Source organism: Physcomitrium patens, chromosome 4 (assembly GCF_059467195.1).
Source record: "Physcomitrium patens ecotype Gransden chromosome 4, ASM5946719v1, whole genome shotgun sequence".
NCBI lineage: Eukaryota > Viridiplantae > Streptophyta > Bryopsida > Funariales > Funariaceae > Physcomitrium > Physcomitrium patens.
Window position 1 is genome coordinate 8397259 of NC_143413.1, and position 60948 is coordinate 8458206.

Sequence of the window (60948 nt, forward strand, 5' to 3'; positions counted from 1 at the left end):
GACCAGCTATGGTAGAGGCATTGTTGGCATGAGCAAAGGTATGGGAAGAATGTCATTATGACCAATTATTAACAGTAGAGGCCACGATGATTCTAAGTTCAGGAAGCCAACAAATACAACTGAGAAATGTGTCGATGGGTAATTATCCACAAATGGCTGCCTCCAATGTGAAGAATATTATGTTGCAATAATCAATTAATACTACACCAGTCTAAGCAATAGCACCAATAATGATGACATCTTATTTTATATTGCCAACCTATCGACAATCAGAGTTGTTTACAAATGCGACAGTTAAAGATCCAAATGAAGCCTTGTTATTAAATCTAACAAAGAAAATAGAAGAATTGGCCATGAATTTGGCTAAAGATAAGGAGAAATGATATAAGCCTTCTAATATGAGACCTAATGTATGGTATAATAATTATAAGGAATAAGGTCATTTTGATATGGAATGTCCATCATCCAGACAAATGGGTGTTCAATGTATATTTTACGGAGGAAAGTACCCTATCCAAAACTGCTGGTATTTACAAAGGCAACAATAATTCAGTAATCAGACCATGATTCTAATGACTCAGTGGAAAGTCAATCAAATTCAAATAGAAAATACATATGGATGGAATGGAAATCGATCTAATTAACAAAATCAAACATTCAATAACTTTGTAAGTTCCAATTTTAATTAGGGGTCTACATCAAACCCTCAGAACTACGGGAAGGAACAACAAAGGTATCAACAATATGCTCCATCGGCGTCATTGAATCAAGTATCCTCTGTACCAACAAGACAATCAAGATCATTTTCTAACCCTACATCGAACAAGCTTAGTAGGTATATAACGATGGAGACACCCAATATGCCGAATGGAGGTACAAAAAGACGACTTTGTTGTTTTCGTTGTAGACAGATTGGTCATTATGCCAGTGAATGCCCAATCCCAAAGCCAGTGACGATTATGTTCTATTATGTGTGAATTGTAAGCAGTCGAGACATACTTATCAGCAATATAATGCTCTGTTCAATTTCAATAATTGAGATCAGCAAATCTAAAGCCAAGAAAAAATGAAGGAGATAAATCAAGGTCCTCAAGATTCACCAGTTCATCGTATAGAAGTAGTCCAAGCTGTCCTTACAAGAAGTCAGCAAAAGGATAAAGAACCAATTCAATATTTGAGTGATCCTGAAGCGAAGGACCAATTGGACCCTATTATAGGGACATCTAATCTAGGTTCTGACATGGATCCCTTACTCAGTATAAGACCTGAATCGGTTGTGCACTCTAATGAGGTACGAATTACGAAGGCTTTGATTCCGTGTGAAGTTGTTCCGTTCTCTACATAATTTTGGGAAATGTCTTTTTCATTGAAAGATCCTCTAAGAGGCATGAATTCCAAAGAACCAATATCAATCCAATTGGGAGAAAAATCTTACCCGTTGAAAGAACCGATTTTACAGGCTTTGTCAAATTCAATTCAAGGAGCTTTACCAATTTCTAATATAGAGAAAATCAATTTACTTACATCGGTGTCTAGGACGAAGAAGAAGAAACAGATATTGGGAATTACCACTAATACAGAACCATATGATATTCTAAAAGATTTGGACACCATACAACCCACGATCTCCATGAAGCAACTTTTGGCGATAGCACTTGAGTGCCAAACTATCTTAAATTCCTCATTAATTTGTCATAGATCTCAAAATAAAGAAATTCGAGAAGTAAGTTTGAATCTCAATCCGGATGCACCTATGATTGATGTCTCAATTGATGGAGTGTTATTATCAAGAGTACAAGTAGATGAAGGATCTAGTATAAATCTTATGAATGCTGCTACAATGAAGGAACTAGATTTGGATCACTTATTGCTTACTACAGTGGTTTTGAGAATGGCTGACTGCAATCGAGTTAAACCTATGGATATTTTACAAAGTATTGATATAGTAATTGTGGGGATTACCTACAAAATTGATTATATTATTTTTTCATTATAAAGCTCTATATTATCATATCCAATTTTATTAGGATGACCGTGGTTATATCAAGCTAAAGCTCAAAATGATTGGAGCCATGGTACATTGACAATTGAGAAAGGTAATGATAAAATTGTGCTTCAAATGTACCCTGTCCAATATCACGGAGAAACTCAAGTCGCCAGTTCAGAATTCACGTCGGATTGTGAAGATGAGTCTTCAGAAGAAGAAATTGGTGCACCTGCTCTAATTTATGCTGATACAAGGTAAGTTGTCGAGCACACTAGAATGAACTACCAGTGCATGGGACCGTAAGAGTACTTAGTTCTTCCAGATGTTATTGACGATTCTGATCAAATGATTGCATATTGGATGAATAGACAGGATGTTAATCACATTAGTACTATGGAACTGGAGTTGGAAAGTTCTCATATGTCGAATTTTATGAAAGATTCTTGATTTAAGCAGAACATCAGTTTAGGGACTCCTGAAATTCCACGATGTCAACCAATTAATTTAGGTATAGAGGAGGCTTCCCAAATCATTCAGATTTACGACGGTATAAAAGGCAAGGAGAAAGAAATTTGGGTGGATTATTTTTTAATGCATAAAACTGCTTTCGCATGGTCATATGCAGATTTGAAAGAAATTCCAGCTAAAGTTGGTGAGCATCAAATTATATTGGAGGAGTACGCTATACTAGTATGCCAAAGACAACATCGACTTAATCCAAAATACTCACTTATGGTAAAAGAAGAACTAGATAAACTCTTGGAGGTTAGATTTATCTATCTAATTCTTTTCAGTGAATGGGTTTCACCAATTATTATGGTACCGAAAAAAAATAGAAAAGTTTGCATCTGTCAAGATTTTTAAAAATTAAATACGGCTACCAAAAAGGATTATTTTCTTTTATCATTCACGAATAGTATATTAGATGTTATCGCTGGATATGAATGTTATTCATTTCTTGATGGATTCTTTGGTTATAATCAAGTTAAAATTGTAAAAGAAGACCAGTTAAAAACTACTTTTACTACGGATTGGGGGACCTTTGCTTATAAGGTTATGCCATTTGGGCTTTGTAATATACCAGCTATATTTCAAAGGGTAATGATACAAGTGTTCCAGGATTATCTACGAATTGTAATGGAAATATCTCTAGATGATTTTTGTACATTTAGTATGAGAGCCACGCATTTAGAATGTCTAGGTCAATGTTTGAATCAATGTGCCAAATATGGAATTTCTTTAAATTCAGAAAAGTACCAATTTCGTATACCTTCTAGTAAACTATTGGATCATATAGTTTCAATGGCAAGCATTACTATAGATCCGAATAAAATAAAGATTATAGTAGAATTAAAGCAACCAGATACTATTACGGGTGTTCAAGCATTTGTCAGCCATGCCAGTTATTATCGGTGATTTATTTATCTATTCATAGTTATATGCTTTTCCTTAACAAATTTCTTGAAGAAACCACTAACTAATGGGACTAGTCCATTTTGGACAAAGGAATGTACAATTGCATTTGAAACATTGAAACAAAAATTGATTTCAGCACCAGTATTGGTGGCACCTTGTTGGACAAAACCATTCCAAGTTTATATGGATGCATCTAATGTCGCGATTGATTCTGTGCTAAGCCAATAAGATGACCGGGGTTTTGATCACCCTATTTATTATGCAAGTCGTCAATTGATAGCAGCTGAAAGAAATTATACAACAACCGAAAGAGAAGCATTGGGAATGATTTATTCCATACAAAAGTTTTGACATTATTTTCTTGGTTATAAATTTATTTTCCATGTCGACCATGATGCTTTAAAATATATGATTAATAAGCCTCAATTGAGTGGTCGTATTACATGATGGATTCTACTCTTGCAAGAATTTGACTTTACTATTCAGGTAAGACTAGGAAAATCACATTCCAATGCGGACCATTTATCTCGGTTATTCAATATATTGGGTAATGAACCCATTAACGATGCACTATCTAATACAGAACTATTTACGATAGATGTAATTACTCCGAAGTATAGTGAAATAATTCAATACTTGACATTTCAAACCTTCCTACCCAATTTCAATAAAAAGCTTAAACGATGCTTAATATTAAAATGTACACCTTATACGATGATTCGTGAAGCTTTATATAAATAAGGCAAAGATGGAGTTTTATGATGCTATATTTATCAGACTGAAGTACATACTATATTGGAAGGTTGCCACTTCGACAATTGTGGTGGACATTTTGCGGAGGACAGCACGGCTCGTAAAGCTTTACAAGCTAATTATTAGTGGCCAACAATGTTTGCAGATGCCCACCAATTTGTCCGTCATTGTGACCCATGTCAAAGAACGGGTCGATCTATTGGAACTTCAACAATGCCATTCGTACCAATTCTAGCTTAAGCGCCTTTTAAAAAATGGGAAATTGATTTTGTGGGACTAATTGCACCAGCCTCGAGAAATGGACAAAAATGGTATATATTGGTAGCAACGGATTACGTAACAAAATGGGCTGAAGGCGTAGCTACGAAAATCGATAGTGCAAGTATAATAGCAATCTTTTTGTATGAAAATATTATTATACGGTTTGATTGTCCACGAGAATTGGTTAGTGATCGGAAAACTCATTTTATCAATAGTATGATCGAAGCACTCACAGCTAAATATGAGATAAAATATCGGAAGACTACACCGTATCATCCTAGAGCCAATGGACAAATGAAAAAGACTAATAGAATTTTATGTAAAATCTTAACAAAAATAATTTCAAGAGCTAAAACAGATTGGGATACTAAGTTGTTCGCAGCTTTATGGACATACCGTACTGCGTATAAAGTTACTACCAATGCTATTCCTTTCCAATTGGTTTATGGCCAGGAAGCAATCTTACCTATTGAATTAGAAGTCCAAAGTTTACAAATTGCTATAGATAATAGATTGAGAGATCAAGATTCATTACGGCACCGTTTAGAAGAATTGGAAAAAATGGATAAAACTAGAGCCAATGCATTAATGATAATGGAAACTACACAAAAACAAAAGAAGACTTATTATGATAGTAAGCTCAGACCAAAGGCTTCTATGCCAAATGATTTGGTACTTCTTTACGATAGTCGATTTAATAATTTTCTAAGAAACTTTCAAGTTTGATGGCATGGGCCATATCGAGTTATTGATGGATTTCCAAATGGTTCAGTATAATTGGAAGATTTTATGGATACTAAATTTATAACACGAATCAATGGTAAGCGGCTTAAATTTTATTATACATAAACTTGGGATGGATTTTCTATTACAAAAGGGGAAGTCGACCCAATTGATTGGACCATAGTAAGAAGTAGGAGGGGGACTCTTGACAAGCATCGTGTTTTTTTTTGTGATTAAGGAGAAGATGGCAAACATGATATCTGAGACAATAAGGATGGCGACCGATTGGAAGAAACGACAAGAACGACAACAGGTAGAGGTTGTGATCTTACATACTAAATTAATAGCATTAGCAAAGAAGGCCAATAATTTAGTACAGATCAATATGCCAGTTTCAATGATAACATCTTTGGAGATACCTTTGAAACTGATAGAAGAATGGCAGAAGTTGTTAGAGGAGCGTGACAACCAAATTGTCTAACGTGAGTCTCAGGTACGAAAATTGGGTTTGTTGAATGAAGATCTGATGGCACGTTTGGATAGAAAACTATCAAACACCGAGGCAGACGATGAAGATGTAAAGAGGAGAAGGTCACCAATTCAAAGGATGATAAGCCAACGCCATTGACTAAAGAAGCCAACGTTGTCGTATTACATGAAATCTTTCTTAAGAATGCACCAGACACCTGGCTGTAGAAGGTAAAAGAAAATTGCAACAAAAGGTCCAATTAGTTGATGACCTCAAAATTCCACTTGGATGTCAGTCAGCCTCTCCTTCTCCAATATGATGCCAAACTTCTAGCACCGATATCTCCTTTTTCTACCATTCGATTGCTTCCAAATTTTACTTTTATATAGAAAATCAAGTCTTCTACTGATAAAACCAAAAATCTCTCTAATCTAACTAGCAGATTGCTAGATATCTAAGAAAAACTTACTGGTCTTCAAAATCCTAAATCTCGAGACCTTAGCTCACAAAACCTTCATATGTATCAATCTAGCCATTCAATTGACTTCAAACCTCTTGTACACATTCACAACAAGCATACCAATAAGTCTTTAAATTTTTATCCATAAAAATGTTACAAAAATCATGAAATCCAAAAATTTGTAAACTAGTTTTATTTCTCAAAGATCTAAAATCACAGAAAACATCACTCGCTTTGAAAATCCTTCAAAATCCAATATTGATCCAAATGACACAAAATCACCTCTCCAAAATCCCTCCACAAGTCTCTCCTAATTTAGCTCTCCAATCTCCTCCCAAAATCTCTCCGCCCGTCTGTCCCCTATTCTTCAGCCTTGGTCTTTCCAAATTGGTCAAGCCAATGGAGCTTTTTCCCCCATGCAGTCCAATCGTCCTGCCTTCGACCTCTCAAATTGGTCCAACCAACGGAACAGCTTACCCCCCTATGCGGTCCAATATCCTCCTGCTTTGGACTTCCCAAATTGGTCTAGTCGACAGAATAGCTTACAACGGAGCCAAAGTCTCCGTATTGAGACCTCATTGGATTGCCAATCGAGTCAAGTTTTATACTGGATAAGAGGCCATAACAAGACCTGACTTAGACGTCTCCGTAATTAGATCAGATTGGCCCTTCACATCAAGCTCACTCAATGTTAAATTAGACCTTTCTCTTTCTGTTGACTCATGTTATTGGAATTAAACCAAGTATTTCATTACTGATAAGTATGCTCCGACTGACTACAATGGTGTCGTATTGTGACATGAGTATATCGTGAAAATATAAAGAAATGGGACTTTTATTAATGTTCAGTTACCTCGAATATTGGGAGCAACGATCGATTCCAGTGCCAATATTCAGGAGCCAATTCAAACACCTCATCACAATCGGTCAGGGCATACTTACCAATAACGAAATGCTCCGTTCGAGTCCAATAGTGGGAGTCAACAGAATCGAAAGGACTAAATTGATGACTGAAGGAGCCTGCCACAAAGGACCAATTTGATCCAATTACAAGAACATACAAGTCTTACTACGGGCTTCTTAGCCAATATGAGTCCTGAATTAGTCGGGCGACTTAATGTGGTTCCGATTACGGGGGTTTCAATTCCATTTCAAGTTGTCTTGTTCCTTGTGCCATTTTAGAGAACGTTGTTTTCAGAAAAAGAACCTTTTAAAAGGCAAAAAATGGAGGAAAAAGCTCTGACGACGGGAGCCAATTCTGGATCCAAGACAGAAGATTAAAGAAATTCAGAGGTTAGGGTTTGAAAGAGGAGAGAATTAGGGTTAAAGGGGAGGATAGGTTAAGAAATGAAGGTGGGAAGAATCAGGGTTTTTAAGGAGGAAGAGCTAGCTTCATGCTTCGGGGGAGGAAAAAAAAAGACAGAGAATTGGGGTTTATTTTTCATAGGATTTTGGGAAGACTTCTGGCAATCAATGCTGAGAGGTCGATGTGTTGTACTGGTAAATCGGGGTTTTAATGAAGTGGATATAATTACTCTTGACTGTTTTGTAAAATCGAAGTTACGTCTGTGATTAAAGAATTAAAAGGGTGTCTATAGGATTGAGTATGCGGAGTGAATGAAAATTTTTGGGTTAATCTAACAAGACAGTCAGTGGATACAAGGTCGTGAGTATAAAGCGGTATCAGAGATTAGCACATTGGATTGTTCGGGATTCTCTGTAACATATAGAGATCTATCGGCTAGGACAAAAAGGATTTCGGTGAGAAATCGAAGGACATCCATATAGATTTACGGTATATTCTTGTAATTATTTATATTTCAACAGTCAAAAACCGATAGACTGCTTGAATATTAGCGAATCTCCATACTACCTTCTACAGCCAGACGTCCGGTGCATTTTTGAATAAGAAAGCACGTAATACGACATAAGTGGTGAACCCAATGTGAAAGCTTGAGGTGGAAGATATTGGATTTCATTTGATTTTATTTTTATTTTTATGGAGAACGAAAATAAAAATTTTGAAGGATCTTTGGGAGGAATTTTTAGTGGGGGTTCTTCTAAAGGACAAGGTATGCACATGGATCTGTCTATTGCTAGTATGTTTCAAGCCTTCTCATTATCAATGCAGCAACAACAAAGCAATGTTCGAAGGGAAGCTTTGGCAACCAAAGCATTGCAAGCAGTGGTCAATAAAATTGATCTATTTGATGGAAGGAATATTTCAAGGTATTTAAGATGTTATGTTTGTGAAATGGAATTAAATCGAGTTTCTGAGAAGAAAATGGTTGCACTATTTGGACTTGCCATGATACCGGAGATAAGAGACCATATTACATCGATTACGGATCGTTATGGGAATTCATGGGAGGTTTCTTCACATTCATTGAAAGACGAATATTTCTTGAAAGATGCTGATCACGTTACTAAGAAGCTGTTTCTGGAATGGATTGAATGGCCTAATAAGAATTTGCAAGCAACAGAGCTACTAAAGAAATTTGGGAGGCAATACTCTCAATTATCAAAGGTAGAAAAATTGACATTGGAACCGAACAAAGTTGATCTATTTCTTCAAGCTGCTGATGGAGAATTGCAAGGAAAATTAGAACTCCTTCTTGAAGACAAAGAAGAAGATGAAGGATTGACATAAAAGTGGAAGAATGTTGAAGATGCAGTGGGGTTGCTTACAAAAAGAGAAAAGAGGAAGGATAGGAGCAATATTTCAAAAACAGTATAAGCATCCAAAGCTCCAGTACATACAACACCACCAACAATGCCTACAGTTCAACCTTCGACATCCTTATGAAAGAAAGCAGATATGGGGATGGAAGAAATTATACGAGGAATATGAGATCTTCAAATCAAATGAACAAGACTTGAAGAAAATACTTCTACTAACAATTTGAAGAATATTTCAAAATAAGGATATGTAGAAAGATGCATTTGGTGTGATGATGCTTCACACACTATGAAAGATTGGAATGAATTTAATAATATGATACGGCAAGGAATTATTTGTTGGAAAGATGGGAAGATAGCATTAAAAGATAGGGAGGATCTTCTTCAAATCAATTTTGGCAAGGGAGGAATGAGAGCATTGGTTCAAGATTACTTAAAAGAGCATGAAACAGTAGCACGAGAAAGTGCAAGTTATGGTGCTAGAGTAGATGATGACCTTGGAAGAAGTACGAAAACTAGTGAGTTTTGGGCTTCTGCCGTTTCTACAATGCAATAAGGAAAATTACCTCGAGAAGCGTTATTGAGGACTGTAGCTATAATACAAGGTGCAACAAGTTGGGAGGATCCTGTTGAGTCTCTTTCAGTTCATGCATATATTGCTAAGAGCCAACATGAAGCTTTGATGGAAGAAAAGAGACGAAGAAATTTTGATGATACGAGAGAAGGAAATTCTTCTAAGAGGCAAACTCGAGGAGACAAGGCTCGGGAGGCAGCTTCACAAGAATTGCCTGTAAAGGATACCTTAGCATCATTGGAAGAAAAAATAAGGGAGACAAAAGATAAGGGAAAATCAATTACTTATAAGCTACTTTCTAACATTGAAGCGACAAAAAATTTGAAAGGGGTATTGAAAGAATGTATATTAAACGCTAAGGTGGAATTCACATTGAAAGAAGTTTTGAGAATTGTAAAGAAGGAATTTCATGATGTTATCATTGACAGCATTAAGCGAAAGAGGCAATTAATGGGCGAAACTGGAATGAGTCATGCTATTGATGCAAGAATATATAAAGATGAAGAAGAGGTTGATATTGGTTACAAGCAACCAACAAATGAAAAAAATGGGTATAATCAACGAGTATGTTTCAAAGATTATAGTGATAAGGAAATGAAAACTTTGAGCTATTATACTCGAAAGCATTGGGCAAGGGCAACTACTGAGGTATTGGTGAAAGTAGGAGATATAGAAGAACCAATTGTTGATTTAGTCGACCATGGTTCTAAAATAAATCTCATGTCTAAAGATCTTTATAAGAAGCAAAAATGACCAATTGATATGGAACATGGATGGGCAATATGAACAACTAATAACACATGGGGCAAATTATATGGAGCTTGTCCAGATGTCAAAATTTGGATTGGGGATGTTGCGATGGAGCAACATTTCTTTGTTCAAGATACAACATCTTATCCGTTGATTTTAGGACAACCTTATATCACAACAACACGGATGGAAACAAAAGTACTTGATGATAGTTCTGCTTATGCAAGGGTCCGTAGCGAAGATGGGAGGAAAACTGTATAATTTCTAACAATACCTCCTAACCATGAACGAAATCGAGATAGGTTGAGGGAGAAACCATTGCCAAAGATTGTTGAAGGATTTAAGGATTTTTGGGAGGTACTACTATAAAGCAAGATTATGGAGGTATAAAAGAGGAGGTACTCTCGCGAGATGAAGGTGCCTTTGATGCAAGTTTTATTGGTATTTTGGAGAATGGAAATATTATGTATAAAAAAGTTGATGATTTTAAAAGAAAAGAAAGAAAAGAGATTATATAATATTGAAGGAAAATTATGCAAGTTAGGTACGCAGCAAGAAGATGAAAGTGATTTGAATAATGAAGGTGACAAAGACAAACTGGACAAAGACGTAGAGAATATATTATAAATCAAACAGCAATTGGGTAAATTGGTGCATACCGGATGATGCATAGGTTCAGAGGGGGTGGATGTCATGTTGTGACACGAGTATACTGTGAAAATATAAAAAAAGGGGACTTTTATTAATGTTCAGTTGCCTTGAATATTAGGAGCAACGACCGATTCCAGTGCCAATATTCAGGGGCTTGTTCAAACACCCCGTCACAGTCGGTCAGGGCATACTTATCAGTAATGAAATGCTCCATTCGAGTCCAATAGTGGGAGTCAATAGAATCAAAAGGACTAAATTGATGACTGAGCGAGCCTGACGCGAAGGACCAATTTGATCCAATTACGAGAACATCCAGGTCTTACTACGGGCCTCTTGGCCAATATGAGACCTGAATTGGTCGGGCGACTCAATGTGGTCCTGATTACGGGGGTTTCGATTTTGTTTCAAGCTATCCTGTTCTCTATGCCATTTCAAGGAACGTTGTTTCTGGAAAAAGAACCTTTTAAAAGGCAAAAAATGGAGGAAAAAGCTCTGACAGCGGGAGCCAATTCTGGATCCAAGACAGAAGATTGAAGAAATTCAGAGGCTAGGGTTTAAAAGTGGGGAGAATTAGGGTTAAAGGGGAGGATAGGTTAAGAAATGAAGGTAGGAAGAATCAGGGTTTTTAAGGGGGAAGAGCTAGCTTCATGCTTCGGGGGAGGAAAAAAAAAGACAGAGAATTGGGGTTTTTTTTTCATAGGATTTTGGGAAGACTTCTGGCAATCAATGCTGAGAGGTCGATGTGTTGTACTGGTGAATCGGGATTTTAATGAAGTAGATATAATTACTCTTGACTGTTTTGTGAAATCAAAGTTACGTCTGTGATTAAAGAATTAAAAGGGTGTCTATAGGATTGAGTATGCAGAGTGAATGAAAATTTTTGGGTTAATCTAACAAGACAGTCAATGGATACAAGGTCGTGAGTATAAAGTGGTATCAGAGATTAGCACATTGAATTGTTCGGGGTTCTCTGTAATGTCTAGAGATCTATCGACTGGGGCAAAAAGGATTTCGACGAGCAGCCGAAGGACATCCATATAGATTTACGATATTTTCTTGTAATTATTTATATTCTAACAGTCAAAAACCGATAGACTGCTTGAATATTAGCAAATCTCCATACTATCTTCTACAACCAGATGTCCGGTGCGTTCTCGAGTAAGAAAGCACGTAATACGACAACGGGTGACAGTAATTGGCCCCTGAATATTGGCACTGGAATTGGCCACTACTACTAACATTCAAGATGACTAAATATTAATAAAAATCTTCTTCTTTTGTATTTTTACCATATAGTCGTATTACAACACGACATCCATCTCTCCCTAAACTTGTGCATCTTTTGGTATGCACCAATTAACCTAGTTGTTGTTCGACTTATAATATGTTCTTCAAGTCTTTACCGAATCCATCTTCATTATCTTTACTATCCAAATCAATTTCATCTCCTCCCTGAAAAACATCTATGTCTTCACTATGGTCTTCTATATTTATTTCTAAGTATCTTTGTTTAAATATTTTTACTCGCTTCCTTGCAATTGGTATTTTTAATCTCGTTCCATCTAATTCTTGCAATGAGTAAGTTGCATTATCATGAACAGTTGTTACCACATATGGTGCAAACCATCGCTTAGAAAACTTTCTTAAAGTATTGTGTTGATTGTTCAAGCTACTATCATAGACCAAAATCCAATCACCTTCTTCAATTGCTTTAGGCCTCAATTGATGTTGCTTATCAAATCGTGTCTTGTTTTGTAACCTTGCTCTTTTTAACCTTTTTGATGCTATCTGCACATCTTCTGATCTTTGCTCTAATTGTCAAATTCTAATAGCTAGAAGTTCTTCTCTTATCAATCCATCTTCCCATGGTAGCACACTCTAAGTAAGTACCTTATCCTCAACCGACATAATTGGTTTTTGACTTGTCATAAGTTCAATAGGCATATATTCCGTTACTGAGCTATGAGTTGTTTGATCAACCCATAATACAAATGACAAAAGTCATGGCCATTGTCTAACCTTCCCTTTACAACCTTTAACTAATGCTTTCACAATCGGTCGGTGACCACGTTCACTTTTTACATTTCCTTCCGGATTATAAATAGTATTCAGTGATAGTTTAATTCTACATCTTTCAAAGAATTCATGACCTTCTTGTACATTTAATTCTCTATAATCTGCAGTGATTTTTCCTACACATCCATAGCGGCAAATAACATCTTCAAGCAAAAACCTATAAATTTTCTCCATAGACTTTGTTTTCAATGCTCTTCCTTCTACTTGATTTGATAAATCTTCACCAACTAAGACCAAATATCTCCTTTTTTATAATCTGATTAGCATAATAACCAAATCAACAATCCATTTAAAATGAATAGCCAGAGGATATGTAAGATGAAGACCATCTTGATGTCGTATATTAGAATACACTTGATAAATTTCACACGACTCTACAAATAAGAGCACATCTCGATACATATTTCTCTACCAATATCGTTCCTTGAGCTTAGCAAAAGTAGCCCAAATTCTTCTATGCCCTGTCCATGAACTATCATGAAACTCTTTTAATAATTTTTGTTTTTCTTCCTTACTGCCTATCACTCTTTGTAGCATCCCAATTCCTTTCTTCGGTCTCTTCCATAAGAATCCTTCTCAAAGCAAAAATCCATATGCTTTCTTCCTTATTTGTTTGAATTTTTCTACAGACCAATTTCTTTGCTTAGTCAAGGTATTTAAGTAATGACCAATATCCAATAATTCTCCTTCATAAAATCCTTCAAGAAATAGCTTGTCTTCTCAGGTAAGATTTGATACTGAATAGAATTTCAATCCAACATCATCAATGTCTTCAACTATTTTGTCTTCTCCTTCGTATCTTGCTCAAGATATCATGTCTGCTATCAAATTATCTTTTCCAGCAACATGCCTAAATTTCGGATTTAGTGACTTAATATAAGCAATCCATCTTAACATTGCAATATCTAGTGTCGAACAATTAGTAAACATTCCAAGCAATGATAAGCAATCTGTTTCAATTACTACTTCTGCCCCAATCAAATAATCCTTTTCAGCTTTCATAGCCGAAACAACTCTCCAAAGTTCCCTTTTGACTTGTGAATATGCATGTTGATAAGTACTTAAAACTTTAGCTCCAAATCGAACTGCAAATCTATTTCCACTTAAATCATCTTGACCCACGGCCCACCCAATAACAATAGGACTGGTATCCACAGTAAGAATTACTTGCTTATTACAGTCGTAATCAATTCTTCTTAAAATTGAAGGTGTCATCAATAATACCTTTAGTTTTTGCATTGCTTTAGTATACTTTCTTTATCATTTAAATCGATAAGCCTTAGGTAATAATTCATACAATGGATTCGCTATATGAGCATAATGAAGAATCTATATATGGTAAAATACACAAGCCCCTAAAAACCAGCGTACTTCTATTAAAGAGTCACATGAATCTTTCATCCTTCTCATTGCATCAACTTTGCTTGGATCTGGCTTTTTCCTATAAGATCCATACAAATGCCCAACAATAAGAACTTTCTGCATTCCAAATATAGATTTTGTTCCTGACAATGTAAGACGAACTTCCTCAAGTCGAGTTTAAATCTTTTCACAATCTTGTATATGATCAACAACATATTTATGATATCCTCTTTCATCTAAAGTTTCATCTTTTTCTCCTTCTTTATATCCTTTGATAGGAACATCATCCAAAAAAGGTATAGTTTTCTTAGGGATGAAGTCTCTTAGTACTTTGTTCATCCCGTTCATCATATGAGCAATTAAGTTAGTAGCACCTTATGGAAGAGTACATATTTTAAGCAATCCAAGTGGCATTCTCATTGTCGTTAGATCTCTACTCCCATATGTAAGTTGAAATTGATCATAACCCAAATATAAATCACCTATTGAATAAATTGCCCTTCCCATAAATGCTTTTGTAAACTCATCTACTAAAGATCCTATACCTGCATTTCTTATAGTTATAGCATTCATTGGCTGCATATCTTGAATAAAATGTAACGATCCATTTTTCTTAGGCATCGTAAACCAACGACTAGAATACGGAGCAAAAGAAGGCTCCAGAATTTTTATTCTCATCTTTTCTTTCAGCAATTCCACCAATTTAGATAAATGTGCCCTCAATATTAAAATCGGCCTTAAGTTCTAAAGTACATGAAGTACTGTAAAGATAACCATAGGAGCAACAACATTAGGATCTACACATCCTATTTCTCAAGATTCAAAGGCAAACAATTTACCTCATTTAGCAAGTATTTTTTAAAAATATTCGATTTCTGCTTGAAATAAAGAACCATCATATCCAATCTTCAATTCTTCAAAAGTCTCCTTTGTAAACCAATGTCCAATATTCTTCAAATTTCTTAAACTCTCTTCTTTTGATGCTTCTTCCATTTGTTCCCTAAAATCTTTTGGTAAAGGTCCAGCAACAGGTTTTACCTTTTTATCTACTGTTTTATATTTTGTCTCTACAATAACTTCTAGTGCTCGAAAAGATTCCAGTATAGTATAAACCTCCTTCGAATGAATTTCCACAATCTTGTCATTATTCCCTAATCCAATAGATACAATTAATTCCAAAGAATCCTCCAATCCATTTTCTTCATAAACACTGAAAATCCTCTCATCATCTTCTATTGTCCCTAACTTGCTTAATTTCCTTTCAATACTATATAATTTTTTTCTTTCTTTTCTTTTAAGTTCATCAATCCACTTATACATAATATTTCTATTGTCTAAAATACCAATAAAACTAGCATCAAAGGCACCTACATCTCGTAAGAGTATCTCCTCTTTTGTACCTCCATAATCCCACTTTATAGTGGTACTTCTCCAAAATCCTTAAATTCTCCAACAACCTTTGGCAAAGGTTTCTCCCGTAATCTATCTCAATTTTGCTCATGATTAGGAGGTATTATTAGAAATTATACAACTTTTCTCCCATCTTCACTATATACCCTTGTATAAGCAAAACCATCATCAAGTACTTTTGTTTCCATCTGTGTTATTGTAATATAAGGTTGTCCTAAAATCAACAAATAAGACGTTGTATCTTGAACAAAAAAATGTTCTTCTCTCGCAACATCTCCAATTCGAACTTTGATATCTGGATAAGCTCCGTATAATTCGCCTCGTGTATTATTAGTTGCTTGTATTGTCCATCCATGTTCCATATCAATTGGCCATTTTTGCCTCTTATAAAGATCCTTAGACATAAGATTGATTTCAGAACCATGATCAACCAAAGCAACAATTGGTTCTTCTATATCTCCTACCTTCACCAATACTTTAGTAATTGTCCTTGCCCAATGCTTTTGAGTATAATGACTTGAAGCTTTCATATCCTTATTACTATAATCTTCGAAACATATTCGTTGATTATACCCATTTTTTTTTTTTTGTTGAATGCTTGTAACCATTATCAACCTCTTCGTCATCTTTATATATTCTTGTGGCAATAGCATGACTCATTCCAACTTCACCCATTAGTTGTCTCTTTCGCTTAATGCTGTCAATGATAACATCGTGAAACTCCTTCTTTACAATTTTCAGAATTTCTTTCAATGTGAATTCCACCTTAGCATTTAATATATATATTCTTTCAACACCCTTTTTAAATCTATTGCTGCTTCAATGTCAGAAAGTAGTTTATAAACAATCGATTTATCCTTATCTTTTATCTCCTTTGTTTTTTCTTTTAATGATGTTGAAGTGTCATTTATAGGCAATTCTTATGAAGCTGCCTCCTGAGCCTTGTCTCCTCAAGATCGCCTCTTAGAAGAACTTTCTTCTCTCATATCATCAAAATTTTCTCGTCTCTTTTCTTCCATCAAGGCTTCGTGTTGGCTCTTAGCAATATATGCATGAACTGAAAGAGACTCAATAGGATCTTCCTACCCTATTGCGCCTCATATTGTAGCTGCAATCCTCAATAATGCATCCTGAGGCATTTTTCTTTCTTACATAGTAGAAATGGCAGAAGCCCAAAATCCACTAGTTTCAATATTTCTACCAAAGTCATCATCTACTCTAGCACCATAATTTACACTCTCATGTGCTGCTGTTTCATGTGCTTTTAAGTAATCTTGAATCAATGCTCTCATACCTCCCTTGCCAAAATTGGTTTGAAGGAGAACCTCCATATCCTTTAATGTTATCTATCTATCTTTCCAGCAAATAACTTCTTACCGTATCATGTTATTAAATTCGTTGCAATCCTTTCTAGTATGCAAAGTGTCATCACACCAAATACATCTTTGTACATCTCCATAATTTGGTTAGATTGGCCCTTTACATTAAGCTCACTCAACGTTGAATTAGTCCTTTCTCTGTTTGCTGACTCTTGTTATTGAAATTAAATAAAGCATTTCATTACTAATAAGTTTGCCTCGACTGACTGCGACGGGGTGACAGTAACTGGCCCCTGAATATTGGCACTAAAATTGGCTGCTACTACTAACATTCAAGATGACTAAATATTAATAAAAATCTTCTTCCTTTGTATTTTTACTATATAGTCGTGTTACAACATGACAACACTGCTATGTCTTTATAAGTTGAGGCTAAATAATGTTTGTGAGGATGCTACACAATTAGGAGTGGGACTATATAGAATAGATAAATAAATTTTGTGATAAGTTATTGATTGGTTATTGACAACCTTGAGAATTAGACTGATGGTTAGGTAGTTTAGCTGATAACAATAGATTGTTAGTAGAATAAATGGTTAAGGATTCAAAGGGTCATAACCTTTGGAATTTGCTAGCTGACGGATCACTTTTTTGGTAGGATAAATAGGTTGAGGAAAGAGAGATCGAGAGCCAGATTGAGAGTCATAAGCCAGAGTAAGCTTGGTGCTACTTCTTTATTTTTTTTATTATTTGCTTATGAAGAATGGTAATTGAGAGAAGTATTGTTGAATTAATAATCGTAGAATGGATTATGGATTGAATTAAGACAGAAGTAGTAAGCCTCAGTGTTTTGTAGTTTGATACTTGATTTCAAATAGCCAAAATACAGTCAATTGTGACACTAATAGATCCAATTCATATAACTAGTCTTTCTCTGTGTTCAAATTGACCTCTATTAGTTCAATTGCTTTAGTCTACTGAAGCTTGAATGCAACGAGAATAACAAAGTCTCAAAGGAATTTGTGAAGAGATGTATGTGATGTGACAGTCCAAACTACAAACATTGTGAATGTGATAGTTATAAGTCTATAATCAAGGATGGTATTATATATTTCAAAGAAGGTAGGATAAGACTCATATGATCAAATGAGCTTTTGAAGACTAATTTTAGAAAAGTTGGCATAAAAAGATTGGTAGAAGAGTAAACACAAAAGAATAATACCATTCAAGGAAAAAGAGTTGAGTCTTACTCTATTACAATTGAGAAAAAAAATAATTAAAGCTAATTTCTTGCCAACTACAAAAGCTATGATGAGAAGAGCTGAAGCTATTAAGAATGAAATTGGATAGAATGATTTAATTGATGCTATTAGTATTAAAAAAAATTTATGTAGAAATACATATGATGATGATTTGCATGATGCTATAGTTGAAGGAAAAAGAGATAGAGCTATTCATGAAGATGATATTGTTGAGCCTGAAAATAAGAGGAGGTCTCTAAAGAACAAAGAAGCTTCTAAAGAGCAAAAATTAGAAAAGATGCCTTCTTCTACTCATCATGGTATTATATCATTAACAAAAGAGTAGTGGAAAAAGGACAAAGAGAAGGAGAAAGTTAACACAAGTAAACTTAAAGGTAAGAAACTTGCTTACAATCTTCAATCTGACATTGAGACATCCATAGATATAAAAATTATTTTAAAAAAAAAGATCTTAGATACAAAGATTAAATTCACTCTAAGAAAAGATCTTCATATAGCCAAAAAATATTTCTATGAATTAATTATCAATGTAATAAAGAAGAAGAGACAAATGACAACTAAAGCTATTATGGTAGAAACGTTGGATAAAAGAGTAATTAAGAATGAGGAAGAAAGAATAGAGTAAGTATTTGCATAGTTTGAAATACCAAAAACTAGAAGTAAGGTTGATATAGAGGACAAGGCTTCATTTAAATATATTGAGGTTATAAAAAAGCATCAAATAGAATACACATGTTTGAAATCTATAGAGATAAAAAAAGCTTGTATAAGAAGTATGTATAAATAATTGCTCTAAATGTAATAATGATAAAATAGGAAATAATATCTATTCAGTTTTTTATTAGGTAAGAACTACTACAGTGACGTATGTGAGATTGGGAGACTCTAAAGATTCAATTTTGGCCTTAGTTGATTATAGATCTGAAATCAACATCATATCAAGGTAGATTTATGAAAAGAATAAATAATTAATTAATATCAACCATAGTTGGATAATTAAAGCTACAAACAAACAACAAGATGATTTATATGGAACTTGTTTAGCTATAAAGACAAAAATTAGAAATGTGGAAGTTAAGAAAAAATTCTTTGTGCAAAACTCTGCTACATATCTAGTAACACTTGATCAACTCTATATTATAGCTATTAGAATGGAGATTAGAGTCTTGGATAATGATTCATATTATACTAGGATTTGTAGTTAGGATGGGAGAAAGGTGGTACAATTTATTACTATAAAACATATCGATGAGAGACAGAAAGAACAATTTAGATGAATACCTTTGGAGTTAAAAAACAACTTTTTGGATTTTTAGAAAGTACCCTTGTAGGATGGGGATACATAAGTGCAAATAAATCATTTGTAAATCATAATATAGATAACATGAATTTTGGATTTTTAAACTTGATTATTAATGGATTTGTGAATTTTCAAAAAATTAAAGATTTAAATTCTAAAAATAGAAGAAAAATAAAGAAATAAAAAAAAATCTAAAAAGATTAGATTTAGTTTCAAATGATGAAGCTATAGTTAGAATAATAGAAGAAGTGAGTTTTGAGGATAGTTTGATAAAAAAAAATTAAAAAATTTAGCTATAAGCATGGTTGAAGATGCTATAGTAGAAATACATTTAAGAAGGACTTATGAAGAGTTAAAAGAGATGGTAGAAAATGGTGGATTTGCTATAAGCTATAGGTTGAAACATAAGGCCAGAGTTCAAATTAAATATTAAACTATAGGAAGAAAGGTATAACCTATGGCTATCCAATTATCAATTGATACTATGAAATATATTGAATAAACAAATAAAGAGCCAAGTTTAAGTGAATAGTATAAAATTAGACATCAATTTACTCAAAAATTATTATAAAAGCTAAAGATTAGAGGCGGTGATTTCTTAACATCAATGGAAGAAAATATATTTCAAAAGATGCTTATTGAATATGATAAGGTATATTCTTTAACTTCTAATGAGATTGGATATGTGGATCATAGCATTGTAATACCTATAATAAACTTTACAGTTTTACATGTTCCATGGAATTTAAAGCCTATACTTATGCTTAGAGCTTTGCTTCCAAAATTGATAGAATTACAAAAAGAAAAGATGAACATGGATATTTTGGAACCTTCAATTGCTCCCTATTCTAATGGATGGTTTATAGTATGTAAAAAATCAGGAATATTAAGATTAATTTGGGATATGCAACCAGTAAATAAAGTGACTATTTGAAACATGGGATTAGGTCTTGTAGTAGATGAAGTGGTTGAGCAATTTGTAAGTCATGTCATTTATTCTAATAGAGACTTGTATTCTATGTATGACCAATTTCAATTGGCTAAAGAGAGTAGGGATTTAATCATCATAAAGACTCTTTTGGATTTAATGAGGATGTATACCTTATCTCAAGGTGCAACCAACTCAATAGCTCCTATGCAAAATGCTATGAATCAAATATTAAAAGAATTTTTTCTTAAAAAAATCATTCCATTTTTGGATGACATATCAATATAAAAAGAAGATAAAGATGAGACTATGGAAGTTAGAGGTTGCAAAAAATTTGTCAAGAGGAATATTGAAGATATATGTAAGATATTGGAGAGATTGGAGTTAGTTAATTTTACATTATCTTTAGAAAAATAAAGCTTTAGAATTGATGAGATTCTAATGATAGAACACATGTGTAGGAGATATGGCAAAAAATTAAATCTTAATAAAGTTGATGCTATATTTAAAATAAAGACTTATAAAAATATTACAAAAAATCAAAAGATTTTTAGGAGCATGTATATTCTATCATATTTGAATGCTTCACTTTATCCATATCTCAAAGCCACTATATAAGTTATTAAGAAAGAATAAGAAATTTGTTTAGAAAGAAGAACAAAAAATAGCTATGAAAAATCTAAAATAGTTGTTGAGTTCACTATTTATGCTTAGACAAGTAGATTATCAATGTGAAAGACTAGTGGTTGTAACAGTGGATATATGTCTCCTAATAATTATATAGGCTATTGGATAAGATGATATAGAAAGAAAAAAAATTGCTATCATATTTGAAGCAAGGGTTTTTACAAAGAGATAAAAAAAATTATCCACAAATTAAAGGATAGCTCTAGGGAGAACTTATCGCTCTAAAGGCTTAAAGAAATTATTTGATTAGAACAAGTATGATTTTAGAAACAGATTATTTGTCATTATTTGAAATGATAATAAACTATACTACTTTAAACATTGTTATGCTAAGATAGATAGCCTATATAAGAATATTAAATCCTATTTTAGTATATATTATTGGTAAAGAGAACTTGGTGGCAAATATATTATCTAAAGCTAGGTATACTTTTGAAGAGAAGATGATGGTATATAAAAGAAGCAAAGATCAAGAGAAGAAGAACTATGAGAATTTATTTGCTACTAATAGAATGGATTTTAGTGATGAGATTCAAAATTTCTATGAAGATTTGTATGAAGGCAAATTAAAAGATACTAAAATTTATTTGAACATAATAAAGAAGCAAAAAAGATGGATGGATAAAATATTCAAAGATATTAAACATCAATCCTATGAACATCTATTTAAAGATGGATTTCTATGGAAGAGGCCAAACAAAGGTGACAAAATCTCATTGAGGGTAATAAGAGATCTTGAAACTAAATTCAAAGTTTTAAAATAATATCATAATACACTTTAGGCAGGACATAGGAGAATTTGGGCCATATATATTAATATTAAAGAAAAATATTGGTAAAAGAGCTTATATAAGGATGTAAAAGACTTTGAAAATTCATGCACAAAGTGTCCATTATAGTCTAAGATTAAGTATAGAGATGGATTATATTCTACTTATCCACCTTCTATACATTTTCAATGGATAATTGATTTAAAAACTATACCATTAGAACTTTGGGATATGAAATACTTAGTTTTAGCAAGAGAAGAGCTATGAAATTATGTGGAAAGAAGGGCTTTGAGAACCAAGACTACAAAAGAAATATGTAAATTTATACATGAAGACATCTTCATGTGATATGATAGCATTGGAAAGATGAGAGCTGATAGATGAAAATTGGATTCTATTAAAGCAAAAGAATTTTTTTATAAGTATGGAGTTCAACTAAAGTCGACTACTTCTGATAATCTTGAAGTCAATCGAAAGAGTGAAAGAAGTCATCCTCTTATTATTCATGAATTGATTAAAACATATAAGAATAAGCCAATTCAATAGCCTAAATTACTCCCATTTGCTTTATAGACTGATATGATTACTATCACAACATGCATAGGTATTTTAGTAAATACTTATATAATTAGATAGGAGTAGGTAAAAATAGATAAAAGTAGGTTAATTTCATAAGATGTTTTAGAGAAGCTTTCTAAAAGCTTTATAGATACTATTTGACTTTATATGTGCTGTAATTGATTGATAAATTAGAAACTTAGTCAACAAGTTAAGTCATGTGCTGATAGCTTGCAAAACAAGCTAACTATATGGTGCACATATAAAAAACTTGCCTTGCAAGTTAAGATTTGTATCTTACAAAGTCAACACATTTTAGAGGTCCTATACAACATCACCACGTAGCTTTTAGTTAAGAGTATACATGGAAGTAAGAATGAAGCCTTCTTCACTCTTGTCAATGCCTTTTTAGTCCTTAGTCTTATTTTAAGACTTTTTAATCTTCTTGTTTTTAGCAATAACTATTTTAATTCAATACTATATCATCTTTGAGTAACTTTTTTAATTTCCTTCAGCAATACAAGAGTGTATTGAGGATTTTCTTTCTTCAAGATTAATGTCCTTGATAGTTTGACAAGAGTGCTAACATATCATTTCTGTCTTGTTTTAGAAGTGAGAGGATTATTCCACTTCTATTATTGAATTTTGAAGGTTACAGACTATCTACCTTTAAACAAAAAATCTTATCTTCTAATATTCGTTTTTTTTAAAAGAAAGTGAATTATTCCTCTTTATAGAATTTTTTTATTAAAGATTGGAATTTACTATCCTCTAATTTAACTTTTTGAATTTTTTGAGTTGTCCATGGAAGGAAAAATTATGGATGCTACTCTCAATAGAAGTAAGAAAAGATTTGCAACTATTGCAAATCTTCATGAGTTTATCAACTCTCTTAGAATAGAAATCTCATGTATTTTCAATGTGAATCATGGAGGTATTATGCCTATGTCTATGGAAGAAGTTTAGAATCTCTACCAAGAAGTTGTATAGTTGAAGGAAGCGAGTAAATCAACTTCACAACTAAATCTAGGGAGTTTTTCTTCTACAAATATAACATGAATAAGGATTAGTGTGCTTGAGAATTTTGATAGAACAAGATCAAAATTTTGAAGATTTTTGCAACAAGTCAAGCTTTTTCTAAAATTGAATCCTTTCCAATATTCCAATGGAATTACTCAAGTTGGATTAATAGGTGCACTTCAATGAAGAAGTGCTCTCTCTTAGTTTGTACCTCTAATGAAAAAAGATTTGTGACTCTTTTATGATTTGGATTCATTCCTAAAAACGTTAATGGCTACATTTAGAGAAAATGATTTAGAAAGAGTAGCAGAGATCAAGCTCTTAACTTTACGATAAGGATCTGGATCAACTACCATATATACTGTTGAATTCCAAAACCTCGCTTGTAATGTAGACTAGAATGACAAAGCCCTTATCAATCAATTTTGATATGGGTCGAAGGATAATGTCAAAGACTTATTATTAACAATGTCAAAGATAGAAACTTTGAAATAATTTATTGCTATTACATGTGATAATCGGTTATTTGAAATATGTCAAGAATAAAGATATGGCAAGAGAAGAAAAAACAAATAATGACAGTAGTTCCTAAGTTTTCAAAAACTTATTTATTAAAGCTAGAATCAATGCAAATTGATATGATACGTTTTAAATGCCTCATAGAGTAGGAAAAGAATTGATGATGTCAAGAGGGCTTATGCTTATATTGTAGAAAAGCTAAACATATTGCTCAATATTTTCCAAAGAAACAATATAATTACAAAATAAAAAGCACAATTATTAAAGAAGACAATGTGTCGAAAAACAAGTTGTTCCAGCTACAATAGAGACTGTTATCGGGGTAGAGAGAATTTGCCTCAAAAAAATGTTGGATTTTTGGCGATCACTAATTATTCAATAAACCTTCAAAATAGAAGAAGCCCTAATTTTATATATAATTTTTTTTTTTGAATAATTACACCAAATACATAAGCCTCAAGTAACCAACAACATCCAAAATATGATAAAATCCTCTAAAATCTTGTATATCCTTATGTAAAAAAAATTTCAAACTTCAACACCTCATATCTCCTAATCCAACCGTCCAAAAAAACTCAAATTTTACATGAGGTATTGATATATTCTTATTAATTTTTATAATATATTTTAAATATAAATTCGTTTTGGATCTTGAGATATCTTGAAAATCCTAACAATGGCTTTAAATCCTTGTCTTTATACACCTATGTGTAATTTTCTTTATATCTCACAAAATATAAGCTCAAATTCTACGAAATTTATATGTATAGCTTTTTAACACAAAATTTTATATTTTTCAAATAGTTTGAGTCAAAAATTCGTCTAAAAACTCAAGTTATGGCTCCAACCATTACTATAAACAAAACCAATCACTTACTACCTTTGATTTGAAAGCACCACCTTCAACTCCCTATAATTCCTTCATATGAATTCTAAAAATAATAATTCTTTCATAAAAGATATAGGCCTTAAAATCACCATTTTAACTACATCTTCCGATCATCAAAAGTTATTGTACAACTCCTCATATCTTCAAAAGAATAACAGTATATCTTAAATTAATACCTTAATTTCAAATGGTTATATCTTCTTCATCCTAATTCCAAATCCTCTAATTTTTGTACAAAAATTATAATTCAAAGCTTTAACTTTACAATCTTGTCTTTTAATTCCCAAATGCTTACTTTGAAGTCACTAAAACCGTTGTTAAGGTCACAGGAAGCCTCCTCAAAGCTCATTGGGCATGGTATTCAATCAATAGGGATGAAGTTCTTTGACCATGCCCTGCTTTCATCCCTCCCAATTAGCCTCCTACTAATTTAGATTTTCATCCTTAGACTTCCACCTTTTCCTAAGTCTTAATACTAAACATATAGATCCTATATTTTTTTAAATGCCAAAATAAAAAAAGTAAAAAAATAAATAAATAAAGTTTTTTATACAAACTCTTTTTAATTTAATCTACTAATCATTCTAACACACATCTAGATTTATTAACTTATAATATGTTTGAACTAATTTTTACATATTATAAGCATTTATAGTATAATACCATGTGGCTGAAATCATATACAACATCTAGTAAAGGTCCTATTCTCTCCTCCAATCTCTCACCTTGTTTTATAATAGAAGTTTCTTTAGGACCAAAAAATCACAAAGTCTTTGCATTGTTGGATTCAAGAGCCTCAGCCTGTTTTATAGATGAAGACTTTATCAAAAAATAAGACATATCTTTATTTAAGAAAATCAAATTTGTACATGTAGAAGTAATAGATGAACATTCATATCTTTTGAGGATGTTACTCATAAAATTATTCTTTTAAAACTAGCAATTAGTGGTCAAAATAGTTTAGTAATATTTAATGTGATTAAATCTTCTTTTAATCTAATTATTTTAGGATTATTGTACCTAGAAAGATATAATCCTCAGATTAATTGAATTTCTTGCAATCATGATTTTTTCCATAGTTTAGCCCAAGTCCTGCTAGGCAAATAGAAATCCATAAGTCTAATATATCCGAATCCTTATTAATAGGTACAACTTTCATGCATGCTATAAAAGAAGGGTCATCTTTTGCCATACATACCATGTCCATTATTAATAGTGAGAAGATATCAAGTGATATTCCTACCCAGTATCAAGTTTTTCAAGACGTTTTTGAAAAAAAGAATGCAAAATGTTGAAGAAATTTAATAAGCAAGACAGAAGTAGAAATCAACAAGGTTAGACACAAGAGAAGTGTGGAATGAAATACCTTCCACTTCCAACACCTTTTACTTATAGATAGAGATTACATCCATTTTGGCTAATATTCATCTTACTTTCATCCAACTAAATCCTAGATTCTTCTTAACCTAACCACCACCTTTAACCCTAGCCACCACCTTGGTCACTTTTCTTCATTCTTTTGTTGCCTTTTGACCATTAGCGACTTATCTAAGATAATATCTTTTACCTTCTAACTTATCCTCCATTTATTTTAACACTTCCACTTTGCTATTGATTGAAGGCTAATAAACCTAATCCCTTTGTCAATTTGTAATGTCTATCCTTCACTAATACTTTTGTGAGTAAATCAGCAAGCATGTCTTCTATTGCACAATATTTCATGTCAATTACTCCCATCTCAATCTTCTCTCGTATGAAGTGATATTAAATGTCAATGTGTTTTGTTCTTGAATGATGCTTTAGATTCTTGACAAAAGCAAGGCATCCTTAATTTTCACACTTCATTGGAGTTGCTTCCAATTGTGCAAGTCTAATGTCTTCTAAAACTTATTTTAGCCATATTGCCTCCATTGCACCATGACTTGCTGTCATGTATTCTGCCTCCATTTTAGACCTTGTAATTGTTGGTTGTCTCTTATAATTCCATGAAATTGCTCCCACTCCAACAAAGAATACATATCCCGTTGTTGATCTTCTATCATTTGCATCTCCAACCCAATCCACATCACAATATCCATACAATGTAATACTATCACCTCCAAGACACAATTTGAAGTTCAAAGTACCTTTTAAATACCTCATCCGTGAGCTTCATCAACTTCAAATTTGCCTCCAAAGGTGTTCCAAATGAGTGCAAGTCCATAGAATGATCAGCTTCACTCCTCACAAATCCTTCATTCACAAAGAAGATGTCAATACATTGGTACCATGCCCTTGATGATTGCTTAAGCCCATACAAGGATTTCTTCAACTTACATACAAGGTGTTGTTTACCTTCTTCAATAAATCTTTGAGGTTGATCCATGTAGATGTCTTCTTCCAATTCTCCATTCAAGAAAGCCGTCTTCACATCCATTTGGTGTATCTCCAAGTCCATTGCTGCCCCAATTACTACAATGGTTCTAATGGTGGTGAATTTGGCCACGAGAGCAAATATCTCATTGAAATCAACACCAACAACTTGTGAGTAGCCTTTGGCAAGCAATCTTATCTTATACCTCACAATATTATCTATTGCATCCCTTTTGATTTTAAACACCTACTTACAACCAATTGAAGCTTGATTTGGTGGAAGTTGAGTCAATTCCCATGTTCCATTATCCATGAGTGATTTGTACTCTTCTTCCATAGCATTCTCCCACTTCATAACATGCGTGGACTTCAGTGCATCACATAAACTCAACGGATCAGTAAGAAGTGCAATATTGGCATATTCTTTACTTATTTGAGGAAAAATATGGTCCTTCTACCATTCACCGCGTTATTTTCTATCTCTCAAAAGATATCTCTTTTCATTTGAAGAAGACTCAACTTGTTGCACTCTATGGTCACCTCCAATCTTCTTTTCTTTTGAAGATAGTCTTTTCTCACTCAAAGGTTCATAATACTCATGACCATCATCATCAACATCTTCATGCTCTTCATTGCTGGTCTTAGCAATTATAGAGGCCTTCTTGTCCACCTTCTTTGCCTCTTCATCTTCATTTCTACTTTTACAACCATCATTGTCTTTGTCTTCTTCTTTCTTTGCTGAATTTGAAGATGTGTCCACAAACATACCATTACTCCCACTTGGACACATCTCTAAGTGCTCACAAGCACTCTTGTACTCCAAAAACTCAACATCACAACTTTTGATGATCTTTTTAGTCTCCAAATACATAAGCTTATAAGCCTTTGTACCTTCACAATATCTAACAAACACACATTTTGTACCTTTTGCATCAAATTTTGATCTCATACAATGAGATATCTTTGCATATGCTATACATCCAAAGGTCTTCATGTGAAAAATACAAGGTTTTCTCCCACTCCAAGCTTCTTCCGGCGTCATTGATATAAGTGCACTTGTAGGACATCTATTTCTTGTGTATATTGCATTCATATCTGCTTCCATCCAAAACTCATGTCCAAGGTGTTGTGCATGAAGCATATTCATTGCCATCTCCACAATGGTCTGATTTGCTCTTTCAACAACTCTATTTTGTTATGGAGTATAAGGAGTGGAGGTTTGTCTTGCAATACCATCCAACTTTAAGAAATCATTGAATTACTTTGACATATACTCACCTCCATTGCTTGTATGCAATATCTCGATTTTGCATTCACATTGCTTCTCTACAAGTACCTTAAACTCCTTAAACCTTGTGAAACACTCACTCTTTGCTTTGAGGATAAAAATCCATACTTTCCTTAAAAAGTCATCAATGAATGTGATAAAATACCTTGCACCTCCTATTGATGGCATCTTCATAGGTCTACAAACATTAGAATGGACAATCTCCAATAACTTGGTTGCACATATTGCAACTCTACTTGGAAATGAGGCCCTTTATTGTTTGCCTTGAATACAACCTTCAAAAACAAGTGTCATAGCATTGTGGCTTATATGAATAAGATCTAAGCCACTTACCATGAATTGGAGTTCGTTTATGCTCTTGGCATTCAAATGACCAAGGCGTTGATGCCAAATACCAAACTTATCTTGATCTTGAGGAAATTTAGCAAATACCGCCACTTCAACTGCATTCACCTTCTTACACTTGATGAAGTAGAGGTTGCCATCTCTAAAGCCCTTTGCAATATGATCTCCTTTCAATGTCTTCACAAAACACCCATTCTTATTAAATTGTACTTTACAACCATGTGAAACAAGTTTATTCACTGAGAGGAGATTTTTTTCCATCTTTAGCACATGTAAGACGTCCTTCAATCTGATCGTCTTGGTTTGGCCTTTCACAATAATCTCTATAACACTGGAGCCCATTCCAATAGCTTGTACTATGCCATTGTCTCCCATGAGGATATTTACTGTTGAAATTTCTTCATAAGTGTCAAATGAATACTTGTATGGAGTCATGTGCTTGGTGGCACTAGAATCAATGATCTACTTGGATATGGTAGCCATAGAAGTGCCTTCACTTGCCATGAATGCATAATCATCACCTCCATATTCATCATGAGCATTGTTTGCACTTTTTCTATCTCCTTTCTTAGCCTTGTAGCAATTTCGAGCAAAGTGACCTGATTTTCCACAAATGAAGCAAGTTCTCACATTGCCACATTGATTGGGATGACTCTCCTTGCCTTGCCTTGAAAAGAGAGCCGAATCTTCACTTTGGGGCTCTTTTTCTTTTCTCTTGGTCACTTCATGGACAAGTCTTGCCATCATATAATCCATTGTGAGTTCTTTTACTTTGATGGATTCCAATGCCACAATGAGGTAGTTGTAGGACTCGGGAAGGCTCAAAAGTAAGGTCATGATAATATCACTCTCTTCTAAAGGCTTGTCAATAATAGCAAGTTGATTAGCAAGGGCCTTTACCTTCTTAACATGAGCCATGAGGTCATCACCTTCTTCTATCTTGCAAGTGAAGAATTTCCTCCTTGTGAAAATGATATTGGATAAGTTCTTGCTCTCATATATGTTACAAAGAGTCTTCCATGCTTCTGCTGGTCCTTTGCAAGAGATGATGTGAAAAAAATTGGCTTCATCCAAATTAGTAGCAATCATGCCAAAAGCCTTCTTTTCATGTCTTATGAAGTCTTTCCTCTCTTTAGCATTAGCATGCGTGCTTGGAGGCTCTTCACTTTCATCTACAATGTCCCAAAGGTCCAAAGATGCCAACAAAAGCTCCATTTTGACCTTCCAATAGTAGAAATTTTTACCTCTAAACTTTTCAATCACTCTCAAACCTTCACCCTCACTTGAAGCCATGTCTTAGAAGAGGTCTATGAAAAAATATCAAGAGAAAGAGTCTCTATGTGCTTAAAATCACTAAAACAATTTTGTACTAGCAAAATCTCAGAATGCCTTCTTGTAAACAAATGAATGTTTCTTCACTCCAAACACTCTCAAATCAACTTTTGAAGCTTCTAATAAATATGTGAGCTCCAATCAACCACACTATCTAGTTCTTCTATTCATAAAACTCACTTTCTCACCACAAAATCAAAGACACTATCAAGGTCTTTGTATAAGGTCTTAATCACTCAATGCTTGAAGTTAAGAACGTTCAAATTCATGTAAGAGATCTATAAGGCTCAAATCAGAACTTCCACAAGTCAAAACACCAGATTAGATCATACAATCTCTAACATCAGCAAACACCATAAGATCTATTCCACACAAGAACAACAACCAGCAAATGACTTCAACTTACTTGAATAGCACAACAAAGTGTATGTGGACCCAAAACCTATTGAAGAAACACAATAAGCAAGACACAAGTAAGTAAAAATCAGTAAGGTTTGACACAAGAGAAGTGTGGAATGAGATACCTCTGACTTCCAACATTCTTTACTTATAGGTAGAGATTACATCCATTTTGGCTAGTATTTATTTTACTTTCATCTAACTAAACCCTAGATTCTTTTTAATTTAGCCATCATCTTTAACCCTAATCGCCACTTAAAACCCTAGCCACCACCTTGGTCACTTTTCTTCATCTTTTTGCTACCTTTTGACCATTAAAAACTTATCTAAGATAATATCTTTTACCTTCTAACTTATCCTCTATTTACTTTAACAGATATTCTTCCAAAGCATTGTTTTTATGATTATTCCATCGATCATCAAGAAAAAATTCAACTACTATTTGGATCAATATATAACCTATCACAAAATGAGTTGACTACTCTCGAATATATTGATGAAAACTTGGCTAAGAACTTTATATGCCATTCTAAATCTCTAATTGGCACTCTTATCTTATTTCTATAGAAAAAAGACAGATCTCTACAGATGTGTCTAGATTATCGAGGACTTAACAAGATCACCATCAAGAATAGATATCCTCTATCTTTGATTTCAAGACTTCGTAATCAACTAAATCAAACAAAGTTTTATATAAAAATAGATCTACAAAGAACATATAACCTAGTCCACATCAAAGAAGGAGATGAATGGAATATTATTTTTTAAACTAGATATGGATATTTTGAATATAATATCATGCTTTTTGGACTCATGAATGTACCAGCTATTTTTTTAATATCTAATGAATGATGTCTTTTGTGATTTTCTTGATGATTTTAGCATTTGTTATTTGAATGACATTTTAATCTATTCTAAGAACATAGAAGAGCATGAAATTCATGTTCATTGTGTATTACAAAAATTAAAAGATACATGATTATATGCAAAGATGAAAAAATGTGTATTTCAAAATACTCAAGTTGATTTATTTAACTACATCATTTCCAATGAAGACCTTATGATGGATCTAAAGAAAGTCCAAACTATCATAGATTGAAAGATTTCAAAAACAGTAAGAGATGTGTGATATTTTTTCAGCTTTGTTAATTATTATTAAATCTTTATCAAGAACTTTTCTTAAGTTGCACCTCCACTTATACGTTTAACTTATAAAAAAAACTTTAGTGGAATAAAGAAGTCAAAGCATCATTTATTGCTTTGAACAAAGAATTTATTTTTGTACCATTTTTTATGAAAATACATATATCAAACTTTGCTTTGGATATAGTATTGTTATAAATAGAAATAGATAATAAATTCCATCTATCAGCTTTTCATTCTAGAAAATTTTTAGCAATCAAGATTGACTATGAGATCCATAATAAAAAACTTCTTGTAATTGTAGATTCATTTCAAGAATAGCGTCATTATCTAGAAGGCACTTCAAGTCTAGTTAAAATATATATAGATCACAAAAACTTCGAGTATTTTATGTCAGCACATGTATTGAATCATTTTTAAGATAAATGGACCATGTCATTATCAAGATTTGATTTCAGAATGACAAATCATACTAGAAAATAATAAGGTTTATCACATACTCTTTCTACACGCTCTTATCTTGCACCAAAGAAACAAATGTATCTCTTGATCAACAAAAAATAACCCTCTTGAAGCTAGAGCATTTTCATCTTCAAGCAATGAAATCAATATTAACTGTTGATTTGACCTTTGTCAAACAAATTCAATCAAATATGTCCTTTGATCCTCTTATTCATGATATCAAGAATCTTTCTTCTCAGTTTCATGATGTTTTAAAGTTCAAATTCAAAAACAACCTATTCTATTTTGAAGGATCCTTATATATTCCAAGAAAAGAAATACGTTTATATGTTCTTCAAGCATGTCACAACTTTCCAACAGCATGATATTTTGGATACAACAAGACTTTAGAGCTTATATCTAAAGATTTTTGGTGGCTACAAATGTAAAAGGTGATAAAAAATATATTCAAACATGTGATGTTTGTTCAAGCTCAAAAACTCCTTGTCATTGATCCTATAGACTTCTCCAACTATTGCCTATATGTAAAACAACCATGAACTTTTATTTCTATGGATTTTATTATAGATCTTCTAAGTTCAAGTTCATATGATTTTATATTTATAATCATAGATTGTTTCACAAAAATGGCACATTTTGTATTATGTAAAAAATTTATCATACATGAAGAAAAAGCTAAGATTTTTATTGACAATATCTATTGCTATCATGAATTGTCAAAGGATATTATATTAGATAGGGGCACTCAATTTGTATTAAGTTTTTAAAGAATCCTATTCAAGATTCTAAAGGTGGATATAAAGCTCTCTTTGGATATTCATCTTCAAACTAATGGACAAATAGAATAGATGAATGAAGTTCTAGAGCAGTATTTGAGGTGTACCATCAACTATTATTAAAATGATTAAATAATTTTTTTGTCATTGATAAAGTTTTTATATAATAATTCAATACATTCTTCTATTCAATAAATACCTTTCTTTACCAATTATGGTTATCAACCATGACTTGATACTTTTGACTTTTTAAAAGTTGATAATCTTGTGGCAAAAGATTTGGCAAATCATTTGTCGAAGTTACATGCAACAATAAAGATATAATTAAAAGAAGCTCAAGAACAAAAAAAAAAGACCAACGTAGATACCTATTACAAAGATCAACTACAATTCAACCTAGATCATAAGGTATAGTTATTTTGTCACAATGTTAAGACTACTCATCCTTGAGACAAGTTGGACTATTGTAGGCTTAAACCTTTCCTTATTAGTGAACAAGTCAATCTTGTTGCTTATCTGTTATATCTATGAAAGTCTATGAAGATCCATCCTATATTTCACATGTCTCTTCTTAAACCATAAAAGACAGTGAATATCTTGAGAAGAAGATAAATGACACCTTCTCTTATAGAAGTGGATAATAATCAAGAGTTTGAGATGAAAGAAGTCTTAAGTTTAAAGTGGTGCGGAAATAGGTTGGAATATCTTGTTCATTAGTGTAAATATGATATTAGTGAATGCATAGGGGAGTCAGCAAAGAATCTTGCAAATACAACAAAGTGAGTTGAAACTTTTCATCAATGACATCCATCAAAACTAAGATGAAGTATAGTAAATCTTTGCTATAAAAGAAACAAGATCAAAGAAAGATAACATTCTATCTTCTATCTTTCTTTGTAGCTTTTGTATAATTAAGGAGATGAAAAATCAATAACCATTTGATTCAACTTAAGATCTTTTATTTATAGGCTTATCAGACAAAATATTATAATTGTCATAACTTTCAAGTCGATAAAATTGAGATAAAGATCCTTAAAAATAACATGTCCTTCTTCAAATAAATAGCAAGATATAATATATTTAATATGACGACCTTGGAAGAGACTCCCAATGTTTGGTGATTTTATTAGAAGTAGGAATACTTCTTGGCAATGTTTCAAATATTTTATTTGAAGAAAGTTATGAAGGCCTCAACAAAAACCAAATAATAAGGTGGTCTTCTTGTCTTGATATGAAACACTATCAATGGCTGAAAGGGACTATCAACTATCTTCAAAGAGAACAAAGATTGGAGTATATATCAAATATATTTTGTTGCATCTTGGATTTTTTCAACACATGAAGACTATTTTTTGTAGAACTCATCCCTAAAAATAGGAATAATGTCACAAATATTAGCAGATTAGAAACTTAGTCAACAAGTTAAGTACATGCTGATAGCTTATGGAACAAGCTAATTATATGGTGTACATATAAAAAAACTTACTTTACAAGTTAAAATACGTATCTTGTGAAGTCATTACATTTTAGAAGTCTTATAGAAGATCGCTAGTTACTTCTAGTTAAGAGTATATATAGAGGCAAGAATAGATCCTTCTTCATTCTTGTCAATGCCTTTCTAGTCCTTAATTTTGTTTCAAGACTTTTTTGTCTTCTTGTTTTTGGTAATAGCCATTCTATTTCAATATTATATCATCATTGATTAACTTTTTAGTTCCTTTCAGTGATACAAGAGTCCATTGATAATTTTCTTTCTTCAAGATTCATATCCTTGATAATTACTCATAGCATTGTCATTGGTTATATGCTTATGGAATTAATGTTAGAACAAAAACCTATGATGTTTGTAGAAAAAATCTATTCTATATAGATATTTTTATCTTGAAAAGATAATATTAATAGAGAAACATTATTAGAGTTGTGGATCTAATAATTGATAAGATTACTTGAAGACCTACAAATTACACTTAAGAGGTTAAAGAAAGCAAGATTAAAAAATAAAGAAAGGTTTGATAGAACTCATAGGTTGAGGCCTAAGTCTATAAAAATTAGAGATTAGTTTTTAGTTTATGATAGCAGCCTTGAACATCAAGATAATATTATAAAGAAATTTTCAAAAAAGTGGTTTAGATCATATGTGGTAATTACAGTCTATGATAATGCCACATATACCTTACGTGAGTTGGATGGAGCTATCATTTGAATTCCAATAGCAGAGAAGATAGTGAAGGCTTTCAAAAGAAGAAATAAATAACCTTAAAGAACTCTCATTTCAATATTTTGACTAAGAATATGAAGCAGAAGAACCTATGGATGCTTCAAAGACATTTCAAAAAGACAAGGAAGAGTAGTATGTAGCATATATTAGAAGGTATATAGGTTTAGAGGAAATAGATGTCGTATTATAATTTTTTATAGTATATAAAAATTAATTACAACATATAATATATTTATAAGTATTGATGTACATTAGAATGGTTAATAGGTTAATTTAAAGAGATTTGATTCAAAAAAAAAATATTTTGAGGTTTACTTATGTTGATTATTATGTTTAAATTATATAGGATTTAGATATTTAGTATAAAATTTAAAGAAAAGATTCGAGCTCAAAGATGAAGATCCAAACTTCTAAGAAACTTATTTGGAAGGATGAAAGAAAGATATGGATGGATGAAGGTAAAAAAGTAAAGATTTTCATCCCTATTGCTCAAAAGCTATACCTAATAGGTATTCAGCAAGTTGTCTCCAATCATAAAAAGGATTTTAGTGACTTCAAAAGGAGCATTTGAGAATAAAAAGTAAGAATTATAAGGTTTAGAATTTGACCTACAATTTGTACACAAATATTAGAAGATTTGGAGTTATAGTGATGAAGTTATAGTTGTTTGAAGTTAAGATGTCTTTTTAAGACATACTATTGCAATTTTAAAGATACAAGGAATTATATGATAGATTTTAGAGATTAAAGAAGCAAATACAAAAGTGATTTTAAGATCTACATCTTTTATGAAAGAATTTTTGCATTTGAAGTTTTTATAAAGAAGTTATAAAGCATTGAAGATAGTATATATAATTCAAAGGTAGTAAGTGAGTCGTTTTGTTGATAGTAATGGTTGGAGCCATATCTAAAGCTTCCAAATGAATTTTTGGCTCAAAATTTTCAAAAAAATGTGTTATTAGATTAAAAAGCTATATAATAAGGTTTTTATGGTATTTAAGTACTTAATTTGTGAAATATGAAGAAATTTTCACATAAGTATATGTAAGTAAGGATTTGAAGCTATTTTTAGGATTTTGACGATATTTAAAGATCTATAGTGAATTTATAGATGAAATTTATTGTAGTGTTTGTTAAAAGTACATCAAAACTTTTTGTCTAATTTGGATTTGTTTGGATAGTTTGATCATGAAATATGAGTTGTTAAAGTTTAGAAAAAATTCACCTTAAGGATATATAAGATTTTATAATATTTTTATCACATTTTTGGTGATCTTTGGTACTTAGGACTTATGTATTGATATAATTGCTCCTATAAGGATAATTTTATATATAAATTTACTATTTATTTTTAATCTTGATGCTTGATTGAGTAATTAATAATAGTCAAAAGTCCAATATTTTTTTGAGGCAAATTTTTTCTACGTGGATAATGTATCATGTAAGTAGTGTGTCAATGCTAGAATAAAATAGGTAGATAGTGAATTCACATCTTAGAGGCTCTAACATAGCCACATACATGGGCAACGACTAATTCTTAAAAAAAAAATTAGAAGAAGTAAGCTGTTACACACATATATTATTATAATTATTATTTGAGTAATATAAATAGGTAGAAGTAGGTATAAGTAGATTAATTTCATAATATCTTTTAGAAAAGCTTTTTAGAAGCTTCATAGATATTTTTTTGATTTGACATATATTTGTAGTTGATTGATAGATTAGAAACTTGATCAACAAGATAATCACATGCTACATATATTAGTAGCTTAGAAAATAAGCTAACTATATAACGCCTATATAGAAAACTTGCCTTGTAAGTTAAGATACATGTTGTGTAAAGTCAATATATTTTAGAGGTCCTAAAGAATGTTTCCATATAATTCTTAGATAGATAGTATATATAGAAGTAAGAATAAAGCTTTTTTTACTCTTGTCAATTCTTTTTTTACTTTTAGTCTAATTTCAAGAAGTCTCTAGTTTTTTTGTCTTTTGGCAATAGCCATTCTAGTTTCTTTTTAATACACATAGTTCAATAATTATGTTTTATTATATTTTTTAAAAAAATTCTTGCTTGTTTATTTATTTTCATTGAGTTCTTATGCTTGAAAAATTGACAAAAGTACACTTATAATATCATAGCTTCATTTTTTTTTTATTAAGAGTGGATTATTCCATATTTTTGATAAGACATAAATATATTAAAAATTATGGATTATCTTCTTTTAAATTGATATAATTTTTTTTATTCTCAAGTTTTTTCTTTTACTTATCTTGAGTGACATTAGACATTTTTTTTCTTCTAAGTGTTATTATGGCAAAGCTTGTCAAAATGAAGAATGCAATGGCACAAATGTAAGGACAATTGTAGGAGTTAATACTTATGATGCATTAATTCAAAACATTAAGGAGGAATAAGAATGAGAGAAAGTAGAGACATAAAAATGACTAAAGCTGCTTCAACATCTATACCAAATCATGTTCCGTTTCTTTAGTAGAACACCATTTAAATACTAAAAAACCAAGAATTACCTAACTTGAGAAGTTTGATGGTAGAAGATCAAAGTTTTGAAGATTCATCAATTAAGTACAACTAATAATTGAATTTCAATCCTAAAGCTATCCAATTCTAAGATCACAAGTCAGGTTTATTAGAACATTACTTTCTAATTGTGAGTTATCATGTGTTTTTATCTTTTCTTGAATAACGTGACCCAATATTGGATAATTTGAAAGCTTTCTTCGCAAAGTTTTGATCTATGTATAGAAAATATAATATAGTTAGTATTACAACAAATAAGATTCATATTTTGCTACAAAAAAAATAATTTGTAATATAATATGTTTTATAATTTAAACAACTTGTAATTAATATGAAGTAAAATGATGCTAAATTCATTAATCAATTTTTTTATGAAGTAAAAAAATTGATGCTCAATTTATTTGATCTTTAAACATTGAGCCAAATAATTGATTTTGCTAAAAAATATGACAATTGACTTTTTGAATTTTGATCTAAGAATGGCATAAGCAAGCTTCAATTTTATTATAATTCAATTGCAACACCAATTTCTTTTCAATAATTACCTTCAAAAGTAGAAGATATGCAAATTGATGTGGTACATTTGAAACTTCTTACTGAGTAAAAAAAAGACATATTTTTATCAAAAAAGATTAGATTTTTATTAAGAAAAATCAAAGAATATTCTTTAATATTTTTCAAAGAAGTAATACAATCATAAAATGAGAAGTATAACTATCATAAAAAATAGAAAGTCAAAAAATAATTTTGTTTAGTTATAATAGGGATTGTACAAGTGGAACCTTACACAACACCTAATAAAGGTCTTATTCTTTCCTCAAAATCCTCTTCTTGTTTTACAATAGATGTTAGTTTAAGATCTAAACATCACAAAGCCTCTATCTTACTAGATTTAAGAGCCTCATTTTTCTTTTTAAATGAAGAATTTGTTAAAAGACATAATATACCTTTAATAAAAGAAAACAAAATTTATTCATATAGAAGTCATTAATCATTGTCCGTTGTCTTTTATAGACAGTATTTATGAAATATTTCTTCTAGTATTAATAACTAATGGTCATAATAGCTTTGTGGTATTTAATATCATTAGATTTCTTTCTAATCCAATCATTTCAAGTTTATCATAGTTAAAAAAAATATAATCCTTAAATAGATTAGATTTCTTGTGGTCTTGACTTTTTTGAAAGTATAACTAAGAATGTAGTTAATCAAATAACAAGTCATAAGTCTAGTACAACCAAACTTATATTTGTAGGTACAAGAGCTTTCTTACATGCTATAAAAAAAAATATCACCTTCTATTATTTAAGCAATATTTGTTTCTAATGGTAGAAAGACTTCAAATGGAATTGTTAATCAATATTAAGATTTTTAAGATATATTTGAGAAGAAGAATATAAATAATCTTTTGAAATATCATCTCTATGACTGCTCAATTGACCTCCAAAAAGGATCTTAATTATCATTTGGACTAATTTATAATTTGTGACAAAATGAGTTGGTTAAATTCAAATAAAATATTGAAGAGAATCTAGCCAAGAACTTCATACACTATTCCAAATATCCAAAGGCAGCTCCAATTTTATTTGTGAAAAAAATAAAAATAAATCATTGTTGATATGTGTCAATTATCAAAGATTCAATAAAATCACCATCAAGAATAGGTACCTCTTACCTTTGATATGTAGACTTCTTCATCACTTGAATCAAACTAAGATCTATATAAAAATAGATCTACAAAGGGCATACAATCTGATATGCATCAAAAAAAGAGATGAATAAAAGATTGTGTTTCAAACTAGGTATAGATATTTTAAATGTAATGTCATCTTTTTTGGACTTATAAATGCATAAATAGATTTTCAATATCTAATAAATGATGTCTTTTAGGAGCTTTCAAATAATTTTTTTATTTGTTATCCAGGCAACATTCTAATCTTTTCTAAAAACTTTGAAGAACATGAATTTTATATTTGTCATGTGTTATAAAAACTAAGAGGTGCAAGATTCTATACCAATATAAATAAATAAATAAATAAATAAAAGAATATGTTTCATACTACTTAAGTTGATTTTTTAAGATACATCATTTTAAATGATGGACTTATGATAGATCTTAAGAATATTTAAATTATTATGAATTGACAGATCCCAAAAATAATAAAAGATATTCAATATTTTTTAGAATTTGCTATTTAATATTGGATCTTTATCAAGGATTTCTTTCAAATTATAAATTTACTTACATATTTGACTTATAAAGTCAAACTTTAATAGAATCAAGAAGCAGAAGTAGTATTTGAAGCTTTAGTAAAGCTTTTGTTTTTACATCAATTTTGTATTGTATTGACTTTTTAAAGCCATTATTTATGGAAAAAAATGTATTAGACTTTGCTTTTGATGCAATATTATCACAAATAAAAACAAATGATAAACTTCACCTAATAACTTTTCATTCTAAAAACAATTCAACAATCAAGAACAACTACAAGATCCACAATAATAAACTTCTTGTAATCATAGATTTATTTCAAGAATAGCACTATTATCTAAAAGGTGCTTCTAGCCTAGTCATTGTATATATAGATCACAAGAATCTTAAGTATTTTATGTCAACACATATTTTGAATCGTTACTAAGTCCATTGAAACATGTCTTTGTCAAGATTTGAATTATGATTACTTATTGACTAAAAAAATAACAAGATTTATCAAACACATTCTATAAATGATCTTATCTTATACCAAAGGAAGGAGATGCCAATTTTTATCAATAAGAGACAATTTTTTTGAAACTAGAGCATCTTCTTCTACAAGCAAAAAAATCAATAATAATTATTGATTCAACTTTTATTAAGTAAGTTCAGTCAAGTATGTCTTTTGATTCTCTAATTTATGATATTAAGAGAAATCCTTCAAAGTCTTATAATACTTCTAAGTTTTAATTTAAAAACAATCTATTATATTTTTAGAGGTACTTATATATTTCAAAAGATAAAGCTTCATTACATGTTCTTCAAGCTTGTCATGACTTTCCAATAGCAAGACCTTTTGGATGCAATAAGACTTTGGAAGTAATATCTAAGGATTTTTGGTAACCTCAAATGTGAAAAGCAATCAAAATATTTGTATAATTTGATGATATTTGCTTAAGATTAAAAAAAAATTATCATCAATCTTATAGATTGTCAAAAACATATATATTTATTTTAATATTTATCTATATAATTAAGTAGAAGTGGATAAAAATAAATTTATTCTATAAAAAATTTTAAAGTTGCTTCTTAGAAGCTTTATAGACGTTGTTTTGACTTTACATGTGTTTATAGTTGATTGATAGATTAGAAACTTGGTCAATAAATTAACCATGTGTTGATAGCTTGTAAAACAAGCAAACTATGTGGCGCACATAAAAAAAAAACTTGCTTAGAAATTAAACAAACTATGTGGCATACATAAAAAATAAAAAATAAATAAAAAATAAAAAAAAAATAAAAAATCTATCATAAGTTTTGATCATATTTTGTATCATGTACAAAATCTATCATAAGTAAAGAAATAACTAAGCTTTTTTTTTATAACATCTATTATTATCATGGATTACCTAAGGATATAATATCAAATAATAGAACTCAATTTGTATTAAGATTTTAAAAAATGATTTTCAAGATTTTAAAAGTAGACATAAAACTATCTTTGACTTTTTATCTTTAAACTAATAGACAAATAGAGCATGTAAATCAAATTTTAGAGCAGTATTTGAAGTATACCATCAACTACCAATAAGATGATTAGACAATTCTTTTGCCATTAATATAATTTATTTATAATAATATGATATATTTTTTTATAAAACAAATACTTTTTTTTATTAATTATGGTTATTATTAATAATTTCATGCTTTTGACTTTTCAAAAGTTGATAATTCTATACCAAAAGATTTAGCAAATTATTTATTTGAGCTACATGTTACAATGAAGGTGCAACTAAAAGAGGTACAAGAACAACAAAAGAACAACGCAGATACTTATTATAAGCAACAACTTCATTTTTACATTGGTAATAAGATATGGTTACTTTGTTGTAATATTAAAACTCTTTCTCTTTGTAACAAGTTGGATTATTATAGACTTAAACCATTTCTTATTTGTAAATCGTTTAATCCCATCACTTATTGATTACATCTATTCAAATCTATGAATATCAATCTTATATTTTACATATCTCTTTTAAAGCCACACAAGAAAATGAATATTCTAGGAAGAAAACAAATACGACAATATCTTATAAAAATAGATAAAAATAAAGAATTTAAGATAGAAAAAGTCTTAGACTTGAGAAGGTGTCGATTTAGGTTGAAATATCTTATTCATTAGTGGGATATCATGATGTATTATGACTAATAGGTGAAAAGCATGAAGAAATAATTATAGGATAGAAGATCTTACTTTAAATATTATTACAAATTATCTTAGAAAATAGATAATAGTCCAAAAGAAAGTAAAACTAAAGGTATAAATGCTACCTTTTGACAAAATAGTCTTCTATTTATTTTGTAAAGCCATTAATAAATAAATAAAAAAAAAGATAGATTAAAAAAATAAAAAATATGAGTATATATAGGAAGAATTTAGGAATTTATTTTATTAAAAATTAATTCAAAAGGGAAAAATTTCATATCCAAAGAAGACCAGTTATCAACCTAGATTGAAATCATATCTCAAGATAAAAAATTGGGTACTTATAATAATTCTAGGATTTTTTAGTAGATTACAAAGTAAAATTTGAAATCGAACTTAATAAGGTTTCTTAAAAAATTAATTTTGAGTGATTTGAGTATATAATGACTTTGAAAGAGCTTTACAAAGTCATAGTTTTTTTTTGGTGATTCTAGAATTTGTGAAATAAAAAGGGTATTACATTTTGGAAAATTTCGTGGTTTTGGTAATAGATCTATAGTTCAAATTTTGAGGACTTATGCAATTAGTTTTCTTAAGAGTATGTTATAAATTTGAGCTTGATCAAATAATTGAATTGAAGGTTATTGAATTTCAAGTAAATTGAGGTCTCAAAAATTGAACTTTGAGGGGCACTTAGGATTTCTGAGATCTATAGTAATCTACTAATTAGATTGGAATGAAATTTGTATATAAAGATAATAGACTCGATTTACTAAACATATGTAAAATTTGAAAATAATTAAATAATTTTAAAAAAAAATTATCACTGAATATTCAATAATCAAATTAGAATAAGAAACTAGCCAATACTTGAGCAGATTTTAGGATTTTTCTTTGATTTGGTAAGTGTGATTATCTTCAAATTTTGTATGATTATTGCTAATTTAGTTTTAAAAAGTATATAAAATTCTAAGCAAGATCAATGGTTTAATTGATAGATATTGAGATTCTATATTATATTAGGATTAGGTTGAATTGATAAGATTTTGATTAAGAGTTGGTTTAGAATTAGAATTAGATTAGGATTTAAGATTGAATTAGAGTTTAGAATTTTCTTAGGATTTGGTTAAGATTTTTTTAGGATTTAAAATTAGACTAGAGTTTAGGATTTGATTAAGGTTTGATTAGGATTTAGGATTGGACTAGGATTTAGGATTTGCTTAGAATTTAGTTAAGATTAAGATTTAGGATTGAAGTAAGATTTTGGATTTACTTAGAATTTATTTAAGTTTTGATTAGGATTTAGGGTTGGACTAGAGTTTAGGATTTGGTTAAGGATTTGTTTAAAATTTAGGATTTAGGATTTTCTTAGGATTTAGGATTTAGGATTTAGGATTTGTTTAAGATTTAGGATTTTTGGTTTGGCCTAGGATTTGATTGAAGTCCATTAGAATTTTAATTAAGATTAAATTAGGACTTGATTGAGATTTATTTTAAGATATATTTATGATTATTCTAAATTTTTTTAGGATTTTTTAGAAATTCTTTTAAATTTTATTGTGGATTTCTTTTGAATTATTTTAAGATTTTTAATTATTTCTTTTGTAATTTCTTTAAGGTTTCTTTGAATTTGATTAAAACTTATTTAGCATTATTAAAATTTAATTAGAGTTTATTTAATATTATATTAGAATTAAGATTTTATTGTTATAATTTCTATTCTACCTTCCATAAGCACGTGTCCAATGTATTCTCAAGCAAGACTTCATGTAATACAACAACAGATACAATATCAGCAAATATATATTGGAGTGAGCAAAAAATCTTTCAAATATAATAAAGAAGGTCAAAGTTTTCAATTAATGACATCCATCAAAACCAAGATGAAGGATAGCAAACCTTTGCTATAAAAGAAACATAATGTAAGAAAGATTGCATTCTAGCTTCTATCTTTATTTGTAGTTTCTATATAATTGTAGCTTTAAAGAGATGGAAAATAACAACCAACAAATTCAACCCTAGAGCCATCATTTGTTGATTTATTAAACAAGATATTACAATTATCGCAACCTTCAAGATAAAGTAATAAGAATGAAGACCTTCAAGAGTGACATGTTCTTCTTCAAATAGATGGTGAGATAGAATGCGTTTGGTATCACAACCTGAGAGGAAAGTCTCAATGTTTGGTGATTATATTGGAGGTAGAAACGATTCTTAATGGTGTTACAAATATTTTGTTTGAAAGAAGTTACAAAGGTCTCAACAATGATCAAATAAAAAGGTGGTCTTTTTGTCTAGAATGGGACATTATTGATGGCTAAGAAGATCTATCAACTACCTTCAAAGGAAACAAAAATCAAAGTACATAGCAAATATAATTTGTCGTATTTTAGACTTCTTCAAGATGTAATCACCATTCCTTCTGAAACTCATTCCTAGGAGGAATAATGTCATAGACATATATCTATTGTAATTGTTATTGACGTAATATGAATAGAGAGAAATAAATAAAAATAAATTAATTTTATAATATCTTCTAGAAAAGCTTCTTAGAAGCTTTATAGATGCTACTTTGACTTTACATGTATTTATATTTAATTGATAGATAGAAACTTCGTCAACAAGTTAATTATATGAGACATATATTAGTAGCTTGTGAAACAAGCTTATTATGTAGCATCTATTTAGAAAACTTGTTTTGCAAGTCAAGATATGTATGGTGTAAAGTCAACAAATTTTAGAGATTCTATAGAACGTTGCCACATAGCTTCTAAGTACATAGTACATATATATATACTCTTATCAATTTTTTTCTTACTTCTAATCTAATTTCAAGAAGTCTCTAGTTTTCTTGTCTTTTGGCAATAGCTATTTTATTTTCTTTTTAACATATGTATATATATATAGATATATATATATAGATATATATATATATATATCTTTAGTTCTATTTTTTTATATTTCTTTGAAAAAGTCTCATTTGTTTATTTGTTTTCATCGAGTTCTTGTCCTAGACATAAATTATTCATACAAGTTATAAAAAAAGGTGACTCATTGTACTTAGAGGCAAAGGTTGAATTGTACACACTTTGCTTCTATAACTTCAACCCTTAGCTGCCTTCTTCCCACTATCTAGACCTTCAAGTCCATCTTTCAATTTCACCTATTGGATGGTAGAATAGAAGTTAATATGGGAGATAAAGGTTGAGAATAGAAAGAATTGTGGGAATAAGGACAAAGGAACAATAATGGTTTGGATAGTTTATATTTCTTTAACATTCTCACATATATATATATATATATATATATATCTATATATAAAATTATATAAAAAAATAATTTAATTTTAATTTAAAAAATAATTAATAAGAATATTTTTTATTGACATCTTAGTATGTATATATGAATATATTCTTGTTTCTAAAAGAAATATATATATATATATATATATATATATAAAGTTATGTATATATTTATTTTAATTATATTATTATTTTAATATTAAAAAACGGTAGAAATGGTGACATTAGCAATGCCCTATGTACATAAACAATTCTACAGACATCATAGTTAGAAAAAGCTCAATTCTTATTCAAATTTAAATTTACCTTACTTGTTAGAATGCAAAAATTTAATAATCCATAGTACAATAAATTCTATTAAAAAAGGTGGCCACTTTCAATTCTCCCTCCTTCCCTCCCTCCATTTAGGCTGCCTATCACCAAGATTTATCTCAATAATAGGGTGTGAAATATTTCCTTGGAGAAAGGCAAATGGGGGGAAGGGGTTCAAGTTTCCCCATTCATTCATTCATTCGTTGGGGTTGGGGCCCAGCTTATCCACATTCGGGGCTGCAGCGTAGCCTTTCCACCCTTGCGCTCTTCGTCGCCCATTGGCCGCCAGCATCTCCACGCCCCCGCGCAACCCCGCGTCGGATTTTTTCACTTGGGTCCTCGTCCTGCTTCGCAATCTCATCACCCATCTCTCCCTTCATCCTACATCCTGGTGGATTTTCCTGTATTTTGCGTTTTGAGGTGAATCGCAGTTTTTGGTAATGGCAATGGCGCTCGCTGTGGCAACCGGCATGTCCTCCGTCGTTGGCAAGAGAGTGATGGGCACCAGCCTTGTCGCTGGAGTCCATCACTCGTCGGTGCCCCAAAGTGCCACTTCACTCGCTGCGGCCAAAGGGCGGAAGAATTTGGTGTGCGTGGCATCGATGCGAGAGGAGGAAGTGGAGAAGACGAAGGATTGGGTGAGGAGTGGAGCCGTCGCGCTTGGTGCTGCAGCGATGGTGCTGCTGTCGAATGGAGCCACCGGTTTGGCTATGGCGGACGAGGGTGACGCTCCGTTCCAGACGTACTATGGCACTGCGGCTAGTGCTTCCAGCTACGGTGGATACGGTGGCAATGCCAACAAGAAGGATAGCGCCGAGTACATTTTCGATGTCCCTCAGGTAACCCTCTTGCCGTCCTGATCTGTATCTGAGTTTGGATTTCGCATTGGAGACGAGCAAAGTTGTCAGAGCGAGTTTTTCTTTAATGATGCAGTTTTGTATCAACACCTCGTTGTCTTCGATTAGGTTTGGAATTATGGATGGAAGCAGTGAGGCCAAGTATTTATTTTGCATCATCACTCGCAGCACCGACAGTTTATCAATTGCCGGATGTCACACATGGGTCTTCATGCGAGCGATATACGATTGTGATTGACGTCCTAGAATGCCAAAGTGTGATGTAGTATCTAGAGAGCACGAACCGGTTTTGAAGTGATATCGTTGTATGTATAGTCGACTGTCAACTGGGCTGGGAGTATTAGCAGTTCCGAAAACAACCGAACCTAGATTATACCTGTTTAAAATAGTCTTTTCGTTTTGGGCATGGTAAGAGGAGAAGAGTTTGATCTTATGCATCCAAGTCTCTTAAGCGACCTTGAAGATACCCATGTATCGCAAGGCATGGACAAACAGACTGGAAACCTTACCAGTTGGTCAGACAATGTGTTTCCACAGCATTGCGTTCCTGTGGCTGCATGTCAAGGTATTCCAAATACTAACGTCGGCAGCGATATCGGATTAGAAAGTTGCCCAATACGTCAAAATGGTTTACCCTCTTTTCGGCTTGGTCCTGCATCGGACGCAGCCTGGTCTTTTAAGTGCAAATTCGAGAACCATGACTATAAGTCTGCATCTGTCTACTCCAATGTATTTAGTTAACCTGTGGCTCTCTGGTGGTAAAAACTACAATGAGATTTCATGTACATTCCCAGATTTTATGAGGCAAAAGTGTACATACCCTCACAATCACAGCCTTCGGGGCTTAAGCGTCATGCTCTGATTCTATGAGCGCAATACAGTGAGTTCTCATTGGGATTTCATTCAAGATCATTGACAACGAGGAGCCTGATGAGATCGGCGTGGTGATGATTTTTATTTTATTTTCCAGGGCTGGAAGGAGCGCCAGATTTCGAAAGTAGAGAAAGGCACAAATGGAACGGACGCAGAGTTCTACAACCCCAGGAGAAAAGACGAGAAGGTGTACCTGACCTATCTCTCTGGATTCAGGAAGTTGGGACCTCGAGACAACGTGCTCAACAACCTGGCTTTGTCGGATGTGAACTTGCAGGATATTCTCGGATCAGCAGAGGAGGTCAAATCCGATGACCTAGTTCAGAATGGACAGCTCTACTACGTGTTTGAGATTGACAGCCCCGTCGCTCATGAACTGATCAAGGTCACCTGTGCAAAGAACAAGCTGTACACGCAATTCGTGAAAGCACCCGTATCCGACTGGGCTCGGGACAACGTCATGCTCAGGAAAGTGCATGATTCTTTCACGACCATTGGCGATGCTTCCCCTGTACAGTAGACCTAACCTGGTGTCTGCACTGTGGGGATGGAGCTGTATTTCTAATGTATTCAGTACCGCCCGGGCACGAGTTCAGAGCACGCGGAGCCTATTTGAGCCTTTTAGTTGGAGAGTAGAGAGGAGCGGGGAGCTGTATAGGGAGATGAAGACACTCTAATAGTCTCTCAAGATCAATATTGATATGTAGCATCATTGTTGTTACCTTGTAAGTACAGAAAGCAGAAGCATTATGCCGGCTCGTGTTCTTCAAAGCTCTTCAACGTATCCTAGAGAATCCTGCCTGCTAAGTATGCTTTGGCTGATATCGCGTGGCTGATACCGCCTCTGCAATGCTCTGCACTTTAGGACCATCACCTGGTGTCACAAGTAAGTGGCGATTGTTTCAGGAAAGTCAATGATGGCCTGTTATTCTACCAATCCTCTGTTTTTTCTGTGGTTATGACGTAGTTCGAGGCATGTATAGCCTAGTTGAGGTGACGAGGCCAGCGTAAACAGTGCTGTTCATGGGTAATCTGGCCTAGACAGCACTTGAGCCAGAGCTTAAATCAGCATCCTCACAGCCTTCCCCTGAACGGCTGCTTGATTTACAACCTTAGAATTCAAGTACCGGAGTTGTTTGGATACATATGTTCTCTTGGATATGACGACAGCAGTGCTTGTGGGAAAGAAGAGACCAGGCAATGAGAACATTGAACTATATGCTTTTGCTTCTTCTGCTGGTTGTGAGGGTACGTGACTGCCAGTTTTAGGTGCCAAAAGTCATATTTGTTTAGTAATTTTAGTTACACAACTTCCACTAAGTATTTGAGATCAAATCACTTGCTGATGATAAAAGAAAAACTAGGTAACCGATTGAAACTAAATCTCCCATTCAATTGTTAGATGAGAACTACTGTGTGCGAAGATAATGCGTGATCTAATCTTTGACAAAGGATATGGTTGTCAACTAAGATGGCCACAAAGCAAGACAATCTTTAATTGAAACATGCATGCAAAATCTTGGAGCAAGAAGACGTGTATACAAGTACATGTAAAAAAATACATTAAAAACTGAATTGATATGGGTTTTAGAAGGTCACATATGATCATTAGCTCTAAAATACACTAGGCATCTTTGCATTGGACTAATATTGGAGTCCCTGTATTGTAATACTATTATCATGCAATCCCCAAAACTCCTTGCGATTATAGCCACCATGTAATTAGCACACACCCTTGTCCAAACTATCCAAATTGAGGTTCAAATCTAAAAAACACCATAACTAATTCCAACAACCTACTTTCTTGAAACAAATTAGTGGAGCTTAAACTTCATATGATTTTCTACTCTCAAAAAAGAAAAAAATGATAAAAATACCACAGTTTGATATTTCATGTAGAATGATTGAAACAACCAAAAGCCATTTTAGCTTGTAAAGAGCTTTTGAGGTTAAATAAATTAGTAAAGAAAATAAAGATATTTATAAGTAGCCAATGCACAAACAAATAATGATAGAATCTATGAGCTTGTGTAATAGAATATCCAAGATGAATTATTATAAATACAAGTCTTAAGAGATGTAATTGCATGTAAATACTTTGAACATAAATTATATTTTTTAAAACTTAGAGTCATTTTCTTCTCTCTCTATACACATAAATACATTATATACATGCATATATTATCTTTAAATTCATTGATATATTTTAATAGGTAAAAATATCATAGTTTGTAATGGTTAATTAGATAAATTTTGTACCATATAAATTTTTCTTTGATTTTTAAAGTTTTTATATGTATGTTAGATTAAAAATAGTATATATTTTTTAGATTTAAAATAATACAATTTCATCAACATTTATAGATTGGTGTTGATTTAGTAAATATAATTTAACTGATGTAATGTTATAAAGTTTTTATAAAAAATTCAATAAAAAAGATTACAATTGTTAATGTGTAGTTTTAATTTGACTCATGGAATATATATATATATATATATATATATATTTATTTATTTATTTATTTATATGAATTTAAAGATTTGATTATAGAAGTTATCTTTTAACAACTAAATTATTTTAATAAAATTTTAATTATCTTAGTTATAATTTTTGTAACTACTACATATAAATCTATTTTAATTTTTAAATTAAAAGAAAAGTAATTATAAAGTTTTTATATTTTCGATATATTTAACAATTTTTCAAATCAATATTAAAAATTAGTATACTATTTTGAAACTATATCTGAATATTAATATTTTTAACTTGTAACATTTAGACTTCAATTCTTTCACATGTAAATATACTTTTGTATAATTCAAAACTTACAATTTATAAAGCTACAAAGAGTATTATAAATCATCAATAAATTTTACAAATACTTTTTTGATCAATTTATCTATTATATATATACATGATCCAAAATACATTGATTAAATATTATAAAATTATTTTTCTGTATATATATATATATATATATATATATATATATATAAGTTTTTATTATTGTTGTAAAAATCTTAGTATGTATTTTGGATTTATGTGGATTTGATGTTTTTATAACATGTTACCAAATCTTAGCAAGTGAGTGTTTTAAGTTGCAAAGAGAAGAAATTGAGAAAATAAACTTAGTCAGTTGAAAATTTAATGATGTGCTTCATACCAGTGGTATCTAGCATCTTTACTTTATACAAATAAAAACAATTATATACATGTTTTAACGATAAGAAAAAGTCTTAAGTTAATGTTGAATCCATGTGGTTGGTGCAAACTCTAAGAGTTAGTTATCATGTTGCATTACTGCCTACCACCACACACTATAGGTTATCATTATGCACCATTTAAACACAACTCTAGCCTTCTTCTTTGCCATGCCTACCATCTCTTACACCAATCCCATCTTCTGCATCAACAGCAAAGTAAGTTTTCATAAATAATTTTATTTAAACTATAACTTGTTTTTTTTAATCAATAAATTACTTAGAAAAATATTATATTGAATAAATTCATCATTTAGAATAATACATGATTTTTAGATTTGTTATCAAGTTTTACACACTGCAAAAAAAATCAATGAATCTTCAAAAAATGGAACTTAAAAAATGCGTAACATATCATTTCCAATACCATCAATGCATTTGATATGATTTTTATGTTTTAGGGAATGACGTCTTCGTTTGAAGCAGTGAATTAATTCAACATTTCACTACCAACCAATCAAAATTAAAATATCCAACAAATAAATAAGTACAACGTGTCATGCTGACATTTTCATTTTCTAACATGGTAGCAGCAGGTAAACAGATATCGAAGATATACCAATCTGATCAGTCGTTTCGGCGAATCTTACGGAACTTAATTTTGGAGACGTTTGCGGAATAAGACTTGTCTGCTCACACATTACAAATTGCACTAATGCATCTCTGGCACTACGAGTTTCAAGTGTACGACGTGGAATCCTCGTCTATGGGTGACAGATACATGAGACCTATTCTACAGTAGAACCTGTCTAATTGCATAGAGCTGGGACACGGAGGCGGTTCTGCATTTAATCAGGTAATGCATTAACAACACAGGTTATGCATTAACTATTAACTACAGGCCCGACATCGGCCCGGCGGATTCTCATGCATTCAGAGAGGTGATGCATTTACACAGTATGAAATTGAACAGTTTCTACTGTATAAGCAGTTAAGACGTCTGTTGATAAAAAATGAGAAATAAAAAAACAAAACTTCGAAGGCAATCGTACCTAATTTACTGCAGTCGAATCTGATGCGAACGAAGCTTCAAATCGATTGCTAGTGAAGTGGACTGAACCTTGATGAAGCGTCAATTGTCATGGATTAACTGACAGCAAATGAGATACTCTAATCGATGTCGATAACTGAAACTGAAATATATTGGAGGTTTACGGAGGTGTATCTTGCTTGATATTCACTAGCTACAGAATAGTTAAGTGAGATAAGCACCTTACAAACCTTCAAGTCTTGAGAATTCTAGCATCCGCCCTGCGTTATCACCAGGGACGAAAGAATGAGTAAACCCCCTGCAGATGATCTTTCTCGCTGGACTGTACCCACAACCGTCTTCTCACAAACGACCCCGGCAAAGAACTGGGAACCATAGATCACTACCCAAGTGATCAGTCCCGCGACTCACTCAGGGATGTGAAGCATATCTCAGTCAGACTCAGCGCTCCAGCGACACACCTTGGCCGTGACACCAGAAAACGACACCGGCTGTTTTGTCAGCGACGCTGACTCAAAACTTGACAGAGAAAGGCAATCCACCCACTGTCACAAGAAATGTGTTGTAAAGAAGACTTGACAGGGGGACCAGTTGTATCGTGAGGTTCCACAAAACATCTATTCAGTGGATGCTTTTCCGTTCGGACTGGTTGAGGAGAGGAAGTGAGATAGCAACAGCCTACATGGATTTGTTCCATGGATTCGATTCGAGTGTGTATCTGCAACTTCCAGTTTGAGAAACTTTCGATGGGATTAGTACCTGGGTGTTTATCGATCACTTTTTACTTGGTTTGGAGAAAAGTCGCACATGACGCTTAAGCATCCAACAGTTTCAATTTTAGTTTTAAATTAAAAAATAATTGGTAAAAAACTATTCTAAAACGCTCACAAGGACGAAATTGGTGACTGACCAGCCACTGTCCAACACAGCAATTGCAGCGTCTTCGACAGTTCATTTCTCCATCTTCGCATGGGAGAACGACTTATCCCTCGGATCGTGAACCGGCTATAGCCTGTCCGACCATTTTCCCAACAATAATCCGAGGATTATGATTCTTGCACACCTTGACCCTCACTCCATCCCGGGGAAAACGAAAATCTGCAGAGAAAATGCCGTACCTACAGAAAACATGGGCTTATATTAAACCAAACAATACTGCACGCAGATCGACAACATCAAAAACACCGACGTGATACATGATGGATGAACTATGAGTAAGCATTTCCAAAGATGATGCACGCTTAGGTACAATTCTTTTACATGAGATGATAACTCACATTTCAGTCCAATATTCATCGATCTTAAACTGTCAATGTGCTTAAGCTTAATCGGAATTTTAAATTTACTGCACGCTCCATGGAAGCACGAGTGTTGTGAATGGGATTCACAGTGAAGAAGGTACCCAGTATGACTTAAAAATTATTTGTATTGAAGGAACTTTGCCTGCATCTATTACATGTTTGTCATGTAAAATCATCACATGCTAGTCTCATTAAACATTGGAGTATAAATTCACCGATTAACAGCGAATGGTACATGGTTCATTTGAATATTGATCCTGCTATGTACATATCGTCCACCTGTTTGTCATTCGTTTCTTTTTGAAAAGTTCTGCATTTGGTAATCTCTATGAAGTAAGTTCAACTTTCACTGGAGCTACAACAACGCGAAGGTCGTGCTTTCACTGGGGCGACTCATTCTCACCTGAAACTGCACATGCCACAAACTATGAGTATCCAGTGTTTAACAACAGTGTTTACCACATCCTAATTTCCGACAAATCCACACCATACTTCAACATAAGGATGCAGATGATAGAATTTCATGAATGGTATCAACTTGCGCAATCTCTTCTATGCTTTGGATAAACTTCATAAATACAGGTGTCAAGGTTCTAGCATATTTGTTTACAACATGTGCTTCTGCGATGTTTAAATCTACCGAACCAGTAGCGACAAAAGGAAGGAAAAAAATCTCACTCACCTGATGATGCTAAGCTGCAGATATTCACCCATAAGCCTTTAAAAAGCAATATGGATATGGGATGTGCCGGTTATAACATAGATCTTCATCTGTGTAATCTCTAACATTGAATAACCTTATAAGCTACAAACTCTGTCGTACTTCAACAGGGTACATCAAATCCAGGCATTTCAAATGCGGTAGCGAACTCCTCAACCTTGGCCCTCAGAGCCTGCACGTCAGAATTGCTTCCCAGGTTGCGCTGCTGCTTCGGATTCTCCTTGTGCAGAGCTGTTGTGATTTGGACAGCCCGATGAAGCAAATCTGCGATAATATCGAAATCCCCTTCGTTACATCCTCGTGATGTCATTGCTGGAGTTCCAATCCGTACACCACCAGGCTGAAATGAGCTGCTGTCACCATAAACGGCACTCTTGTTCACCGTTATGTGACACGCTTCACAAACTTCTTCGAACAGACTGCTCGGGATGGCAAATGGACGAAGGTCCCATAGCATCAGATGATTGTCTGTCCCGTCTGTTACCAGCTTACACCCTCGACGCTTTAACCCTTCAGCAAGTGACTGAGCATTCTTAATCACTTGTTGAATATACGCCTTGTATTCTGCAGACGCAGCTTGCTTAAGAGCTGCAGCTAAGGCTGCTATGTGATTGTTGTGCGGGCCACCTTGTAACGTAGGGTGCACTGCAATGTTGATTTCCTTCTCAAAATTATACTGCCCATCGGCTGGCCTGCTGGCTGACTTCAATCCCTTCCGAAAAAATATCATGCCACCGCGAGGTCCACGAAGTGACTTGTGCGTTGTAGTAGTGACCACGTCACAGTAGTCAAACGGGCTTAAACACTCTTGCGCTGCAACGAGACCGCTGATGTGAGCCATATCACACATAAGAACGGCACCGATCTTGTCGGCAACCTGGCGAAATCGGGAGTAATTCCACTCCCTAGGATATGAGCTTCCTCCACATATAAGGATTTTGGGACGATATAGTAGCGCAATTTCCTCCACTTTATCATAGTCAATAAGTCCTGTTTCGGGGTGAACCTTGAATGGCAAAGTCTGGAAATATATAGAGGCAGCAGGGATTTTCTTGCCGCTCTGTGTGTGATAACCATGACTAACATGGCCCCCGGATAGGACATCCAAACCCATAATTCGATCATTTGGCTGCAACAATGCAGTGTAAACAGCAAAATTGGCAGAAGAGCATGAATATGGCTGGACATTTACCCCCCATCTCTCATTGTCCAGATGAAAAGCTGCAAGCGCCCTAGAAATGCAAAGGGACTCAATCTGATCAATGTATTCATTACCCTTGTAGTACCTGGAACCAGGGAGTCCCTCCGAATACTTGTTTGTGAGGTGACTTCCGAGAGCTTCAAACACAGCCAGTGAAGTAAAATTTTCAGATGCAACCAGCTCTATACCTTTCCATTGCCGACTCTTCTCCTTCTCCATAATCTTCCACAGATCTGGATCAACCTCAGCAAGTGGTCTATTTCCCCAATCCCTCACTGCTCGTTTCCGAGATTCATTATCATGAGTCTGATAACTGTTGTGGTTAACTACCACTCTTGGAGACATGTTAGACGGATAGTTCAAAACTGGCTTGGAAATCCCGTTCTGATGGTGATCCGATGAAACAACAGCCCGGAAAGCACCATGAGACATTTGATGAACAACTGGTTGCGATCCGCGAGACGAATGATGGTACGTAAGTTGAGATTGCTGTCCACAAGATGCAGAATTATTTCGCCCAGCCATACTTGCAGGAAGTGTCGGAGTCCGAAATTGACCACTGAGTAAAGCAGAGCTCTTCCTTTTCAGTCCTTGAGTGCTCCCAAGAGGAGAGAACCCACCTGACGCACCAGTCTTGTGCCGGAGAAGTTGTGCACTGTCCCTGGAGGTGATTTGCATGGCCGTCTCTACCTGCACATGTATCATTCACCCAAACAATCAGAGCATGCTCTATCCAAACCTGAGCGCTTTTTGCAACATGTATTTCACAATCCTTGAAGGAGAAAGTGAATTCAAAACCTAAACCACACGTCATTCACATTTAGCAGAACTCTTAAACGCATCATAATCTCTGAAAAGACGGAAGAACATTGCAATGACATGATTTACCACAATGGACGCTTACAATGTGTTTCTATGTTTTTACCAAATCCCTGTAATCGACTCTCGGACCCGCTGTAGGCTTGTCCGAGGGAAAGAATTGATAGCAAAGGACAATCAAACAACGTGCTTCAGGCGACTTGGTGTGAAGGTCCGCGATTATTTCCACATACTATGGACTTAATTCTTCTGCCAACTCAGTACTCCTCATTTCTTCGAATAAGACTGGACACAACTCAAAATGACACATGAACAAGGCCATGTCCTTGCACATGAAGATATGAAGTAAAGCATTTCAAGAAGACTGTAATCATATTTCAAGCGTTGTACTATCATTTCATTCCAGACTACAACTTAACCTTATACCATAATCATGCACCAAGTTAGTTTTGTTTAATTCTTTACATAACTCTACCTGCAGGAAGAGACGGTCATGCAAGATGCTTCAAGAGATGATCTGCCACCTCTTGCACCCTCTTGCATAACCATCCCTCCCTGTTGACAATCATGTAAGGCAATGACGCATTAAACGATGAGTCTGATTCTAAGTATCAGGTTCAAACCTGAATAGCATCACTCAAAGAACTTCCCCTCGACAGAGCTGGCAGAGTGCTGTGAACTTGGCCTCCAGCACTCATCTGCTGTTGCACAGATTGCTGCATCATTTGAACAAACCCCAAAGATAAACTTGGCTTCATCTCCACATCATCCATATTCGTTGAAGAGCGCGACAGTCCTAACAAGAGAACACAACTACAGTATTCCTGCTACACAGTCTTTTCGAAATAATGAAAGACGTTTGACTATGGAACAACTGTACTAAATTGCTGGACATATCCTGGAGGTCAAGTGAGGAAGCAATGCAGCAAGGAAAACGAACCTCTAGGGAAAGAAATTTTTTATTAAAAAAAAATAACCAAAATAATGACAAAAATACTCAAATTATCAATGAATAACAAAACTATGGAAAGAGAATTAAGAACAGATCTTCACTAAAACTCCGAAAACGACCAAAACTCAAGACCCTCTAAAACAAACCCTACCTACCGTAATTGCTTCAAAACACTATCTCCTCTTCGCTGGTTATTCGAGAAATCTCTACAAATAGACCAGCACACAACAAGCCCTCACTCACGCAAACTGAATCAAAGAAAAGATTAAAGAAGAAATTAAAAAGAGCTCTCAAGAAACTCTATCAGAAATCGTTTACATTCAGGTTTCAAGCTCAGTTGTGATAATTAGCAGACAAAAGGAGAGACTGAAGAGATCATGCAACTACAATGGGACGATGGAGAGTACCGAACTCGGGTTATTTGAAGTTGCACCGACGACGCTGGCTGCGTGGACTCACGGAGCATGGTGCGAGCTTCATAACGCTTTTCGCTTTCAAAAGCAGGGTCCAGAATCCCGGCCAAATGCATGAATGTTCCCTATCTTCCCTCCGCACTCCCATGGCTGCGTTCCCCATGCGTTCCCATCGTTTATCCCATCCTTCGACAAGGGCCAATTCCTTCTTACATTCCCCTAGTACTTTCTACTTTTTATACGCCTTTTCACTTTCTTAGTGGAACCCTAGACAAATGCTTTCCGTAGTATGAACGTTGTCTGGAACCTTAGTTACTCTAAGTTAAACAAATCTGGTTTCACATTAGAATTTGAGGACTGCATTAGAGATGCTGTTTATAAGTCAGACTCATTTTAAAAGTAAGAATATACTCTAGCGTTCTTTCTCATTGTGAATAATTGGGTATCTTTTCAATTCTACTTTTATGCATTCTCTCAATACTTTAAATGTATTTGGGTTTTTTGTAATTAAATGACTTTGAATGTACGTTGGATGTACGTTGGATGGATGTTGGATGTTGGAGTTTGCACACTTACTTGATTATTAGTTTAGCATTGTTGTTTTATTAAATTTCCAAAATTATTGGGTTAGTTAGTAAACATCAGTGCATGATTCCTCTTTCATCATACTTTCAATAGTTGTATTTTGAATTATCATGTTAAGTTCTCCAAAAAACACATTATGATTTTAATGATTAGTTATTTTAATTTCGAAAATATCATGTAAAATATTATTTAAAAATAAGATTGATTAGATATTTTAATTTTAATAAAAACTTTACTTTTAAATATAGATTCAAATCGTGTCTTACTAGAATTCTTATTAATAGTCATGAAAGAAAAAATTGTTCTCAAATAAACCAAAGTTGCAAGTATAACCATGCGTTATTAAATTATTCCCTTTATTATTGTGGTATTTAAGTATGCACCACTATTCATTTTTGGATGCACCACCGTTTAACAAGATAAGTAATACAAAAAAAATTCAAAGGAAATTAATAAGGTAATCAAAATTATACAAAATATTGCAATTTTTAAAATAATTTCCAAACATCCAAAACCTCAAAATACATGTTTTGTAATGTTAATTTTAATTTTAATAAAATCATAATACATATGTTAAGCTGTAAATAAATCATAATCTAATTTTTCATATTTCATTTTTTAAAAATAAAACTAATCAACACTGAGAGTAATAAACATTCTTCTGTACTTTCCAAGGATATTATTTTGGATGATATATTAAAACTTATTCATTAATTTAGTAAGCAATTTTATAAATGTTGAAATTTCACTTAAATCTGATGTAAAACATTTTATAAGTTATCCAAACATGTTATGCTTATAAATTATATTTTTAATTCAAACAGTTCTAATATTATTATGCTTATAAATACAATGTTGTTCAAATATTGTTGTTGTCAAATAGTATTTTAACAAGTTTTTGATGTGAAAAAATACTAGTATTTATATTAAATATATATATATATATATATATATCTTGTGTTATTGATATATTTTTAATATCGTAATTTTTCTCATATGTTTAAAGAAATTATAAAAAAAGGACATAGTATTATGTTCTTTTTTTCAAAGTAAACCAACAATAAATTCTTGCCCAAAATTTTATTTTTATTATAATTTTTTGAAAAATAATAATTAGTTGATAATTAATTGAATTAAGTACGTTAACAATATATATATATATATATATATATATATATATTACATTTTTGTTGAAAATGTTAACCTCAAAATCTATGAAATAAAATTTCACATGTCCTATAATGTTAAAAGTAATGAAACAAATGATACAATAATCCAAAAGAAAATAGTACTAAACCTAAGCTTCAATATCATATTTCATTCATAATCACATAGTCAAAAGCTTCAGGTAAGTAACCAATTACACACCCCCCCCCCCACATCACAAAATATTCAATCAACAAGAAATCTCTGAATAGTATGGTAAAATCATGGTTTTGTATATGATAGGGAGGACAATGCACTTACATACAAGCTTTTTTCTTTTGGTTAAATGCTGTGGATTTCAACAGCAATAGTCCCCTGTGCATATAAAAGTGTGTTGTTAACCTATTAATGTAAGAATCAGGGGATGCCTTTTCATTATAAACCATTAGTTTTGTTTGGATGGTACAAGAAGAGGGGCACCCGGGTCCATCCCCCCTGGGACACAATCAACCAAACCAGGGCGAGGTGCATGCACCTTGGACTTAGCTATGGGGAACGGGAACGGGCCGGGCGACCAAGCCAATACGCACTCCCCCTCATTCCTAAACACGGGTGCCACAGCTCTGCCCGGTGCATCCCCCCTGGCCACATCGGGGGACGGGTTGGAGGATCCACCGTGGCACCCGCATGTCCTGAATGTGGCCACGATGTCGACTCACACCACGTGCATGCATCTCCCGGAAGAACATTCTTCCGAAGGGGTTCACAGCGCGGAAAAATTCCTACGTGGACTGCTACGTCCAGGTACATGTAATTAGGTTTTTTTTTTTTATTATTTATTTATTTATTTTGTTGTTCCCTCTATTTATGTCTGTGAATTGTTCACGGTTTTAGGAGACAACGTTGAGTTACAAGAGTGCTGGTTGCTCTTGGTATCCATGTGCTTTTGGTTTCAACTTTTGCTTTAAAGTACTGTAATGCTTTCATCTCTCTCTCTCTGTATATATATATATATATATATACATACATATACATATGTATATTTTTCCCTTTTTTTTAATTGTGTGATGTCAGTTTTTAAGGAGATTCAATGCTAAGAATGGTATTATAGAATGATATTTCTTAAAAAATATTTTTTTCTGATTAATTTATATTCTTGTTTTTGCTTATTTTATTTTTAAAAACAAACATATATCAAACTGCAAATTAAAAAAAGTGGGTTCAAAAAATGGATATTAGATTGAACAATTGATAGTTCATGCAAAGGTGTTTTGAAAACATCAATGTAAATATGATCTTAAACAAATAAATTTATATTGATGAATTATTTATTGCACAGTTCAATACAATTTTTCATTTCTTAAGAATGTTGGAAGGAGAAAATTAAGAATAATTGGATCTTAAGGAACGGAATAAAAGAAAAAGTAAAGAAAGAGAAAAACAAATTAAGAATTGTGTAGTACTGCACAACTAAAATGGAAAGCATGGACAGGAAAAATAAATGTTCTCTTTAAAAGACTCCCATATCCACTTGTTTCTATTCTATTATATATCTTCTATTTATTAATTCAATTAACCTTTTAAGCTGAAAATTAAAAATTTAATTTGTAGCTGATTATTTTTAATTTATTTTTTTATTAAATTTCTGTATTTTGTTTTTAACTTTTTTAATTTTTATTTTTAGTTTTTTTGTTTGTACAGATTAATAGAGAATATCTTTGATAGATTATTTTTGATTTAAATTTTGACTTGTACACACGATATAGTTACAAATAGAGACAAACCAACATTAATATAAATAAACATATATCCTCCAAAACCTGTCTTTGCTTGAAGTAGCAACTTTTGCAACTTTACTTGCAACTACATTCTTACATTGCAAATATTATTAGTTCTCTATATGATTTGTATTTAATTTTTTTCATTTAAATTTTTTTTGAAGCATCTAAGTGTAACAAATTTCACACTTAATCTTCCTCAAAAAATCTTATTCACCAAAAAACAATTCTTTGTATGATAGAAACATATAACACAGACTTAAATTTTATCATCATAACCTATATTTTTAGAAATTTTATATTTTGTTAGAGTTTTTTATTTTTATTTATTTTCATGTTGATTTATAGCATCATAT

General features: G+C 32.4%; 2 protein-coding genes across 6 annotated transcripts; one reads left to right on the plus strand and one right to left on the minus strand.

The window, feature by feature from the left end:
• Window positions 1–46063: 46063 nt before the first annotated feature.
• Window positions 46064–48567, plus strand: LOC112281476 (thylakoid lumenal 19 kDa protein, chloroplastic). Its single transcript, XM_024518049.3, has 2 exons — window positions 46064–46533; window positions 47522–48567. The coding sequence occupies exons 1-2, from the start codon at window positions 46135–46137 to the stop codon at window positions 47942–47944; spliced, it is 822 nt and encodes a 273-aa protein (XP_024373817.1). The 5' UTR covers window positions 46064–46134; the 3' UTR covers window positions 47945–48567.
• A 4517-nt stretch (window positions 48568–53084) lies between these two features.
• On the minus strand, window positions 53085–57223 carry LOC112281737 (serine hydroxymethyltransferase 4). 5 transcript variants are annotated; one of them, XM_024518577.3, is made up of 4 exons: window positions 57083–57223; window positions 56342–56434; window positions 53660–55589; window positions 53085–53386 (listed from the first exon to the last, which is right to left on the minus strand). In XM_024518577.3, exons 1-3 carry the CDS (start codon window positions 57197–57199, stop codon window positions 53802–53804), a joined length of 1998 nt encoding a protein of 665 aa, XP_024374345.2. In that variant the 5' UTR covers window positions 57200–57223; the 3' UTR covers window positions 53085–53386; window positions 53660–53801. The 5 variants fall into 5 exon arrangements, with proteins under 5 accessions (XP_024374345.2, XP_024374346.1, XP_090105778.1 ...); XM_024518578.3 differs by having other exon boundaries at window positions 57078–57150; XM_090249652.1 differs by lacking the exon at window positions 56342–56434.
• Window positions 57224–60948: the final 3725 nt, after the last annotated feature.

Excerpts from the sequence above, each read along its gene's own strand:
- LOC112281737 (XM_024518577.3), bottom strand. The coding sequence starts at position 57,199 with ATGCATTTGGCCGGGATTCTGGACCCTGCTTTTGAAAGCGAAAAGCGT. Across the intron at positions 56,435-57,082 it reads TGCAACTTCAAATAACCCGA|CAATCTGTGCAACAGCAGAT; the intron begins GTTCGGTACTCT and ends CAAATGATGCAG. Across the intron at positions 55,590-56,341 it reads CTTTGAGTGATGCTATTCAG|GTAGAGACGGCCATGCAAAT; the intron begins GTTTGAACCTGA and ends ATACATGTGCAG.
- LOC112281476 (XM_024518049.3), top strand. The coding sequence starts at position 46,135 with ATGGCAATGGCGCTCGCTGTGGCAACCGGCATGTCCTCCGTCGTTGGC. Across the intron at positions 46,534-47,521 it reads ACATTTTCGATGTCCCTCAG|GGCTGGAAGGAGCGCCAGAT; the intron begins GTAACCCTCTTG and ends TTTATTTTCCAG.